Source organism: Capra hircus, chromosome 4 (assembly GCF_001704415.2).
Source record: "Capra hircus breed San Clemente chromosome 4, ASM170441v1, whole genome shotgun sequence".
Classification (NCBI taxonomy): Eukaryota; Metazoa; Chordata; class Mammalia; order Artiodactyla; family Bovidae; genus Capra; species Capra hircus.
The window spans coordinates 64304863-64376951 of NC_030811.1; the positions used below are offsets into that span (position 1 = coordinate 64304863).

Genomic DNA, 72089 nt, shown 5'->3' on the forward strand with positions numbered 1-72089 from the left:
CTATACTGTTCTCCATAGTGGTCTGTTTGCTGATTTTCAGTTCAGTTCAGTTCAGTCACTCAGTCGTGTCTGACTCTTTGCGACCCGATGAATTACAGCACGCCAGGCCTCCCTGTCCATCACCAACTCCCGGAGTTTACCCAAACTCATGTGCATCGAGTCAGTGATGCCATTCAGCCATCTCATCCTCTGTCGTCCCCTTCTCCTCCTGCCCCCAATCCCTCCCAGCATCAGAGTCTTTTCCAATGAGTCAGCTCTTCACATGAGGTGGCCAAAGTACTGGAGTTTCAGCTTCAGCATCAGTCCTTCCAATGAACACCCAGGACTGATCTCCTTTAGGGTGGACTGGGTGGATCTCCTTGTAGTCCAAGGGACTCTCAAGAGTCTTCTCCAACACCACAGTTCAAAAGGATCAATGCTTCGGCGCTCAGATTTCTTCACAGTCCAACTCTCACATCCATACATAACCACTAGAAAAACCATAGCCTTGACTAGATGGACCTTTGTTGGCAAAGTAATATCTCTGCTTTTGAATATGCTGTCTAGGTTGGTCATAACTTTCCTTCCAAGGAGTAAGCATCTTTTAATTTCATGGCTGCAATCACCATCTGCAGTGATTTTGGAGCCCCCCAAATAAAGTCTGACACTGTTTCCACTGTTTCCCCATCTATTTCCCATAAAGTGATGGGACCAGATGCCATGATCTTCGTTTTCTTAATGTTGAGCTTTTTTTTATTTATTTTTTTATTTTGTATTAATTTTTTATTTTTTTTATTTTTGAATGTTGAGCTTTAAGCCAGCTTTCTCACTCTCCTCTTTCACTTGCATCAAGAGGCTTTTTAGGTCCTCTTCACTTTCGGCCATAAGGGTGGTATCATCTGCATATCTGAGGTTATTGATATTTCTCCCTGGCAATCTTGATTCCAGCTTGTGCTTCTTCCAGACCAGCGTTTCTCATGATGTACTCTGCATATAACTTAAATAAGCTGGAGAAAAGGAAACATATAAGCATCTGAATGTAGAGTTCCAACGAATAGCAAGAAGAGATAAGAAAGCCTTCCTCAGCGATCAATGCAAAGAAATAGAGGAAAACAACAGAATGGGAAAGACTAGAGATCTCTTCAAGAAAATTAGAGATACCAAGGGAACATTTCATGCAAAGATGGGCTCAATAAAGGACAGAAATGGTATGGACCTAATAGAAGCAGAAGACATTAAGAAGAGGTGGCAAGAATACACAGAAGAACTGTACAAAAAAGATCTTCATGGCCAAGATAATCATGATGGTGTGATCACTCACCTAGAGCCAGACATCCTGAAATGCGAAGTCAAGTGGGCCTTAGGAAGCATCACTACGAACAAAGCTAGTGGAGGTAATGGAATTCCAGTTGAGCTATCTCAAATCCTAAAAGATGATGCTGTGAAAGTGCTGCACTCAATATGCCAGCAAATTTGGAAAACTCAGCAGTGGCCACAGGACTGGAAAAGGTCAGTTTTCATTCCAATCCCAAAGAAAGGCAATGCCAAAGAATGCTCAAACTACTGCACAATTGCACTCATCTCACACGCTAGTAAAGTAATGCTCAAAATCCTCCAAGCCAGGCTTCAGCAGCACGTGAACTGTGAACTTCCAGATGTTCAAGCTGGTTTTAGAAAAGGCAGAGGAACCAGAGATCAAATTGCCAACATCCGCTGGATCATGGAAAAAGCAAGAGAGTTCCAGAAAAACATCTATTTCTGCTTTATTGACTATGCCAAAGCCTTTGACTGTGTGGATCACAATAAACTGTGGAAAATTCTGAAAGAGATGGGAATACCAGACCACCTGATCTGCCTCTTGAGAAACCTATATGCAGGTCAGGAAGCAACACTTAGAACTGGACATGGAACAACAGACTGGTTCCAAACAGGAAAAGGAGTATGTCAAGGCTGTATACTGCTAATTTTAAAGGCTAACATTTATTGAGCATTTATTATGTGCTGGGCACTGGGTTAAGAGTTCTACATTTATTATTTCATGTATTCCTCACTCCATTCCCCTGAAAGAGTTTCTATTATTTACTCATTGAAATGAAGGCATAGTGAGGTGAAATGACTTGCTCAAGAATCCATTGCAAGTCGTGTGGCCAGGGTTTGAAACTGAGTTAGAGATCTGAATCTTAGTCATGTTGTCCAAGTGTTTCTAGATGAGACAGGACTTTGAAGTAGATCACTTCTCAAGTCTTTTTCAACTTGGAGATTCTCTGATATTTTGGCCAGGAGATTGGTGCTACCACATACAGGGAAAGCAGAGGAGAACTGGTTGTATAAGGCTAGAGGGATTGGTAGAGGGCAAGTTGATTTTGATTTTTTTGGTATGAATGTCAGAGGATATCTAAATGAAAAAGTCCAACAGTATCTTTATCTTGAAAGAAAAGACAATCCATACGTGTGCTGTTGCCATGAAAAGTTCTTCCAATATAAGATATCATAAAAATTACTGCCTTGTTGTACATATGATGTTACTTATAGCTCATAGTACTCCTCTAACACAGCCTTACACTGTATTATGGATAATACCATAGCTTTGAGAGATAAGCAACATTCTCTTTTTAGAAAAAGACAATTGAACTTACTCTTACTGTCCATTATTTGTCAGATATTTCATTAAATTGAAATGCAATTTCAGAACTGAAAGCCACAAAGAAATGTCTCCAGAATAGGAAAAAAGGGAAGTAAAATAAATTTTAAGGCTTCAGAGTCCTAGCTAAATTTACCATGGTATCCTTTCTTCCTTTCTTAAAACAAAAAGGGACCTCAAATGTAGCATGTTGCATTATCAGCATTCCTGGCGACAAAACAAAACTTACAAACATTTAAGAAATTAATGTAATTTAAAACATAACAATGAAAATTCGACCTAGAGGGGTGGGATGGGAAGGGAGAGGGGAGGGAGGTTCAAAAGGGAAGGGATATATATATATATATATATATATATACATATACATATACATATATACATATATATACCTATGGCTCACTCATGTTGAGGTTTGACAGAAAACAACAAAATTCTACAAAGCAATTATCCTTCAATTAAAAAATAAATAAAGTTTTAAAGATTACTTGATTGAAAAATATTGCTCTTTGACAATATAATCCTGCCATAGCCTTAGAAATATCAGAAAAATCTTAATCTACTGAACAATCATCAGGCAGTCAGAAACTCTAGAGATTGAGAGACACTATAAAAAGGGAACAAGGCAAGATTTTGCCCAGATGGACCTGTGCTAGCAGGACTGCACACATAAGCCGCGACTCCTAGGAACACGCAGTCAGGTTCTTATGTAACCAAGGCCAGCCAGGAGTAACCTTGGAGTCACATGGGCCTGGGTTTCAATCACAGACTTACTGTTTATTAATGGTACGACCTTGAGGAAGTTGCAAAACTTGTCTAAGCCCATTTCTTCATCCACAAAATAGAAAGACTAATCTTTCCTTCAAGGGGGTGTTGTAAGAAGTACACGACATGACATGTGTGAAAAGAACCTAGAATGAAGTGCTCTTAACACACATACACACACACACACACACACACACAAGGGTGAGAGGAAACTTTTGGAGGTGAAATGATAGATATGTTTTATGGCATTGATTAGCTGATCGTTTCACAGGTACATACTTATATCCAAATTCATCAAATTGTATATATTAAACATATGCAGCTTAAAAAAATACTTTTTATTTTGTATTGGAGTATAGATGGTGACTGTAGCCATGAAATTAAAAGACGCTTACTCCTTGGAAGAAAAATTATGAGCAACCTAGATAGTATATTCAAAAGCAGAGACATTACTTTGCCAACTAAGGTCATCTAGTCAAGGCTATGGTTTTTCCAGTGGTCATGTATGGATGTGAGAGTTGGACTCTGAAGAAGGCTGAGCGCCAAAGAATTGATGCTTTTGAACTGTGGTGTTGGAGAAGACTCTTGAGAGTCCCTTGGACTGCAAGGAGATCCAACCAGTCCATTCTGAAGGAGATCAGCCCTGGGATTTCTTTGGAAGGACTGATGCTGAAGCTGAAACTCCAGTACTTTGGCCACCTCATGCGAAGAGTTAACTCATTGGAAAAGACTCTGATGCTGGGAGGGATTGGGGGCAGGAGGAGAAGGGGACGACAGAGGATGAGATGGCTGGATGGCATCACTGACTCGATGGACTTGAGTCTGGGTGAACTCCAGGAGTTGGTGATGGACAGGGAGGCCTGGCGTGCTGCGATTCATGGGGTCTCAAAGAGTCGGACACGACTGAGCAACTGAACTGAACTGAATTGATAGGCAGTTAACAAATGCAACCCACTCCAGTATTCTTGCCTGGAGAATCCCATGGACAGAGGAGCCTGGTGGGCTACTGTCCACAGGGTCACAAAGCGTCAGACACGACTGAAGCGACTCAGCATAGGCAGCTAACAATGTTGTGATAGTTTCAGGTGAACAGGGAAGGAACTCAGCCACACATACACATGTACCTATTTTCTCCTGAACCCCTCTCCCATCTAGGCTGCTACACAACATCGAGCAGAGTTCCATGTGCTATACAATAGGTCCTTGTTGGTTATCCATTTTTAACATAGCAATGTGTAACATATACAGCTTTTTATATGTCAATTATACCTCAGTAGTGGTTTAAAGAAAAAACAATAACCCTAAATAGTACTAGTGACAGAACAGACTTTTGTAATTGTTCGGTCTCATCCTTTCCCCTACCTTAATTTCTTTGCCTTTAAGAAACTAAGATGTAAAGGAAATTGACTCCCTTATTGAATTAAACAATTAGTGTCTACCAGGCATACTATGTACAGGTATACAGGTTGTTCCCTGCTAAGGTGAGGAGGGTGAATTCCAGTCCATTAGCACTCATCAAGCTGGGTGCCAGGGCCTCTCTTTCTAATTTGCAAAAAGGTGCTACATGTGTTTGTAAAGTCCCACCATCCAATTCAGAGATAATGAATTTGAACTATGCCCACTTTGACTGATGGGAAATGGACAAGTAATCAAGGGTTACGATACCTATAATTAATGTTACTACAGGGAAGGTACTATAGGAACACAGAAAAGAGACATTTAAATGAGATGGCATGAAGAACGGGGTATTCAGAATCTGTGACTTACAGGATGGTGGCGGGGGGCACAGTTGTGCAGAATGTTCCAGGCAGAGCAGGGACATTGAATTATTCATCCATTTATTCATTCAGTAAACACAAATTGAATAGCTACCAAGTTCCAGTACTGAGCTTGAAGAAAAAAACAGTAAATAATAAAAGAAAAACCCCTTCCTCAAAATCCTAACATTCTGGTAGGGCAGAAGGATTATAGTAACTGAACTAGAAAAATACTAGGTAGTGGAGATGTGCTTAGGAGAACGCAGGCCAGGCAGGGGGTAGTGGTGGTGGCGGTGGCTGGGTTGGGTTGGGCCCCTCTCCACATGAGAGTGGAGAGGAGCACGCATAGTCAGGGAGGCATCAATTTAAGCTGAGGTTTAAATGGCAACTGTAGGAAGCTCATGAGAGAATCATATCAGGCAGTGGGAGAAGCTGTTACAAGTCTTAAAGTTAGTTGCTCAGTTGTGTCTGACTCTTTGTGACCCCATGGACTATAGCTCACCAGGCTCCTCTGTCCATGGAATTCTCTAGGCAAGAATACTGGACAGGGTACCCATTCCCTTCTCTATGGGATCTTCCCAGCCCAGGGATCAAACTGGGTCTCCTGCATTGCAGGCAGATTCTTTACTGTCTGAGCCACCAGGGAAGCCCGTTACAAGTCTTACGAGGGGATGAACTCTGTTTTTAGTTGGCAAAGAACACACTTGAGGTATGTCTGAAGTGGCATGGGAAAGAGGCTCAGGAGACGAGACAGAGAGGTAGGCCAGTACCAGACCTGTGTGAGCATGGTGACCTCACAGACCTACAAGGCATCCCATATGGCAGGAGGGAAAGGTCTGTGTTAGGGGAGGACAGGTGAGTTGGGAGAAACAGGCAGGAACTAGATGATAACAAGTCTTAGATGGAGAATCTGGGAGGCATTTATTTCTGCTTAAAGCTATGCAAAGAATTCCAAGAAAGCCATGACTAGTCAGTCAAAGAAATCCTTTCATGTTTGTCTTCAATACCAAGACTTGAATACCAAGTCTTATTTGTGTTCCTTCCAAATCCTCAATGTATAGACCCATGATAAGTTAGAACCCTTCTCAAGTGTGACCACACATTCAGATTAATGTAAAATTTATCTTTGCAACATGATGGTGACAACTGTTAGGAGAAATGTTAAACTGGGTAGGTTGTGTTTTATAGGAAGATACATCTTCCTCTGATTTCAAGAAGAAGAAATATATAAGGTCAAGTTGGTAACAAATAAGTAATATTTATTTATTAGAATATTTCCTCTTATATCTGTGATCTTCATTCTCATCAACAAAACCTCAGATTTGATTATCAATGAGCTTAGCTAAAAATCTTGTCTTCTAGACTCCTGTGTGACTTGGAGTCATATTTGACTAAAGTGTAATTGTCAAGATATAGGCTGAAGTCCCTGCAGAAGCAGAGTCTGGCTGGGAGAAAGCTTTTTTGTTCTGTTCCCCTTTCTTCCTGGTATTTGTATTTATTTTGTGACTTACTTGATATGGTTTGGAGTCTTATAATTTCTTCAAATATGTTGCAAAACCAATACATTGAGTTAAGGACCACAGTTTTATAAGGTCTATGGGTACATTTTTCAGGTACTTGTACTGATTTGGAACTAACTGTGGATGTAAAAAGATAGTAAGAGGATTTTATCAAAAATACCTCGTAGGGTTCATTATACTGAAAGTGACATTCCATGTATGTAATGTTTCTGATATTTCTTGACCCAGAAAAATCTAGTCAACAAGTATTTCTCAAACATTCATTTAACACATACTATCTGTAATTACAAAGATGACATGAGAGACAGAGATGATGAAAACAAGGTTCTCATTTTTAGGGAGTTAATTTCATGAGATGACAGATGTGTTTACAAATAAATGTAAAACAAGTATGTATATGATGTGGTAGGCCATGACTAGGCTTGCCCAAGAAAAGCCTCTAAGTGGATGTGAATGGATGCAGATGAAAGGGGTGTGCCCCAAATGCAGGCAAAGCACAAGCTTCAAGGCTTGGAACATGGACATGAAACCTGGGTGATCTGGCTCTAAGAGTAGCAAAATCATTGCTTTATGAATAGAATGAGTTGTTGCTGAAGGATGAAGAGCCTAGGGTTATGGAAGGTATAGTTCTATGATCCTCCAGTCTGGGGTCATCTCACTCAAGGTGGGCCAACGCCACTGGGCTTCAGATGCACAGTCATCAATAGGAGCTGTGTCCACCAACTTGCATCCTTATCAGGTTTACTTGCTGCTTCAGGATTAAACAAAGTAAAAGCAACCCTGATATGCTGCCCTTTGAATAGGATGTGTGGCCTGTGGGGATGTAATAAGTGCCATAGGTGCATTACAGATAGTTTTAAAAGTTGTGAGGAAAAAGAAACATTTCTGGTTGGAGACTTCATGCATGAAGTAGAATTTTTTCTTTTTAAAATTTTATTGTATAAAATTATACAAATTATATTTGATTTATAATATTGCATTAATTTCTGCTGTAGAGCAAAGTGATTCAGTTTTACATCAGTTCAGTTCAGTTCAGTCACTCAGTCGTGTCCGACTCTTTGCGACCCCATGAATTGCAGCATGCCAGGCCTCCCTGTCCATCACCATCTCCTAGAGTTCACTCAGACTCACGTCCATCGAGTCAGTGATGCCATCCAGCCATCTCATCCTCTGTCGTCCCCTTCTCCTCCTGCCCCCAATCCCTCCCAGCATCAGAGTCTTTTCCAATGAGTCAACTTGTCGCATGAGGTGGCCAAAGTACTGGAGTTTCAGCTTTAGCATCATTTCTTCCAAAGAAATCCCAGGGTTGATCTCCTTCAGAATGGAGTGGTTGGATCTCCTTGCAATCCAAGGGACTCTCAAGAGTCTTCTCCAACACCACAGTTCAAAAGCATCAATTCTTCAGTTTTACATATATATACTTTTTCATATTCTTTTCCATTATGATTTATCACAGGCTATTGAATATAGTTCCCTGTGCTATATAGCCAGACCTTCTTGTTATCCATTCTTTTTTTTTTTTTAATTTTATTTTGTATTGGAGTATAGTTGATTTACAATGTTGTTAGTTTCAGGTGTATAGCGAAATGATTCGGTTATACATAGCATATATCTATTCTTTTTCAGAGTATTGAGTAGAGTTATTACAGAGTATTGAGTAGAGTTCCCTGTGCTATACAATCAGTCCTTGTTGACTATTTTATATCTAATAGTGTCTATATGTTAATCCCAAATTCCTAATTTAGCCACTGTCTACCTTTCCCCTTTGGTAACCGTAAATTTGTTTTCTAAGTCTGTTAGTCTGTTTCTGGTTTGTAAATAGGTTCATTTGTATTGTATTTTAGATTTCACACAGAAATGGTATCATATGATATTTGTCTTTCTCTAACCGAAGGAAGTAGAATTTGAGCTAAATCTTGAAAGATGAATAATATTCTAAGGTGAAGGTGGGAGGAAGAGCCTTACAAGAACACTGGACAATGAATGATAAAATGGAGGTAAGAGAATAGAGCTGTGTACTGGAAATGAGTAGGGCAGTGTGGTTGAAGTACCAGGCATGTACCAGGAAGCAGTGAAATAGGGCTGCAGAGGGAGTCCAGACCAGGGGAAGAGGACTGGCATTTAATATATTGGTAATGGGAACCAAAAATGTTTTTGAGGAACTACTAAACCATGTGAATTAGTAAACTAGGGGCAATATCAATAAATCTGGCAACATTATCATAGATAATATAGCATAATTATAGCATAATGCCAATGAAATGACTAGCGAGATCCTTTCAAATACCCAGGCACCAACTACCCAGGTCATGTGTGATTGGAGAAGAGCTTATGAATTCAGGAGTTTTATGGAGAAACTGATTGATTTAGGGAAACCAGATTTCAATCTGGGCATATTAGAGGATAGCAGTAACTGTGAAGACAAGAAAGGAAGACAGGGAGAGGGAAATGGAGTATTTGAGAAGCTGGATTGAGTGCATATGGAACATTCAGGTGGAAATGTGCTACACGCCATTCAAAAGAAAATAAGAGAAGTAGCTCAGGAGAGAGGTGGAGGTGGGGGTTAGTCACCTACACTGAAGTGAGTCAGCAAGTTCGGTCTGTCATAAGCGTAATATATGAACTCAATAACAGGTTCTAAATATGTAACAAATGTAACAAGGAAGACAGATCTTAGACTCACCTTGGAAAATAACACACACAAAAAACGCTGAGATTATTGGTATTTATAGCTCATGTTTGTTTTACCAGCTGTTAAAGTCCCCAAACCCAATACTTATCCCAGACTGACCTCCTAACTGGCAGGAAGAATTGTCAAAGGACACATTCTTTCATAGAAATCTAAGTCGCCAGATCTTTCTAGTCTAGAATAGGAGAAATACAAGAACTACACGACTAAGTAGATTGTCAATGTGCCTTGTGCTCGGTGGTGTCCGACTCTTTGTGATCCCATGGGCTGTAACCTGCCAAGGTCCTCTCTCGATCGGATTTTCCAGGCAAGCATACTGGAGTTGGTCACCATTTCTTTCTTCAGGGGATCTTCCCCACCTAGGGATCAAACCCGTTTCTGTCTTCTGCGTTGCAGGCAGATTCCTTACCCGCTGAGCCATCTGGGAAGCCCCAGCAGATTAAGGCACATCTTTTTGATGGTGAAGGGAGGCACATAGCCCTGAACCACAATTCAGTTATAGATACTGATGATCGCTAAACTAATTCAACTACTAAAACCACAGAAACGTTCCCAAAGAGGGGATTCTGTGCCAGGGCAGAGGCCGCAAGCAAGGGAAAGGTTAAAGAGAAGAACGCGAGTCTCTGGAGTCAGACCAGTGACGCGGATTGCGTAGCTCCCACTTGGAAGATGGTTGTCGTCATGTGGCATACCGGCGGCATTGCTCACCGCCGGCGGCCGCCTCCGTCAATTCCAATGCTGGGCCGCCAGCAGGCAGTGGAAGGGTCACGAGAAAGGAAGCATGTGCGCAGAAAAGCCACTTGGGAGGAGCTGGGAGGCGGCTCCACGGGGCCGACTACATGTCCCATAATTCAGCATACAACGAAAACCGGCTCCCCGGGCGCCGCTGGAAGACTTGCAGCATGGGATCTGTGGTGAGCACCGTTCGCCCGCCCGCAGTCGGCCTTTGGTGGGGAGATATATGGGGATTGGCTAGTGAGAGTTCGAGTTCCGCCCACGGATGGTGACGACAGGCGGCGGTCCTACTACTTAAGGCGTCGTGGCCTCGCCTGCCCCGCCTTAGCTCCCGCGCTAGAGAGAAACATGTATCGTTTCCGATCACAGCTCTTCACGGGGATTTCTGCTGCCGCCATCGCCCACTCTTACCCGCGTCGCTTCTCGCCTCTGTTGTTAGCCGAAGACTCGCCTCTCAGCCGCCCGTCGCACAGACGCACGAGTAAAAAGTGCAGCTCCATCGGCTGATCCTCGCTAAGCTAGAGTTTAGGCGGCACCGGGCGTCCCACGATGCCGAAGAATAAGAAGCGGAACACTCCCCACCGCGGTGGCAGTGGTGGCGGCGGCTCAGGGGCAGCTGCAGCGACGGCGGCGACAGCAGGTAAGAAAGTATCCCCGCCGCCGGCATCCCAGATACCGGCCGTGTTGGCGAGTCCCTTAGCCTTGGGCACCCTGGGAGTTGTAGTTCTATTCCTCTAGACGTATGCGTTGGCGGGGCGCCTGGCGTGGCCGGCGGACTACGCTTCCCAGCGTGCCCTGGGAGCCGAACCTCGCGCGATTTGGATCTGGCGTGCGAACCGAACTCTTGAGCACCGGCCGCGGGGCAGGGAGAGGGGTAGATGGGTTCTTGCGCTTGAGAGTGGGTCGGGGTTGGGGGTGACTGGGAGCTGGGGGGGCGAGGAAGTGTTTTCAGAGACTGGTACTGGCGCTCTAGAGCTCTCTTTGATAGAGGGTGGTGCCGAGCTCGGAGTTCTGTCCATGCTGTCACTGGTCGCCTTTGACCACTCGGCTCCAACATGGAGTTCTCGGGAATGCCAAACGTCCGGCGGGTTTGGACCGGCTTTTGCGTCACGCGGCCTGGGCCTTGCGCGGTGGGGCCGGGGTGACGAAGAGGCGCCCATGTGGCATCCCATTCGGCTGCCTTTCTGTGCATCCCGCATGTGCACCTGGCCCGGCCGAGGCGCCAGAGGCTGGAGTCCACTGTCCCAGCGTAGACTCTGCTCCTACCTCTATCTGGCACCCGCACAAATCCCGAGTCCCCAGCTCTCGGGCGACCCGTCGAAGCCAGCTCCTACTCCTGGGGGCAGAAACTGCGTGCTCCTTTGTGCTGTATTTTGTAGGTTCTCCGCTGGGAGCCCGGAATAGGCGGGAGTGGTGAGGAGCTCAGATTGCAGTTAGCCAAAAGTTTAGTTAGTTTTTTTTTTTTTTTTTTGGATTCCTCTTTGCGAAGTCGAAACTTTTCCTGGAATTAATGATTTTTTAGTCCTAACTATACAGCTAAGAAAAAATGACTTCAAGCAGAAACTCCAACGAGACACACCATACTGAAAGCTAGTGTTAACCCTGGTAAAGTCATCTCACTTAATAATTGCTTTATTGAAACTTTGAAATTAAATATTAAAATAACCTCAGATGTTATTACATCGAATCTATTAGCCATATGTATTTGTGAATACAGTTGCCACTTTAACCCTCAGAATGATATGCCTTTGTTCTTTGGCAAATAAATAGGTCAGTCTTTAAAGAATTGGAAACTGATATTTAAAAAGCAAGACGAAAACTTGCTCTCGTGTATTAAATATTTAATAATTGACAGTAGAAATGAATTATAGGTGCAGCCCCCCCATTTTTATATCTTTATTTTGATTGTTTGCTTTCGGTGCTCATGAAGTTCATTCTTGATCAAAATATAAAATACATCTAGTTGCTCTGTGTGAATTGATACCTCTTTACCTTTCTGCTTCGTCTTCTCCTCGTCAGAAGTAAACATTTAAATTCTGTCTAGAAAGTCCGTATTAATTTTAATTATTCAAGTTTACCTTTTGTTGAAACAAACACAGAGATGGAGCAAGCTAAAGTCATTTTGAAAATGGTAATGGCCTCCTTGGTTCGCTAAGGAACATTTATTCCCTTCTGAAGCTTCCTGTCCAGCCTCCTTCCTTCCTGGTACTTAGAGAATAATCTCAGAAGGCAGTGGGGGGGTTGCCTTTCAAATTTTACTTGGAAATTCTCATTTGTGACTTTTCAGCAGCAGGAAAACAATTCTTTGATAGTTTATAAAACTATACATGCTTTGACTATCTTTGGAGGTTTACACTAGAACTTTTTAGCTGTGCTTGCCTCTGATTGGGGCTTGAGGGTGAGATTTACTTTTTGAAAAGGTTAAGTTGGTTCCACCTGAATGTTACTTACTCAAATAAATAATAGTTGAGTAGAAGAGATGGAAAATTTTCACAAAGTTGTACTTAAAAGTCTCTTACCTTACTGGTATTTTAAAATATCATCTGTAGAAGAAATGGGATTCATATGAAATCTTCACATGTACAACCAAGAAACCAACTTCTGTCTATCCTTTGGGGTTTTCCATTTAAATACTTTTTAAGTTAGTGGAGGGAGTCCAGGAAGCTAATAAAATTGATCTGTTGTTCAAGTGTGTGTGTTTTTCATAGCACTTATTTTGAAGAGAGCATTTTTAGAACAGAACAAAACCTTGTTAGTAAGTAAGCCCTTTAAGAAGTAAGGACTTAATGTGTCTAAAGGGCCACCTCATTAATGGTACTGAGGATCACAAGGTGGTGAGTGTGACCTGTATATTAGATACTCATACAGGTTTTTTCCCCTTGATTTTTTTTTTTTTTTAAATAATCTCTTTCCCCTTGAACTTTGGGAAATCATTGAAACTTAGAGAAGGGAGCTGAATAACACCTGGATAGGAAACTGTTTTTGACAGTTTAAAAATAGGCTGAATGAGAAAAATAAAAGATGATTTGTGAATAAATATTAGTAAAAGTTAAGCAGATGACTCAACTATTGCCATGACTTCAGATCATGAAAACACATGAAGACAGATCCAAAAATAGAGTGTGATGTCATAGGTCTTTGTTTATTTGTTTATTCTTTCCTAAGCACTATGATTAGGAAGTTTTGGTGTCTTGGCTTCATTGCTTATTCTTTATACTTCACTTCTTTGATTGGCACACTTTATTCTCTTTTGGAGAACAAGCAGATTTGAAGCCCACTTGCTTCCTGTGTTCATTTAAAAATCTGCTGAAGCCTCATCTCTGTTTTGATTTTTTAAAGCTATAAAAAAGACAGCAACAGGCTTAATTATACTCAGAATTTTTGAGAAGCCTTTCTTAAGATGTATTAAATGATACAGATTTCTTGAACATAGGGATCTAAGAGATATTTAGTGCAATCTTTGATTGGAACTCAGAGTTAAATCAGGTGACTCATGGTCACTTTTGGGGTGGAATTGGGGACTTCTTTTAACTTAGTGCTCAGTGTAATTGATGACTGAATAATCTTTATTAATATGAAATTTGCACAAAACAAAAATAATTAGAAATGACAGTGACTAGGAATATAGATTTATTCCTTAGATTAATGAAATTGAGAGGAAGATTCTAGTTTAAAAAAAGATTTTAAGTTTTTTAATAATAGCACTGATATTTTAAAACTTTTGGGTATATTAGAACCTTTCTTTTGAACATAATTTGTCTAACAGGCTTTTTATGGTATATCAAATACCGAAACGTCTTTTTAAGGTCTTAAAATTCGACTCTTAATTGACCAAAAATATACAAACTTTGAAAGAGCACTATTTATCTTCCCAAAGGAGTGACTAGGAACAAATGTTAACATGTGCACCCATCATAGTAGGAAAGTCATCATCCAGCTTAGTCACTAGTCACTACAGTAAAGTAGGTTTTTAAAATACTGTAGTCATTTCTGAAATTGGCATGTGAAAAAAGTCAAGTCTTGAACATTGTTCAAAGTCTTCAAAGCAAATTCCCAATTTTAAGCACATCATGCTTAAACAATCTTTATCAACTTGCATCTTGCCTATAATTCTTTGCTTGCAAATATGAGACAACTCTGTTAAGAGGACTCTTGAATAGATGCTTTCTCCAGTGGGCTTGGCCCTGTGAAGTCCACCATAGAGTGCTGGTCAGAGGAAGGAGGGCCTCTGCAGTGCTTGAGGACCATTTCATAGTCCTGCCTCTTAAGTGATTTGTATGCTAGTTCGCAAGACTTCTCAGCTCTTCTGTCTTCCATGACTTGGGAACAAAACTCCTGTAGTTCACTGCACTGGGTATCAGAGCTCTTTGCATTTTCTTACATGTCTTACCAACACTGTAGTTCTTTAGTGATCAGTCACTTCATCCACTTGCTGTCATTATTTTCTGTGCCATGTTGGATCCACTTGTTAGCATCTAAAACTTCTATCTTAAACTTTTTTGATCCTCTCAATTAAAATTGTCTTACTTAAAACTACCATCCCACAACTCCTCAAATTTCGCTTTGTATAAGACACGTGTAACCTAAAAACTAACCCATTCACCAGTTAATGTTATTCTCATTGGAAAATATATTTGTCTTATTTTTATGTTGATCTATTTTTATCGTCTTCATGATTTGAAGTAATTGGTAAGTAGTTTTTTTATCTGTAATACTGTTTGTTTTTTTTTTAACCAAAAACAGTCACATACTAGATGATTGATACATTTCTGCAGTTGATGTATATTGTAAATAGTTGGTGCTCTGAAATAATACATAGTAGTGAAATGACTTATATTAGGAATATTTAAGTGTGTTCTTTTGTTAAAAAAAATTATCTCTTAAGTAAGTGTGAGTTTTTATTACTGGCTTGTTTTTAGGTAAGTTTTAAAATTCCCAAGTTAAGTGTTTGCATATATGACAACAGAATCATTTACCTCCACTCTTTTACGTACTAGGTGGCCAGCATCGAAATGTTCAGCCTTTTAGTGATGAGGATGCATCGATTGAAACAATGAGCCATTGCAGTGGTTACAGCGATCCTTCCAGTTTTGCTGAAGATGGTAAGAGTTTTCAGTTTAGATTTGCGATGTTAGAGAAAAGGATGTTTTAGGTCGAGGAATTCTTGTAGCTAATTATTCTATTACTTTTCCCTGTCTGCTTTTTTCTGTTTAAATTACAGTGGTTGGTTTTATTATTCCTTAGGGCCAGAAGTCCTTGATGAGGAAGGAACTCAAGAAGACTTAGAGTATAAGTTGAAGGGATTCATTGACCTGACGCTGGATAAGAGGTGGGAATTACTGGAAGCTCTTTTCATTCTGGGTGATTTTGATCAGCCACTGTTTATATAAAATACGTGCAGTTATTTCTTTGAGCATTATGTTTTCCTAAAGCTTGATTTGTTTACTTTGGATATTTTAGTTTTTTGTGCTTTTGGACTTTCAATGTAGATAGGAATATGCCACTAGAATTTAGATTAATAGACTCAGATTAGTTATTGTTCTAGAATAAGAGCACATATCTGTCTTTGATAATTGAAGTGTATTTGCTGAATTAAAAGTTAATCTTCAACTAGAAAGGATAGCTATTGAGAGATCCTAAAGCCAAATTGTTTTCTTACTTAACAGTAACTCTGGAACCAAATTGAAACAAATGGAATTAAAAACCCCAGAAGATGCAAACAGGATCTCTGGACTTTTGTACTCTGTTAAAAAAAAAAAAAAAAGTGTTTACTTGAATATGTAATGTAGAAGAAGATGCCTTATACACTGAAACTATGAAGTACTATGTGGCCATTTAATGTTGTGGTTATTAAATGAATAAGCAGAAAAATGCTATCATATGTAGTAGGGTGAGTTGTAGATGAAAATTAAATTATTATTTGAAAAATGGTGTGAACATGAAAATTATATGTTAAAAAATCTATAAATAGAAAATATTTAGAGGAAACTAGGCTTTTACAAGTCTCATTGACTGATGGTGCACTCCAGCTGTATCTTCTTTCTCTTATATTTTGTTTTAAATAGTGCGAAAACAAGGCAGGCAGCCCTTGAAGGTATTAAAAATGCACTGGCTTCAAAGATGCTCTATGAATTTATCCTGGAAAGAAGAATGACTTTAACTGATAGCATTGAGCGCTGCCTGAAAAAAGGTAATGTCCTTACTTTACACAGTCACAGAACCCAAGAGGAATTTGCTACCTTCTGTGCAGTAACATTTGTTAATAGCACTAAAAGTCTGGCTCACTCTTGTACCGGGGTCCAGCCCTGGTGGATCCAGGGAATTTGAAGCAGGGATGGAATCGGCGAGGAAAGACTTATTTACTCAGAGATATAAAGAGAGATTAGGAAAGAATAGTGTAGTAGGAAAATTAGTGGAGAAAAGAGGCTGAATAACTTGGTTTACACAGAGAACCAATAAAACTCTGAGACAAGGAGTTTGCACTGTCTATGTAGGCCACCGGCGCCTGCTTGAATAGCGGAGGGTGCCCTGCCTTGGGCTCCCTCTCGTGTGGGTCTTAGAAGCCAGGGCAAATAAGTAGACACGGTGAGCCTCCACACTCCAGATGGGAATTCAGCCAGAGAAGGGAGAAAAGAACGACATGGGGGAGCCAAGCATCGGTGCCAGACCCACAACTTTATTTTCAAAGGCAGCTTATATACCCCAAGTTGTACATAAAGAAATAATGGAATATGCAGAGTTATGCAGGGGCGGCAGTCCTGACCCCAATTGAGACCAGGCTTTCCTCTTGCATACCTTCCCGTATACAAAAGGTCCCAGGTGGTTTTACATCATCTTCTGGCCAGGGGGCCTGTTAACATTTTTATGGCTCTTTTCCTAGATAAATGTCTATCAACCAAAAAACTCTTTTTCCCTTGAAGTGTTTTTTCTTTAATCTGCATCACCCTCAAAGTACTAAATAAAGTTACATTCCTGTAGAACAAAGGTGCAGTGGGTTATAACAAAGAACGTACTTAACTCAAAGATCTAATGTTGCTAATGCCAGGGTTACTACCTGTTTTTTCTACCTACCAACTATATCAACAAATAAAAGATAGGAAAATTTGGCAGCAAGTATTGGCTCAACAAATGAAACCCTTAATCAGTCCTATTCTAAATGATTTTGACTCCTCGGAAGCCCCTACATTCCTAGGATGTTTTAAGCTTCCTGTGCCTCTTGCGGTCAACTGTAAGAGTCCGGCAGGCAGGCTAGAAAGCCATCAGAGGGGTATTTGGATTGAAACACTCTTATTATGCCCAGGAGACTTATTATCTAAAAGCTCTAAATTAACTTTTTCCAGAAAAAGGTGGTGGGGGGACAGCCCCCTGTTAATGTCAGAAGAGTAGGTGGAAAGCATAACACAGTAAAGCAGGCAGACTCTGGTTTTGGGGGTAGATACTCGAGAAAATCCATGGGGGACCCCTGAGGCCTGATCCCGCCTTTGCGTTTTGTCAGGCCCCCTTCCTCTTGACCTTTGCCGCGGGCGAGATTCCCCATCCTGGCTCCCGGCACTCTTGTAACCTTGTACTTGACAGGGAATATATCAATCTTGTTAGAAATCAAAATCAAACTTGTTAGCTTTTGAAACTGTAGTTTCAAAATGTAAAAATGGAGTAAGCATTTGAAATTAGGAAAGATTGGGGTGGATTGTCAACTTTAGTTGTATTAAAAGAGGTGTTTGCCATTCTCTTGCTTGAAAACTGTCAGATGTCAACAAAAAGTATTATTTAAAAAGCCATCCTACTTCGTTTTTCTAAAATTAAAACAGTATCATAATTATCTACCTCATTTTCTTATTTAAAACATTGATCATACTTTCAGTGACATCGTTTCAGAATATCCCGTGGAATATTTGAATTCTTGAACTTTGCATAGAGATTCTAGAATTCATATTAGGATCTCTATGATCAAAGAACTTTTAAGAATAAAGAGAGACCTTAAAGATTAAGTCTAGTATTATCAAAGACTTTCAATTTTAGAAAATGCCAGAATTCAGAAGGTTTGGGGATACCAGCTTAATTATTTTGCCAAGTAAGAACATCTGTCTTTATTCTCATTTTCCCTCAGGTGAAAGCTTTGTCAAGAATGGGTGTTTGGAAACCTTTGGTCTTATCCATCGTTCATTGTGCAGAGAGATGAAAGGCCTAGGAAATGCGAGACTGGTCTAAAGTTATATAACTTGTTATTGGTATAGTTGATAGCAGAGCCAGCTTCTTTGAGATACTACAATGGCTTTGTTAAAAGTATTTATATTGAAACTGTATCCTATAAGGTAGTTGGACCAGACCTTTTAAAATTTCATTACAACCTGCATAGACATTTATCAAATAATTTAAATTCAAAATTTATGTAAACCCTTTGGCGTATACAGTTCTCAAGAGAGTTAATTTACACTTACCTTTATATTAACATGCTTCCCTGGTGGCTCAGACAGTAAAGAATCTGCCTGCCATGCAGGAGACCCAGGTTTGATCCCTGGTCAGGAAGATCCCCTGGAGAAGGAAATGGCAACCCACTTCAGTGTTCTTGCCTAGGAAATCCTATGGATGGAGGAGCCTGGCAGGTACACTCCACTGGGTTGCAAAGAGTCAGACACAACTGAGTGACTTCATTCACTCACTCAATCACTTATATTAAAGTATTTATATAGTTTTAAAGACTCTGTTATTTATAGTTGGCTGTGCCATGCAGCTTGTGGGACTTTGGTTGCCTGATGAAAGAGCGAATGAAAAAAGCCCTCTACACTGAGAATGTGGAGTCCTAACCACTGTACCACCAGGGAATTCCCAAGAATACCTGTTTTTGATCCCTTGCTTATTTAAAACAATATTGGTGGAGGAAAGCCCTGAAGGTTTTAGTTTACCTCATGGGCTATGTACATCTGAAATGCTTGACAAGTTATTTCAGGGGCTATTTGCACACTATTTTGTGAGTTCATGAAGGACTTAGAAAGTCAGATTAGCTTGAAATGCATTATTTTGCTGACCTGTTACAGTACTCTTCTTTAAAATAGGTGTTAATTTCCATTTTACAGATGAGGAACTGTTTTGAGAATAAGAATAACTGGTTGAAGGTCGTTTGGCTAGTATGTGATAGATCTAGGATTCAAGTGTGGCCTGCTTCCAGAGTTTGAGCTCTTTAACCTCACTAGATTTATAGGTCATGCCAAAGCCTTGAGCATACTCTGAGTTTCATAATTGGTAGATGCTATTTTGAAATAGAACACATTTGAGAAACTGCTGCCTTAAGAAGTCTACTGACAGTGATCTGTCGTAATTGCTGATGACTTCTTCTGTAGGTAAAGGTGATGAGCAGCGAGCAGCTGCAGCATTAGCGTCTGTTCTGTGCATTCAGCTGGGCCCTGGAATCGAAAGTGAAGAGGTTTTAAAGACTCTTGGACCAATCCTGAAGAAAATAATTTGTGATGGAACAGCTAGTATCCAGGCCAGGCAAACAGTAAGTACAGAATTTTTAAATTATAGATCTATCTAGGCATGATACTCAGACCTTGTGATGATCTAGGAAAATAGCATCTTCAAAAATATAGAAGGTTTTTATTATCATTTTATTCTCATTTGTTTTTTAGTGAGCAGACGCAATATGACAGTTCTTGTCTTAAATTTTCTGATGCTCAATAGAACATCCCTTATAGAGCAGATTTCTACATCTTTGAAATTGAAGATCATGTGCTTATATGAAGTACAGTGCGATGTTGAATTATTTAGGATTACCCACTTTTTATTGGAGCTTAAACAAATGGTCTAGACAATGTTTATTGTGTATAGTTATTTTTTTATTCTGAGAGATGTAATGGAGTGTTGTTGTTGCTGTTTTAATTCTAACCTAAAAGTCCTTATGAAAGAGCTGAGTGCTGTAGTTACATGGGTGGATTTGGTTGATGTAGGGAACTCTGACTTTTGAAATATTCCTCTGATTTGGGGGGTTTGGAAAAGCTTTCATTTTCTAATTGATATTTACCACTTACATACATAAGATTGTGAATTTTGGTGGAGGAGTTGGTTGTTGGTTTCTGTTATGCTAAATAAGTGATTTAAATGATCACACAAAACATCTTTTGCTTTATCACAGAAATATGAGGCAGTCTCAGTGGATTTAGGAAGTGGATTTGAATCTTAATGGATGTTAAGAATCTTACGAGCCTTAATAGATCATAAGAATTTATTGTTAGTGAATTTAATCTTAAGCTGTTTTTCTAGCAAGAGAACCAGTTTGTTTAGAACTTTGTAATACTAATTATTAGCCTCCTCTTTAGTGTTACTTAAGGTAAATGATGGGCTCTCCCGGTGGCTCAGTGGTAAAAAGCCACCTGCAATGCAGGAGCCGCAGGAAACTTGGGTGCTTTCCTGGGTTGGGAAGAACACCTGGAGGAGGGCATGGCAACCCACTCCAGTATCCTTGCCTAGAGACTCCCATGGACAGAGGAGCCTGGTGGGCTACACCCCACAGGATCGCAAAGAGTCAGACACAACTGAAGCAACTTAGCACGCATGCACGCAAGGTAAATGACATTACTCTCTCTATCAGGTAAACCCTGAAGTCTTAGTGGCTTAATAAAAGTTTATTTCTTGTACATATCAGTGCCCAGTCAAGTCAGCAAGGTCCATCGGCACATCTGTCTTGCAGCTCTGCCCTATGTCTAGGTTCTTTTCAAATGGCAGCTGTGGTAGTGAGATAAGGAGAGCTGGAGGACAGAGGCAGGTCACTTCTGCTGAGAGTTCCTTGGTTTACCAACTGTATATATAGATGCTGGGAGGAGTCTCGAGGAAAAGGAGTAGGAGTTTGGTAACTTTATAGGAGTCTCTGCCCCCCCCCCCCCCGTAGTTAGTAAAGTAATCTCTTTACCTTTCTGTTCTTCCTTTTCGGCTAGTTTCTTGCAGCTTTAAAACTGCTCAGGAGTATTAGGGGTATTTGAAATGTTTGACAGAAAACACTATTGATTAGGTATTTGGGGCGATCACTAACTTTTGGTTGCATGTGAGCTGTTATGGTCATCCAAGGTACTTTCTTCATCCTTCTCACTCTTGCTGTGAATTGTAAAAAAGTGAAATTCTGTCATTCTTCTGCATATTAGTAGAAGGAGTCTTTATTAAATGAAGGCAGTCCTACTTTTTTTCTCTTAGGAAATGTGTCCTGGCTTCTGCTGCTTACTTAGGAGAGGATTACATATTGAAATTTTCTTTTACTGAGAATAATGCTTCAGTTACTTTAGAATTTTAACAGTGTCTAATTTTTACGATAACTTAGCTGGCGTGCTGTGATTCATGGGGCCACAAAGAGTCGGACACGACTGAGCAACTGAACTGAGCTGAATGAGAATAAAATAGTGGTAACAAACAGATTAATATTACAAGTGTCCTCATAGTACTGAAACAGAACTAGCTGAAATTGGGGGCATGTGAATGATGCCTTTAAAGACTTACACCTTAGTGATACTTGGAACAACATGAGGGCATTTTAGTGATAACGTATGGAGAAAAGGGAAATGAAGAGTAATAAAGCCTTATAAATTTCAAATTCTGCTTTTATATACTTAGCACAAGTGTTCTGAGAATTAGTGGCTCCTATAATGTTAGAAGTAGATTATATATAAATATACTGAGTCTGTTTTATTAGGTAGGTTTTACCTTGGAAATGTTGGATGTCATCTTGTTCACTCGCTCAGTTGTTTCCAGCTCTTTGTGACCCCATGGACCACAGCACGCCAGGTTTCCCTTCACCATCTCCCAGAGTTTGCTCAGATCGATCGATGTCCATTGAGTCAGCGATGTTATCTAACCATTTCATCCTCTACAGCCCTCTTCTCCTTTTGCCTCAATCCTTCCTTGTATCAGGGTCTTTTCCAATGAGTTGGCTCTTTGCGTCAGGTGGCCAAAGTATTGGAGCTTCAACTTCAGCATCAGTCCTTCCAATGAATACTCAAGTTTGATTTCCTTTAGGATTCACTGATTTGATCTCCTTGCAGTCCAAGGGACTCTCAAGAGTCTTCTCCAGCACCACAGTTTGAAGGCATCAGTTCTTTTGTGCTTTCACATCTGTACATGACTGCTTTGACAATATGGACTTTTGTCGGCAAAGTGATGCCTCTGCTTTTTAATATGCTGTCTAGGTTTATCTTAACTTTTCTTTTAAAGAGTAAGCATCTTTGGAGTTGGCTTGAAATGATCTGCTGGATTAATGAAGGAAGACCCAAGAGAAATGGAGTAACTTTGCTAAAGTTGAATTCTTATAAGTTTACTAGCAGACCTTACTGGGTTTTAGCTGAAGCCCACTTCCCTTAACTCTTAACTCTGTTTTTTCCTTCTTTTTGTACTATACTTGTGACCTAACATAGTCATGTAGCTGATAAGTTTTTCACGTTGAATTATAAAAGCAGGAATATGTAAAATTAATAAGAAAATGGCAAAAATTAATGTCTGATTTATTTTTTGCTTTTTTTAGTGTGCAACTTGCTTTGGTGTTTGCTGTTTTATTGCCACAGATGACATTACTGTAAGTAGAGAGCCTTTTGAATCCGGTTATTTGCACATTTCTCATTTAAGATGGTACTCTTATTTCCTGCTCTTATGCATTAGGAGCTGTATTCAACTCTGCAGTGTTTGGAAAATATCTTCACCAAGTCCTATCTCAAAGAGAAAGACACTAATGTTATCTGTAGCACCCCTAATACAGCACTTCATATCAGCTCGCTTCTGGCATGGACATTATTACTGACCATATGCCCAATCAATGAAGTGAAGAAAAAGCTTGAGGTGTATGTATTTTTTGTTCTTATTTTATAAAAACAACATTTATTGATATAATTGGTTGTGTTCACATAGTAATGACTGGCTGTTCTCCAGGCATTTCCATAAACTTCCAAGTCTCCTTTCTTCTGATGATGTGAACATGAGAATAGCTGCTGGTGAATCTTTGGCACTTCTGTTTGAATTGGCCAGAGGAATGGAGAGTGTAAGTATCTGATGGGTAAAAATGCCACAAGAACCATTATTCTGTCATTACCCTCACAATTAAGAATTAAATGATAACTCAAGAGCATGGCCCACTTGAGAACCTAATGATTGGTTGTTCTGCTTCTTGGCAGTGATGATGTAATACATAACAAGAGCATAAACCAATAGTGGTTGGTTGGTAGAGCAGTATTTGAGTGTAGTTCATTATACTTAATCATTGCTGCCTACAGAACTGAAGTTTAAGTACACTCTTATTACTCATGGAGAGTCGTCTTGTATAATCTTTTGGATCTGCTTGGATTTCTCAGACCTGAGACACATTAAGGTAATTCAGGCACTTATAATAAATGTCAGACAAATGGATGAAATATGATGTCAATGTAGGTTTGGGATTAAGTCAGATGAGTTTAGTTACCATCATGTTTAACTTTTCTAAGCCAAGTGTGTTATTTGTTCAATTCTATTCGACTCTTTGCTATCCTATGGAATGTAGCCTGCCAGGCTCCTCTGTCCATGGGATTCTCCAGGCAAGGGTTGCTGTTTCCTTCTCCAGGGACCTTCCTTACCCAGGGATGGAATCTTGGTCTCCCACATTGCAGGCAGGTTCTTTACTGTCTGAGCCACCAGGGAAGTCCTTTCTAAGCCACAGATGAAAATAAACATGTCCCTTTAGCCTGGGACATGTGCTTTGTAGTTCTCTACCGCTGGCCACTCATGGTTCCTTTTTTTCTTTTCTCTTTTTTTAAATACCACAATTTTGCTTTTGGAGGTATTTGAGTTTGTGGTAGGTGACTGAGAGATGATCCACCATCCTGGTGGTATTCCAAGTTTAGCACTGAAAAGTCCTGTGTCCTGAAGCCCTTTATCTTAGGCTAGCTATATGGAGCAGTTGGTCACCCTGGTTTGTGACCTCTATTGTGAATCTTGGGTTACTTCCTAGCTGCTTTTCAATTTAAGGAGAAAGATTATTTTCTGGAATGACGCTTTTCTGCAGTTAAAGATGTTAGTTAACAGTGGATAATTCTAAATAAGATTAATACATGTTCTGAGTTGCCTTGGTTTTTCACATTCCATTCATGGCCTGTGTTTGGCTGCCCCCCGCCCACCCTCGTTATTTTGAAAGATAGCTGGTATGAATTAAAAGTAAGTTATTCACACTATCAGTAGCTAATGAGTCTCCATATGTGAGAAGTTGGACTCAAGTTTAGCAATCAATTTAATTTTATTGAACTAGTTAATAGCTCCTTAACCTCAAGGCACAGAAGCCAGATGTCCTAGTTTTTAACCTTGTATTCCTCTACTGACTAGAAATGGTAATTTCTTTTCTTTTTCCTTTGAAATGCATCCTAAAAGTAAACTAATGATGCAATTTAAATTATATATGTTGAATTTGTTTAAATTTGCATAAATGCAGATAGTATTGCCACCTGCATATCTTAACCTTTTCTGACTTAATAAATCATATGTGATAGTCAAGAGCAGTCACTCAAACATGTTTAATTTGACCAAATCCTTGTCAATGACAAAAATGAACTGTGTTATAAAAACAGAACTTAAGTGTTTGTTTGCTATTTTTGTTAAGTAAGTTTTGTATTTGTTTATTTTAAAAAACATTCATTTATTTATTTGGCTGCCTTGGGTCTTAGTTTTGGTTGGTAGGATCGTCGTTGCAGCGGGCGGGCTTCCCTAGTTGTGCAGGTGGGCTGCAAGCGGCGCAGGCTCAGTTGTAGTGCACCAGCTAGTTGCCCCGCAGCATGTGGGCTCTTCACTGACAAGAGATTGAAGCCACCCCCCTGCATTGGCAGGTGAATTCTTACCTGGGACCACCTTGGAAGTCCTATTCTTACCTTTAAAGTGGAGGTGGTAATGTTAATACCTCACAAGTTGTTGGAACAGGTGCCAAGTACATTGTGCATGGAAGTGTCACTCAGTCATGTCCCACAGCTTGGACTGTATGCCTGGGACTGCATGGAGCCCACCAGGCTTCTCTGTTCTTGGGATTTTCCCGGCAAGAATACTGGAGTGGGTAGCCATTCCGTGAGTTGTTGGAACATTTGCCAAGTACAGTGTAAGTGGTAGTTATTCCTGCACTGTTGGCTGAATTGCATGTCACCTCCCCCTTGCTAGTAGTCTGGTAGTAGCCTTTTTGGAGCTCTCTGCTGCTGCTGCTAAGTCGCTTCAGTCATGTCCGACTCTGTGCGACCCCATAGATGGCAGCCCACCAGGCTCCCCCATCCCTGGGACTCTCCAGGCAAGCACACTGGAGTGGGTTGCCATTTCCTTCTCCAACGCATGAAAGTGAAAAGTGAAAGTGAAGTCGCTCAGTTGTGTCTGACTCCTAGTGACCCCATGGACTGTAGCCTAACAGGCTCCTCCATCCATGGGATTTGCCAGGCAAGAGTATTGGAGTGGGTTGCCATTGCCTTCTCCTTGGAGCTCTCTAGTGCAACTTAAACTAAGAGAAAGACTATTTAGTGGGTAAAATTATAGGTCTGAGGGCCACGTGATAAACTAATTCAGGAAATTGTACCAAAATACAGTATTCTCAGACTGTCCCTAATTCTCCCTGTTCCATCTTCCACCTAAGCTGACAGGGGCAGTGCTTCAGGACAGAGACACAGTGGAAATAAAATCTGAGGACTCAAAACACATTTCCTAGGCCTTAAATCACATGTTTTTCACTTCTTGATTTTTATAGGATAACTGGCTCATGTAAAAATGTCTCCATACCCTGACAAAGACATTCTGCCTCAATTAGCAGGAGTGAAAAGAATAAAAGTCTTTGTAGTTGAGTAGTCAGATAAAACCATTCTGGAAATAGTAATCAGCACTTTGCAGTGAAGTGGGGAGGGATCAAACTCTGTTTTAATGTTAGGCTTCCCTATGGTTATTTCTTAACACTTAGTACAGCTTATTTCATTTTGTTTACAATCAGTGCTCCGGTGACTACTATATAGAAAATATTAGTTCAGGGTATGATTTTTGTGGCCATCAGCATCTCATTTTGTGTACTTAAACTCAAGTTTTCTGTGGTTTCATTTCATTTTAATTCTACTCAACTTTTGAAACCATTTAACTTATTATAGCTATTATTTTAGTATGAAATAATTACCTGTAGACCTGTTGGAAGCATTTAAATTGTTTTACTGAAACAGGCTGTATCATAAAAGAACTATAGCATAATGGATATTTATGTACTGTTGTTTTATGTATTTTTAGAATATATAAATATATTTTACTTAGGCCTTACAATAAACTTACGAGATGTGGGTGGTATTAACTATCCCCTTTTTATATCAGATTCCTCTGATTAAAAAAATGTCTGCTGGGAGTTAAGATTTTTGAGAACCACTGGCAGTGATTCCCAGTTCTTAGAACAAATTACAGTAATGTATAGAGTCTTGTTAATTTTTGGTGTATTCTCCCATATATATGCTTGAATCTTACATACTTTTTTTTTTTTTGAGAATAGTACAAAAAAACTAATAGCCAGTGAAATAAGTAGGAAACTGTTAGTCCCTAAAATGTACTTGTTTCTACAAGTAAAACAATTCTTATTTTGTTATGATGGAATCAAATTTAGTGAAATATAAATACAGACATCAACATAACATTGAACTGTTTTAATAATAGCTTTTCAGTTTGGGTAACCGTTTTTCTAGATGAAAGTCTTGTTAACAGGTGTCATTTCCAGCTAATTCAGCCATAGGAAGTTGAATTAGAACGTGAAAGAAAACATTTGTTGGAACAGTTAAGAATATACAATCTCTGAAATACTGACTATAAGAAAATACTTGCGTACTTAATATCTATGTTGATTTCAAGCTTATTTTCCATGAGTGTAATAATCTTTTTCATTTTAGGCATTAACAGAAATTACATCTGTACCTTTTCACATGGAACAATTAATAAATATATACAGTACAATGTGAACAATGCTGAGATAAGAGTTTTCTTGTTTTAATAGAATAAGTTAAACGATTGTTACCACTAATGCAAAGAAGGTTAATAACTAGGTATTAATAACTAGAGCTGGAGATGTCTCACCTTCTGTCTGCTTTAGTTTTGGTCAACTAAATAATTCTGAATCATCGCTTAGTTTTTAATGTGGTTGTAAAATTTAATTAGAGAATAAAAACACGCAAAATAGACTTCTTAAAAGTATAGCCATTTAAACTGTAATAAAGAAGCCTTAAGTTGACTAACTTAAGATCATAGCAAATAGTAATATATTTTGTGGCTTCCCTCCAAAAGGAATTAAAATATTTTTCTTTCTGAAATAATTTAATCACTTGAGTTATGCACCTGATGTAAATACTTGGTTGCTTATTTGAAATGTGGCCAGTAACTTAGAAATTAGGAGCTTTAAAAAGCATTACTAATAGCTTGCCCTTTTGATATAAAGAAATTTGGAGTTCTGGGAACATGTGCCTTGGGGTCTGGGGAACCAGAGGGTAGAAACTATTGATTCATGTGTATCTGACTGTCACTGAACTTGGAAGTCCCAGTAACGTCTTGAATACAGTTGGAACACAGTTAAGTGTTGGTTGAATGTATCTGGATATACTTAGAAGAGGAATGTTCATTATTTGGCGGTAGTATCTTGCAGACGGTATTTCTGGATCAAATCTTTGCCTGTTAATAAGTGTTTCTCTGACTAGGACTTTTTTTATGAAGACATGGAGTCTTTAACTCAGATACTTAGGACTTTGGCTACAGATGGAAATAAACACCGGGCCAAGGTAGACAAGAGGAAGCAGCGGTCAGTGTTCAGAGACATCCTGAGGGCGGTGGAGGTAGGCCTCTTATGCTTTAATAGTTAATTAATTCTTTTGAAATTAGATTGTTTTAAGCCAGACTTGTCAATTGGGTGATTTTGCTGATTGAACTTCACCTTTGAGCTAAATCATTTCCTCATTTTAAGATTGAGCAGGTTTTTAACAACAAAAATGAAAAAATTTTCTTTCTTTTTAAACAAAGAAATTAATTCTGATGTTATAACGTTTTATTTTTTTCCTTTTGTTGATGTTGAAAAAGATAAAAAAGATTCATAGTGATAGAAATGTACTTTACTTTGGTGTACTTGCCATCATTCAAGACCTGGTGCTTATCATTAGCACATAGATACTTAGTATTGTATGAATAGTGAATTATTTTTGTAAATAGTAAATTATTGCCTATCCTTCAGTACCTTTAAGCAGAGACCTTTGTGAACTCCTTGGGAAAGCTAGGTGCTGAAAGCCAAAATAACAAAACCCAGCATATGATTTTCTGATGCTTGAATCCTTTCTGTAGACCTCTAACCTGCTTTAGCCTACCTGGCAAATAAATTGATTTAGAAACCTTTAGGGCTTATAGTGCATGGTTAAGGATAAGTTTCATCGATAAATGCTAATAGGGCATTTCTTTCAAGAATATTAGTTAAGAGTCATTCAGTGTAATATGTATGAAATTTTAGAATGGGAACGTTAAAGAAAATACTAAAGCCCCACTCAGATCCAATTTTCAAGTGTTCCAATGATTCTTACGTAGCCTGCTCAAGAACTACTCTCTTCATTTTAATTTACATTAAAAAAAGTAAAACCTAGGGTATAAATTAGTATACAGGTCCTCTGTGATCTAAATTTTTGGTTAATGTTAATACTAATTCTTTATAATAATATTTTATGTTTACTCAGATAATACTTTATGTTTACTCAGATAATACTTTATGTTTACTCAGGATGTTATTTAAAAAACAAAATGAGGAAGGAAAAAAACCCTGACTCGAACAGACATACATACATACTAAGCATCTTGTTGGTCTTATAATTAGCATGGTAAAATCCCCAAATAAGCGTTTTTCTTGAGTGGAATTTAGAAATAAACTATTCCTGTATTTAGATCCTGTAGCCTCCAAAAGATAAAATAATGACATGTCGTAGATTTTCTGGATTATAACTGATTTCAGATTTTCTGTCTTTTGGGGTCCTCTCTGGGTAACAGATTTTAAGGTCGGTAGGATCCCACAGACCCTGTTGACAGGTCCCTCAGCCCAGGCTGGTCATGGTAGAAAGTACTGACTCTCCTGAGAAAGATACATGTGAAATCTCGATGTGAACCAGTTTTAACAGGCCTCTTGTCTCCTCCCTCTGCCCCCCCACCCCCTCTGCTATCAATGGAAATGAAAGCCCTGTGTTTGCCTCATAATTCTGTCCTCCGGTGACCTCCCCCACAGGCCTTTCCCACCCTCTCTTCTTCATCTCAGAATTTCTGTTCCTTCTTTGCCTTTTGATTAGTTCCTTGTTCCTGCAGCTCAGCTTCAGTCTACCTGCATGTCTCAGAGCCTTGCTTAGTGATCTTGTCTCTTTTCTTATATTGAAACCCAGCTTTCTTTGAGGGACTCTGCTTTCTTGTTGGATCTTGTTCAGTTGGTGCAGAGAATGGTCCATTTGGGGTGTGGTTGTTTTGCAACACCATTTCTTTTCATCCAAAAACCCATTTTGAAGTTCATGTATTAAATTGGTAAACATTTGATATGTTGGTACTTTGACATACAGTTTTGTTGTTTTGGTCCCAGTGTAGGTCTGAAACAGTACGATTATCTTTTTAAGGAAAAATGGAGACCAGAGAAATAGTCAAAAAACAGGAAGTAGCAAAGCTGGAGTCTGAATGCACTGTACTGTGCTGTCTTTGAGGGCCAACAGTGCGGGTAGATCCAGAGAGGGAATGGAAAGTGTCAATGAGATTTGTCACTTAGGAGGTCATTCAGTTCAGTTGCTCAGATGTGTCCGACTCTTTGCCACCCCATGAACCGCAGCACGCCAGGCCTCCCTGTCCATCACCAACTCCCGGAGTTTACCCAAACTGTGTACGTCGAGTCAGTGATGCCATCCAACCATCTCATCATCTGTCGTCCCCTTTTCCTCCTGCCCTCAATCTTTCCCAGCATCAGGGTCTTTTCCAGTGAGTCAGCTCTTCACATCAGGTGGCCAAAGTATTGGAGTTTCAGCTTCAGCATCAGTCCTTCCAGTGAACACCCAGGACTGATCTTCTTTAGGATGGACTGGTGGGATCTCCTTGCAGTCCAAGGGACTCTCAAGAGTCTTCTCCCAATACCACAATGACCTTTATAAAACCAGCTTCAGTAGAATGATGGGAGAAAAACCAGACTGAAGTGGATTGAAAAGTGAATGAGAGGTGAAAAAGTGGAGATAGTACGTCTTGACTTAAAAAACATGGCTGTGATGGGAAGAAGAGAGCTGATTACTGGATTGTGGGAGAGTTTGCTGTTTTAAATGCTAGAGACAGTTTATGGGGAAAGGAATCAATGGAGAAAGGAGCCTTTGAAAATAAAGTGAAAGATTTGTGGTAAGAGGCATTGAAAGAATAATGATTAGCCTTGAACTGGGGAGGAAGGCCTGTCTGATTTAAGAGAGAGGAATAGGTAAGGATACACATGAGTTTATAGGGAGTTCTTTCCTGGTGTCTCTGTTTTCTGAAATAAAAAATGCTGAAATAATAGAATCATACTTTTTTGTTGTTGTTTTAAGCTGCTGTAACAGCCCAAGCACTGTATGTGCTTCACAAAACACGCTTATACCTCTAATAATTCTATGTGGTAGACGTATAGATAGCCTTTACAGGTAAGGGAACAGACCCAAACAGGTTAAATTACTTGCCAAAGTCACAAGCCAGGGAGTGGCATATCCATGTGAATTCAGCATCTTTTTTGTTACATAAGATCCTGTGTCTGCTGAGAGAGGTGGGGACTAAACAGACGTGGGGAAGGCAGTTGGATTGGTCCTGCCCAGTCAGATCCCACCGCTTTGTTTCTCCTGTCTCTGTGGAAATCACTTCCTCCCTTCCTGGGTGTGTGTGCGTGCTCAAGTCACTCAGTCATGTCTGACCCATGAACTGTAGCCCACTAGATTCCTCTACATAGAATTTCCCAGGCAGGGATGCTGGAGTGGGTTGCCATTTCCTCCAGGGGCTCTTCCCAACAGGGGTGGAAACCACGTCTCTTGAGTCTCCTGCATTGGCAGGTGGATTCTCTACCACTGCACCATGTGGGTAACTCTTCCTTTTTCATGATTTATTAAAATATAGAGCAGCTATTTTGTTTTTGTCTCAAGTTCTGTCAGTATTCTGGATTTCTTCTCTGCTCATTTGGAAAACCCTATCCTGTGTTTGTTCCTGTTTCCATTTCACTTCCACCACTACCTCTTCTCGCCCCATGGTTATACTTTATAAATTGTCTTCTGGCAAAATTATTCCATCTCTGAAATCGTAAATGTTATCTCTCATTTTCTTAGTAAGAATCTTCAAAGGCCCTCTGAACCCTCTAGTTGCTCTCCTCCTTTTTGGTTGCTCTGTTAGCTAACACCATTTGTCTTTACTTCCTTTCCTAGATTTCTGCTTCCCTAATGTCACCACTGGCTTGTGGGGGCATCTTGTCTTTCTGACTTGTCCTATAACCCTCCTTACCCCTAATCCTAAACCACTACACGTATCTGAATTTCTCAGCAAGTTTGTTGAGTGCTTTTGAAATGGAAAAACATTCACAACAAGATAGTTTTGCCATGTCTACGGCAGCTAGACAAACTCTGCGCTCTCTATGGAGGATAGTACTTCTACTTTCTAGCCTATTCGTATTTCAGGGATGGAGGTATTGGTTTAAACCATACTGTTCATTTCAACATGTATCTGTGTATTTAGAAATTGTGTTTATGTAGGATCTCTTTAGATCATTTTGGTTCCTCTTAAAATTTTTATTCTTCTATTGACTAGGAACGGGACTTTCCAACAGAAACTGTTAAATTTGGTCCTGAAAGGATGTATATTGATTGCTGGGTCAAAAAACATACATATGACACCTTTAAGGAGATTCTCGGATCAGGAATGCAGTACCACTTACAGGTGAGTGGGTGACATCCTGTCTATATGTTTGCTTTTAAATTAGAGAGTAGTTTTGAATGTACCTCACATCACTGCTTTTGAAATTAGTTTGAATATACAGACTGTTTTCAGTATATGTTATGCACAATAGCACATTTATTTTTGAAAGTTAAGGTGAATAAATATGAAACTGTCCTTTTTGTTTTTGTGTAGTGTAAGCTTGGTGGGGCATCTCTTTGACTGTTGGAGCACTATTGACCTCTTTGTAGGAAAGCAACTAGTTTGACATAGCTTTCTTGAATTCGGGGCCTTGGAAAACAATTTGGTCCTATGAGAAACAGAAAGAAAATAAGTGACATACGTTCATATTTATAAACTCCACATAACTTCTGTTAACCAGAAGTCAGTTTATGTAGTAAAAAAAAAAGAAAACTGATGTTTAATACTGAGCCTTATTGCCTCTTTTATTTAAGTCAAATGAATTCCTTCGCAATGTATTTGAGCTTGGACCCCCAGTGATGCTTGATGCTGCTGCGTTGAAGACAATGAAGATTTCTCGATTTGAAAGGGTAGGTTTGGTTTTTGTTTTCAAGAGGACTGAATGCACGGAAGTGGAGCCAAAGCTTCGATTCTGCCAGGTGACAGGCATTTAGCTCTGTCTCTGAACTCTATTTAGTTCTCCATGGTGTTTCAGACAGAGCTGGACTAGTAAGTGTAGAAACTTTCGTCCATTTAGAGTATAGAGGGTTAAGACGAGAAATTTTTATCCATAATCCTATTAACATAGAAACTATTTTCATTTTTTGTTTCCCTTTGTTCTGTAAAGTTTATATATTTAAGGATAAATATTGACAAAAGTGCTTGTTTCATATCTGATGACTGAGCCTAAACTTAGTAAGTACCAGATTCATTTTACAGATGAGGAGAACAAATGTGCTTAGAGAATTTGTAATGTTAAATAGTGATTAATATTATTTGGCTTCCCCAGTAGCTCAGCAGTAAAGAATCTGTCTGCAGTGCAGGAGACGTGCATTCAGTCCCTGTGAGGGGAAGATCCCTTGGAGAAGGGAATGGCTACCCACTCCAGTATTCTTGCCTGGAGAATTTCATAACATTTCAAAAATCCTTATTGTTTTTTTTACTAAGGTAAAATTCACATAACATAAAATATAGTGTACAGTTTAGTGGTATTTAATACACTTACAGTGTTGCACAACCATCACCACTGTCTAGTTTCCAAACATTTTCGTCACCTCAGAAAGGAAGCTGAGGTTCATTAAATATTCACTGTCTGTTCACGTCTTCTTTCCTCCCATCTGCTGATAAGCAATCACTAATGTGCAGTCTTTCTCTATGGATTTACCTGTTGTGGGTATTTCACAGACAGAGAGTCATATAATGTGACCTTTTGTGACTGTTTTTTTTTTTTTTTTCCACTTAGCATGTTGTTGCCAAGGTTCATCCATGTTGTAGGGTGGTCAGTACTTCAGTCCTTTTTGTGGCCAAAGAATCCTCCATTGTATGGATACACCACGTTTATCTCTTTGTTCGTTTGTGAGCATTTGGCTTGTTTCCACTTTGATCCTTTTAAATTGTGCTTTTTTTGAACATACACATACAAGTTTTTATTAGCGCACCTGTTTTCAGTTCTTTTAGGTATATACCTAGGAGTGGAGTTGCTCAGTCATGTGTAATTCTGTTGCTTAACTTTTTAAGGAACCACCAAACTGTTTTCTACAATGACTGCAGTGCATTTTACCTTCCCGCTAGCAATAAGAGTTTTGGCATCCTTACCAATATCTTTTTTTGTTTTTATTTTCCTTTTAAGTTATAGTCATCCTAGTGGATATGAATTGTTTTATTATATGTCTATAACATCTTTATATTTAATCACTTTGATGGACATATAATTGATTGTTGGGCATTGTAAAACTTTCTAATAAATACTACTATTTTTACATTTGTTTCTCTTCTGGATTATTTCTTGGATAAAATCCTTGCATGGGACGATAGAGCTTGATTATGATTTTTGAGATGTATTGCCAAATTACCTTCCAAAATTATTCCGCTATTTTTAATCATTTTCAGTGTTGAATGAATTCATGTAGCTATTAAACACATATTTGACAACATTGATTTTATTATTTAAAAAATTTTCTTGACATTTTACGTTTGATTATTTTTTTCATACAGAATCGTCATGAACTATCGTGTGTTAATCTTCTCCCTCATTCTTTGTGTGTTTTAAACATATAAAGTATGTCTAAAGTCAAATTAGTTCATTTCTTTCCTTTCAGTCCGTGGTAACCCCATGGACTGTAGCCTGCCAGGCTTCTCTGTCCATGGGATTTCCCGGGCAAGAATACTGGAGTGAGATGCCATTCATTTCCTTCTCAGGAGATCATCCCCACCCAGGAACTGAACCCTGGTCTCCTGCATTGCAGGCAGATTCTTGATACCACTGAGCCACCAGGGATGTATATGTATAGTTTCAGTAGTTCTTCAGTGCCTATAAGCAAGTTAGTTCCCTGCTCCTTCCTTTCCCATTTCTCAGGATTTCATTCCAGCCTTTAGTTTTTTCCTAGCACTTTGGTTTCAGATTTCTAAGTAAAATGCTTATACAGCTATTTCTTTATTTGATAGGTAAGGATTTCTGCCTTTTTACTTCTCCCTCCACCTCCCCCCCCCCTTTTTTTGCTAAATCAGCATCGTTGTTTACATTATAGTCACATTATAATCTTTTTTTCTTACTTTATAAGAATATCAAAAACTTTATTGGCTCACACATATTTTCCTCTTCCATTTCAGCATTTATATAATTCTGCAGCCTTCAAAGCTCGAACAAAAGCTCGAAGCAAATGTCGTGATAAAAGAGCAGATGTTGGAGAATTCTTCTAGATTTTTAGCATTTGAAGACCACTTTCTAATTTCCCTTTTTTTTTTTTTGGTAATTTCTAATGTATTTAATCTCTAGAAACAGTTTTTATCTTTGTCAACAGATAGCTTTTGTAGGAGGGGTTATATTATAATTTAATGTATATAGTATTACAGATGGTAAGTCCTGTTTATTGACTATTCTTTGTATATATAATCACTAAACATAAATGAAGTATTTGTAATGTTTGGTCATTTTCTATTTATGAAAAAAGCAAGCATAAGGTATTTCACTTGATTTCATGATGAGAAAAACTGTTAGCCAAAGTTAAATTTCTTATGCTGTGATTGTCAGAAATACTGATTATAATGATATAGATACACAAAGTTTTAAACTTAAGATCTTACACAGATGAGTTCAGGATACAATTTTGGGAACTAGATCTAGAAAAGCTGCTGTTACTTTCAATTTTAAGTGGAACCTAATAATTTTACCACTGGGATCAACAAAAGAAATTATACCATGCGACCATACAGCTGCACTTACGGGCCAATCAGTCCATCGGTTGTTCATGATGAATTAATATAAGCCAGAAAAGTTGCTAACCTTGACCACTGAGGGCAGTAACACTAATTTTATTTGCTGTGTAAGACCTTGTGCTCTTTATTTTGAAATAAAGATCTTTTCACACTAAAAGTGTTTCTTTTCTAATAGAAGAAACATTTATGAGTTTATGTATAGAGTTCAAAATGATAAAATGGGGTAGGGAGAGTAAAACAGAACTTCCTTTTGTATATTTGGAAACATGAAAATAAATGAAAAAAGTGTAGCCATATATCGTTGACATTCCAGCTACTTTTAAGACCATTGTTTCTTGGTTGCCCCATGAGGTGCTTTTTTCTTTTTACTTTATGGGAAGTTGTAGGCATTTTGATTGTGCACTAGGATTTTTTATTATAAAACTTTATGTTAAAATAACATTGCACACATAATACCTGCAGTTTAGAATTTACAGATTTCTTTATATTAGTGCAGTTAACAGTAATAAGAGTGGTGGAAGAAGCGTGCAAATAAGGACCAAAATCCGCAGAGGTATTTTTTCTGAGCTAGTCTATTCTGCCACATCTTCAACCCCTCCTGGAAGGTCTGATGCTCCCCCTGTTGGCTGCCTTATGGAGCTGTTACTGCTGCTGGGAGGGTGAGTTCCAGCCCTTGGATACAATGCAATGGAAAACAAACTTGGAATCTCAAACCTGGGGTTACATGTTGTCACCTCTTTATATCCCAGGTAGTTCAGGACCATAGAGAAGAGATTGTAAGTAGAATTTTTTCTAAATTTTCAATTTACTATATATATATTTTAGAATATTAATGAATTTTTATTAAAGCAATTTATGGTGGTCATTTAGTCACTAGTTGTGTCCGACTCTTGACGACCCCCCGGACTGTAGCCTGCCAGGCTCCTCTGTCCATGGGATTTCCCGGGCAAGAATACTGAAGTGAGATGCCATTCATTTCCTTCTCAAGAGATCATCCCAACCCAGGAACTGAACTCCGGTCTCCTGCATTGCAGGCGGATTCTTGATACCACTGAGCCACCAGGGATATATATGTATAGTTTCAGTAGTTCTTCAGTGCTTATAAGCAAGTTAGTTCCCTGCTCCTTCCTTTCCCGTTTCTCAGGATTTCATTTCAGCATTTAGTTTCTTCATAGCACTTTGGTTTCAGATTTCTAAGTAAAATGCTTATACAGCTATTTCTTTATTTGATACGTAAGGATTTCAGCCTTTTTACTCCCCGTCCCACCCCTGCCAAACTTTTTTGCTAAATCAGCATCGTTGTTTACATTATAGTTACCATATTTTCTATTCATTTCTGAACCAGATGGTTTCCTGTGCTTACATTACCATTCTCATAGGACATCTTGTCTTGGTTTTATACATCATTTAACTCTTGCAGAGCAGTCCCAATAAGTTTGTAAAGCTCCTCTTTAACCTCTTTGTCACATGGTCAAAGCCCAAAAGAATATTGAATTCTTTGTTGTTTCAGTCTAGACTACTTTCATCTGATTGTACAGCTGTTGCTTGTGACTCCATCCTAGGATCTGTTTTCCACTCAAGTTGGATTCCACATCTGGACCCCATGTCTTCGCTATTAGATTACTTCCCTGTTAAAATGGAATGAGTGAAACTTCTGGGAATGAGTGTGTGGGAGGTCAATTATGTTGAAACTTTATGTGTCTAACAGGTACTTTGGCTTAGTATATAAAATTTTAGGTAGAAAACAAAACTTGGGATTTTGAAGGCATTGCTCTACTCTAAAAGAGTTACCACAATGTCTGATGCAGTTTTACTTTCTGATTTATTTTGTTTTATTTTGTTCTTTGAATCTCTGTCTCTGCTGTAAAAATGTGTGGTACTGTGTTTTGGTAGACTGGCAATCTGGGAAATACTAAGCTCTTGATACCACCCTCCCATCCTCCACATAGACACATGTACATTTTCTATGATCTGGAACTCCCATGAAATGTTAGAGCTGCTAGATGGAGCCTCTGGCCTTACTTCTTTTTCTTTCTGGGAGAGATTGTAACAGTTTTCACATCTTGCTGTTGCATTATATTTTTAGCTAACATGAAATTACCTGCCTGTATTTAGCTGTGTACTTCACTGTTGCCTTCAGTTCTGAGCCTGCTTAAATTCTGTAGGGTCCGTCACTTACTCAGCAGTGATGGTCCTGTGACTGTCTGCTAAGGTACGTACCAATCGCTCTCTCCTTCCTATATTCCATAGATTTGCTGAAATCTTGCTCAGTATTGTTACCTCCTATGTTTATTATTATGGCCCTATAACTTTTATTCTGCCTTTTTTACTGGAGTTTTGGGAGGAAGAGGTAAGCAGGTATTAATTGTATATTAAATTTATAGATGGGTGCCTTTTCATGAAATTGTTGGGTAGTTGCTAGGCAGGATAACAGGATTCAATGTGAAAGTCCTTGAGTTATCTTCAGAGCAGTAAAATGGTGTATGATAGACCAATTATTCCTTGATACTGGTTAACCTTGCTGGCTTACAGGAATTTAAAATGGTCCCTGCCTAGTAAGTTCTTTGAGGTTTAGTCATTCATTTTGAGTCAGTTGGCATCTTTGACTCAAGTCTTTGATATCATATGCTTTAATTTCCTGGGAATGAGATATAATATTTGAAAGAAAAACACAGAAATAGTTGAAAATATCCCCAAATTGATCAGTTCTTGTGAAAATACCTGTTTTCCTCTTGTGACTCAGAACTCTTCAGGATGTGACCTTTTAGATACATAGCAGATAAAGTGAAGTGGATTGTCTTGCTTTGCTCTTAAGTGGTTCTCTAGAAGTCTACCTGGTCACACACCATAAAAAAACCTCATCCTTCCCCCTCTGGTGTAAAATGTGGTTGAATCCAGACTTTGGTGTGAGGAACTGTTAATTTCCATTTTCCTTGTCCCTGAGGGCAAAAGGGGGTGACTTAATACTTCAAGGGTTAGGTTTACAGGAGAGAGAAAAACAGTGTTCAAAATGAGGCTTTTTTTTCTTTAAAGAATAGATGGTTTAAAACAGATCGGGTAGTTGGGAGATTAAAGCTGAACATGATGATTAAAATAGCAAACATTCTTATTTTTTCAAGAAATGTTGCATAACAATGCATTATGTGCTTCGGAGAAAAAAGTTACTAGTTACAGTCTTCATGAATTGGTCCTCAGTTACAGAAGAAACTTTAAAAGGTGACATCTCTTTTCCCCAAAGGAGAGTGGGGTCCATACTAATTTTGTACAGCAAACATTTTCTAATTTATGTGCTCAAGGCTGAGTTAATGTCTGTCTCAGTTCAGTTAGTCAGTTGCATCCAACTCTGCGACCCCATGGACTGCAGCACGGGAGGCTTCCCTGTCCATCACCAACTCCTGGAGCTTGCTCAAACTAATGTACATTGAGTCAGTGATGCCATCCAACCATCTCATCCTTTGTTGTCCTCTTCTCCTGCCTTCAATCTTTCCCAGCATCATAGTCTTTTCCAGTGAGTCAGTTCTTCACATCAAGTGGCCTAATTATTGGAGCTTTGGCTTCAGCATCAATCCTTCCAATGAATATTCAGGACTGATTTCCTTTAGGATTGACTGGCTTGATCTTGCAGTCCAAGGGACTCTCTCAAGAGTCTTCTCCAACACCACAGTTCAAAAGCATCAATTCCTTGGTGTTCAGCTCTTGCATCCATACATGACTGCTGGAAAAACCATAGCTTTGATTAGACGGACCTTTGTCGGCAAAATGTCTGTCTAGTCATGGCAATAGAGAGTAGGATTATAAAGGGTTACATATCCGTTTACCACTTAATCATTAGCATCCTGCCCAGACAGTCAATCTGGGGCAGTGGGCCTGTGGGATTGTCTCACCACAGCTTCTTTTCTGTACACTAGAGGGCACATGCTCCTTGACATGTGAGAGGGAACCACATCAAAGGCTGACATTCCTGAGAAAGGAGGATGCGTTAAAAACTCACAGAATAAAGCCTTTGAAAATGAAAGTTGATGAGATGAAGTGCTTCCACCACCAGCAGTGGGACAGTGGGTCAGTAGCGATGCAATCTCCCACGCCCCATCCCCTTTTGTAGCTGCTGGAAGCCCTGGAGTCCTCTGACCTGCCCTCATCCTGGTTAGTCTTGTCACAACCTTATTCTCTTCCTGTTGACTGTCATCCTCTGATTGGTCTGGAGTCTTGTGTGGTTAGCTGTCAGTGGCAGCTCCAGCCTGCTTCCCCATATTTATACATGGGAGCTCCCCGTGGCAGAATGCAGGAGCTGTGTCAGGTTCCATATCAGCCAAATAAGGACATAAATCTCCGTCCAGTAAGAACCTCATCAGTTACCAATTAAATCAAGGCGTGGTAGGGTTTTTTTTTTTTTCTTTTTAAAGCACAGTTTCAGTAATATATTTATTTCCTTAGACATTATTAAAAAAAATCAATATTTGGAATTTTAACTGCTTGGCTAAATTAACACTGGATATAGACCAACAGTTTCATGCTGGGGTTTATGGGCCTTCTAGGAGCACCTGTGTGCTGAAGGAAGGCAAAGAACTACAGAATTTCTATAAAGTCTTATAGTTGCTTCTGAATATTTTCCCCCCCTGGCAACCCAGCAGTCAAAGCTCACGTTTTTGTAAGTAATTTGCATGCTGTTACTCTCAAGAGATTGAATTCTGATTCTTGAGGTTGGGGTGTTTTTTGTTGCAAGTGCTGTGTGCTTTTCTAACTTGTGATAGAAATGATTTAGACTTGATTTTAAAAATTACTTCCTGAATGTGAAGAGGCACTGACTCTGAAATGGAATTAAAGAACAAATTACCATGACTCACTCAATAAAGCTTCTATTAGCTTTGAATTAAGCTCTATTATAACAATTCTGATTTTGTAGCAAGCAATACCCATGTGAGTTATTTCTGTGGTATGATACCAAGCACCTTTGGGAAAAAGTAAAGAGCAAAGCAAACTTTCATAAACAATTACATTGGTCAGAATGTTTATTAGTAGGCAGTCAAAGAATTCTTAAAAGACAAAAAGAACCAGCTGTTAGTATTGATCTAAACTGGAGAAAAATGAAATTACTTACATGTTTGCGCTAAAGGTATTACTATTAGAAATGTTCTGGGAAACGGGTGCAGCTTTGCAGATTTGCACAGTGCAGTCAAGAAGGAGGGTCAAGTTAGAGAAGCGCAGAATTTAGTAACACTCTGGCTTTCCCAGCCGTGCTGGTTGTTCTCAGATGCCCCTCATACAGGAATGCCAAAGATAGCAACAACTGGGTGTCAAACAGCTGTGGGTCCTGGTCTGAGGGCCATGTGATCTTGTATCCATTTACTCATAGGGTCGTTTGCTGACTCTTAGCGGCCATGAACCACCCCCAACTAGGTTTTCTCACTGGCTCTTTATTTGCCATTTGCATGTTGCACTTAATTTAAAAATGCATGTCAATGTATGGCAAAACCAATACAGTATTGTAAAGTAAAATAAAGTAAAAATAAAAATGAAAAAAAAAAAAAAAACTGTGAAAAAGAAAAAAAAAATGCATAGAAATGGCATCTATAGTATTTACATTGTGACTTTACCCAAATGAAGATTATTCCTTTCAGAGCCCTTTTCATTCTAAGTTGTTTGTTATCTTAGTGATTTTGGATTTGATGTTGCATTGAATTACTTAAGTTGACAGCAAGGCTAGTAATTTGGAGATTTTATTAGCTGCATGGCTCTTAAGTCAGTTTTTGTGGCTATGCTTTTCTAGCTAGTCTTCTACTTTGTAAATGCTGATTAAGCCTCAGTATGAGATTTAAGCAATGGCAGTTACATTCCTAAAGGGGAAGCTAAGGCTCAAGGACGGCAAGTCAGATCCAAAAATGAAGCACATGTCAGCTACCAAGCCTAAAATAGAAGCTGTGTTTAAATGATGATCCTGTGATGGGACACAGCCTTTATGCCTCATCCAATATTAGTGTTTGGGATAGCAAAGGGCAAAGTGATGATAAAATATAAAACCCTTTTAAAAGAGTGGTTTAGAAATTTGTAACCATGCATCAGTCAACACTTTTGGTTTTATCTATGAAAGAATAAGATTTGATTGATCTCTTAGGCCCTTCTGCTCTATATGCTGTCTTTTTTTTTGTTTGTTTGTTTCTGGTCGCTCAGAGTCATTCCCTTCAGAATGCTCCATGAAGTATATTTGGAATTCAGTGTATCTAAAGTGCTTCAGTAGTATCTTATCTAAAATATTCAGAGAGTTAGTTGTTCTTGTTAATTAAAATTTCAGAATAACTGAAATGCCCTTTTAGTTTTAGACTTAAAAATAATTTTTAACTAGTCCATAACTTTACAAGCTCACTGCTTTTCTTAGCTAGGGTTCTGGTGGCATGTTTTTTTTTTTTACAAGTAGTAATAGGTTTTTAGGCATTGCTAGGAACTTGATGGGTTTTAATGTTTTTAGAATGCAGTTTAATCTGTTTATTAAATGACTGATTACCATTTACCATTTCTGAGTTTTGTTTCTCCTAACTTTAATCATATTTCTCTTTATTCGGTAGCTGGGTATTAAAGGAAATTTTTTAAATGTTAAGAGGAAGTCAATAGTGTGTTGCCATATATAGGCAAACATGAAGCTTATTGCATTGCTTTTACTAAAGTTCGGATAGATATGAGGATTTTTAACCTCAGTTTTATGTTAGTGTTCTTATTATTAACAGCTTCAAATTCTTTTCAAAATAGTGAGATTTAAATCCTAGATAAAATATTTTAGGTATTGGCTTCTAAACTTGGCACTGGACATTTGAAGAATAGAATGGGTACTTACCCTTCAGAGTGCTCAGTCAGTTGAGGAAATCAAAGAAGTAAGCAAATAAATGTGATGAAATAGTACAGATGTTATAATGGAAGAAAAGAAAGACAGGTTGGAGGTGACGTTTGAGCTGAGTCTTCACAAAGGATTAGGGAAGGTGGTGGAGAAGAAAGGTCACACAGGGAAGGGGCAGTGATCTCAGAAGCAAGAGGCCTGCTTCCAGCTCTGCACCTAGCTAATGTGTGATCATGGGCATTTACCTTCTGAACTTGAGTTTCCTCATTTGTGGAAAGACAAGGGGCTAAATGAGAGCATGTCTAAAATCCTTTCTCAATCAAAAAATCACACATCATTCGTTTTATGAAAAGAGATCACTGTGAAAGAGAAAGCTTTGATAGCAATTGGAATTTGTCTTCCTAGAACCTTTTTTTCATGTAATTAAAATGCCACAAGTTCTCTGTTGTGCTAGAGAGACAACTTAAAAAGAGAACTTTTCAATCTGTTCTGATTTTTTCAGTGTAGCTTGAACTTATGCTGTCATTAGAGAATATTACCTTAAATGTAAACCACAATTTCAGAATTACTACATAAGTGGCCAAAATCTAAGGGAGCTCAGAGGAGACCTCAGAGGTCCTGAAGTTTAGCCTCCAACAGCTGCAGGATTGCTCTCTGTATCATCTTAGTTTGCTAAGATTTTGTCTTGAGGTCTCAGAGCCAGTGTATAATGACTAAAGAATACATTTAAGATATGAACTTCTAGCATATTGAGGGAGAATATAAAAAGTATAGTTTTGTATTAAAAGCCTACTCTATTAGAATAGTTCACAATATTTTCTTCTTTTAGAATCTTTATGGCCACAGACTTGCTTGGCATAATTTTGTCTTTTTATGTGTTTAAACATAGTCTTTTTGCACAAAGGATTTGAGAAGTCTCACCAGAATATGAAATATTTAAAAATCAATTACAAAATTAAAAAAAAAAAAAACCCAGGTAAAGTATAGACAAAATTGAGAAATCTGAGCAGGAGGAAGGAGCATGTTCTATAAGCAGGGTATTATAGCATTAAAATTGTGCCACACACTTGACTCTGAGCTCCCTGATAAGCAAAGCAAAAAGAAGAGTTACAGTGTCATCCCCCAAAGGAAAAGCTAACTTTTCTAGCCCTTCTTCATCTGGCAGTCATATGTGTGGGTGGGTCTTCATGTGTTGGCCCAGCTTCCTGTGGGCTGTGATATGAAGGCCAGCTCCCCAGCCCAGCCTCTCTGGTTTAATGGCAGTGTTTTCTTCCAGGGACAATGAAACGTTCTTCCCAGGACAGTGGCTCTCGCAGCATTCCTGAAGATAGAAAGCTTTATGTTGTGGATTCCATAAATGATCTGAACAAACTAAACCTCTGTCCTGCCGGATCACAGCAGCTGTTCCGTACGTGTGCCCTCCCAGGCTTGGCGGCCAGTCCTGGCTTCTCGGTCACCTAAAAATAGCCAGCGCTGAGCTGGGCCTGTGGGTGTGGTGGGGGTGGGGTGGGCATTAGAGTTGCTATTTAGTATTAGGCAATGTTTGCTTTTGCTCTCTGAATACTTGCCAGGCTTACGGGCTTTCCTGGCTCTTAAGCAGGATTCGAACTCTAACCTTCAAGAGTTCTGAGAAGTTTCCTCTGGAGTTTCTCTCCCTGGGAAGGAGTGGAGGCTGTGAGATGGCCTTCCAGAGGCTAATTCATGCCTGTTGGCTGCTTCTGTGCCCTCTGGTGACCACAGCCAGGTCACCGAGTGTGCCCGCTCTCTTAGACAGGTCTGACTTCCTAGCAGATTGCTGAGAAAATGTTCCACACATTTATCTAGTATAACAAAAATCATTCATGTTCTGTTGGGCAGAAAAGTCATCTTCATCTTTTTAAATTTACGAGTCTCCTCAATGAACACATTAGAAAGAAGAGGGGGAAAACCAAATAAAAATATGCTAAATACTAAATGCTACATGTGTTTCTTGTCCCCTAAATATTATAAATGAGTTCGATCAGGTCATTTGAGCCCCATTTTTTCTAGTTTAAATGCTGACCTTCCAACTCAGGGGATAAATGTCCACTTGTTGATGTTTCACATGTACTCGAAACTCGTACTGTCCCAATTTTATGTCTGTTATTTCTCTTCTGTATCCTTTTTGAATGCTTGTTTCTCTCTCTCATTCATTCAGAATTTCACCGGTTTTTACTACAGTTGGTCTTAATAAAGGTTGGTGTTTGAGTGCCAGCTTATGCCTTGGCTGTGATTAGGAAGGAAAAGCTGTGGAGGGTGTGAGGCAGGATGTCTTTATAAAGCATGGGACCTCTGCCCCCATCTCTCCGTAATCAAGTAGCAGAGGGTGTGGGACTGCTACCTAGTGGGAGAAAATACAGAAGGTAATTCGAGGATCCTCATGATCCCAAGTTTCTGTATTCATTTTTCAATTTAATTTGGGTGTTATTAAGCAAATAGGCCTTACAAAGCAGCGACCAAATGCAGACAGTTCATGGTTTGGGTGAGCTAAGCTTAGTTGCATTTTCAGTTCAACGGCAAAGCATTTAAGAGAATCTTGCTTTCAGAGCATGTCCATCCTGAAAACAACTTTAAGAAACCAAGTACATCAGGCTCATTTTGATATTGTTGTGTAATAGATATAGGAATAGCTGGTTATTTTTATAGGAAATAAAGTTTTCTGGGAGATATCTCAGAACGCTTAGACTTTCACTCAGAGTTAGCAACCCGCAGCCAGCTGTGTTGTATTCTTGGGTCGCTTTAGGGAAAAGGGCAATAGAGCCTCTGTCACTCCGAATCCTTAAGTTCTTTACACCACCCTAACCCCACCCCATGCAAAAGAAAATCCATGTCAGTGTTAACATGATCGTCAAAGAATTTTCCAAACAGGGGTTATAGAGATAGCTTGACCAGGCTTGTTCTTTGAATATACTAATATAAAAGAAGGTGAAACATTCTCAAAGAGCACTAGTGCAAAGACATGTCTAAAGCATAAGTCTTTTTTCGGAGTGATCAGAGGGAAAATGGGTGTTTCCCTTACATCTTTTTTTTTTCTCTTTAATTTTGTTGGAGTATAGTTGATTTACAATGTTGTATCTTACATCTCTAACACTGGGGGACCGTTCAGTTCACTGACAACCTGTATGCTGAGGAGTCCTTTTTGGTTGTTGTTATTTGTTTCACATCAGCTCTAGAGGAGAAACTCCAGGACGTCAGCACTGATTCAGGAAATGGAAGCCACAGTCTGTTTTTGGTGGGGCTGATCGTCGTGCTGATTATTAGCCTGGCGCTGGTTTCCTTCGTGATATTTCTGATAGGTAGGTACCATTGACACTCTTCATCACTGCTTTGCCCTGACTTGACAGCTGGTTGTTTAGCTTTGCTTCCATAAGGAGGCAGTGCTTCCTGGCACCCAGTACTGCCACAGGAGGACGAGAGGGCATGGATGCCCAGGGCACCCTGCTGCTCTGGGTGGGTCACTGGGGCACACAGAAACCCTCCATGCCAGAAGTTCACAGACTTGGATATTGTTTCTGTACCACTTTAATTTCTCAGCCAGAGTCCCTAGCTGCTAATGGTAGGCAGCTTACCCTAGTTAATTCTGGGTTTTCTTATTCCAACACACAGTTTCTGCATGAATTTGGCCCGTAACTTTCAGTCACCCTCCCAGTTTTCCTCACTTCTCTGAAATCAGTTAGAAGCATCAGCTGGGCTTGTGCAAGGGCCCAGAGGCAGGGCTGGGATGTGAGGTGATCACTTGTCTATTGCATGACACGTCTGGGCTGGTGTCTCACCTGCCCTTGCCCTTGACCTGGGCCCTGCACGTCCGCCCTTGAGTGGCGGCCCATGCTTTCCCACATGGCTCCTCAGCCAAGAGATCCCCCGAAGTCTAAGTGCCACTCTCTTCTCTGTCACAGGTTGGGGAGGGGTGCTGTCCACTCAATGCTGCATGCTGCCCCGTCAGGGAGCCCCCCGTGCTCTCTCTGAGCAGTCCCCTGTAGACCACCATCTGGAGTTACTTCAGTTCTCTCCCACACCCACTAAGAGTGGAAGAGCCTGAGAAGAGGGAGTCATTCTTGACACCCTTGTGCCTGCATCCACCACAGTCATTTCTTCTGCCCTGCAGGCCTTGTAGCCTTCACAAAGCCTAAATGAGAAGTGGATTCCATGTGTTTGAAGTGCCTCCATTTCAAGTTCACTCAGGATTAGTGGAGGTAGCAGTGGTGGTGATGGGAGGTGGGCAGAGGGCATGACTCTCACAGCTTCTAACTGCTTTTCCTCCCCAAAACTTCATCTCCCATCCAGCTTAAAGCTCCATCTCCGGCCTAAGTTTCAGAGCTGGCGTGAGGGGGTGATGTAATTTAATTGCTTCTCTGTCACCTTGCTAATGCCCTTTTGCACTTAGAAGCTACAGTGTGAACTATCCTGACAATAACGGTGCCCTTGGATCTGATTATTCTATGGAGGCGGGTTGGCCCTGAACCTGCTGGGCTGGAAAGAGCGTGTGGATTACTCTTCAGAAATGTTATACCACAAAAGTGGATGCTGCAAATATCATCCCGCCTCACTGTCTGGGGAAATGACTGAGTTAAACTATTGGGAAATTTTAGGTATGTCTGCTATACAGGGAAGCAGCCCAGAGGGAGTGCTCTCTTTTGTGGGAAAAGACTAAGGGTAATGATAATTTAAAATGTGATGTATTGGGTTCTCACTCTCTCCCAGGCACGATGGTAAACATTCATGTCTGCTCACTACCTCATAACAATTCTGTTGTGTGGGACCTGTTGTTATTCTGGTTTTATCAATGCTGAAACTAAAGCTTAGAGAGCTTAATTACTGTGCTGAAGGTCCAGAGACAAGGGTGCCTAATCAGCGCTCAGAGACACCCCTGCCTGGCATCAAATACCATGTTCTTTATTACCATCTTATACCCTCTTCTACGAATAGGATTTATTTTATGTTTGCTTCTAGGGTTTTATATTGAGGCAAAGTCATATCAAGAAACAGAAAGAAGATGTGAATAAAGAAAAATGTCTCTTTATTGGACGATTATCTGTGCCAGATGCATTAAATTCATTATCTTAAATCTTTACCCTTCAAGGTAGTGTCTAATATTTCTATTTTACTGATGAAAGGTGAGAGCCCAGAGAGTTTAACTCTCCCTGTTTATTCAGCTAATCCAAGGCAGAACTGGGATTCATACTCTGGCCCATCTGCCTCCAGAACTCCTGGCACTCCACTGCCTTTTGTAGTAATAATAAGAGGCTTCCTGTGGTTTGCAGATAAACTTTAGCCCAACCTAAGACCAGAGTTGGCACGTGTTTGCATGCTTAGTCACTCAGTTGTGTCTGATTCTTTGCAACCCCATGGACTGTAGCCTGCCAGACTCCTCTGTCCATGGGGATTCTCCAAGCAAGAACACTGGAGTGGGTTGCCATGCCCTCCTCCAGGGGATCTTCCCAACCCAGAGATCAAACCCAGGTCTCCCGCATTGCAGGTGGATTCTTTACCATTCTTTACAGGCCTCTGTAAATGAACTTGGCCTGTGCTCATCTTTGAAGAGGAAACCTTTCTGCTCTCACTGGGATTTGGTACAGATTTGTATCATTTTAACTGAAGTGTAAGAACTTATATCTGGCATTTTTATGCAAGAGAAATAGGCTATTTTACATTGATTACATTGATTAAACTATTGGACCTTGTGTTTTTGTTACAATCTCTGTTCTAAAGAGGAATACCAGACAGCAAGGGTAGATTACACAGGATGCCTACCTGCCTCTATAGGTTTACAAGGGCCAAGCAATGTTAGATATGAGGTGTGTGGGATGTGATTAAGTATTGCCTTCATTTTAAAAAGGGTTCTATGGTCTAGTGAGTTTAAGAATTGCTAGGTTAGTAATACTCAAGGTATTTTATTTTACTTTTTGTGAATTTCCAAAATGCAAGTCAGTATATGATTTTTCTCTAATGTTTTTGCATATAGAATCCTTTTTCTCTTTTGGAATTTAATTTGGAGCTAATATATTGTGGAACAGACTTAATCCAACCATGCCTGCTACTCCCTTTTGTGTTTGACTCATGTAGAAGGTTCCAGAGAGAGGAAAGGATGTCGCGTGCTGTGGATTTACTTGTTTCACACTTTTCTCCAGGAATGAGTGGTATTTCTTCTCTCTGGCTCTGCACCAACACACCCACGTTCTAGAGCACAGTTCATCCAAACATAATTTTCAGACACAAAGAGGAGGTGGCTTCTGGGCAGCAGTTTGTCCCAAGGCTGGAAGCTGAAGCTCTGATGCCTTCCCACATTAGTTGTTGGGCAAACTCGGTGGTGTGTCACCACCTGCATTAGTTCCCGAAAGCTATCGTGGAAAACACTTGCCTGAAATGGAAATGATACAGACTCCACGTATTAAATACTGATTTTGTGCTGCCTTTCTTGGAAATTTTAACTGCCAAGTAGGCCTCACAGTGCTCCACTCCCTGGCTTACTCAATACCCAGGGGCTCTATTTATTTTGGAAATATGGTCTCTCTGCTCTCAGAGTGGCTGGGGAGAATTATTATTATACATTCATTATGGACTGGTAATTTAGAACCAGGAGACCTATGTGTTGGAACCCAAAATATCTCACCTCCCAAATGATGAGTGAAAAACCTTTGCTAAGAAGAGGTCTCAGAATGAGACAACAATCCCTTCTCTGGGCATAATCAGACACTGGCAGTTTTCCTGTGGTTGTTCACAAAGTGTATTTCTCAGCCAGAATCTGAGCAGAGCTGCCAAAGGTTGTCAAGTCTGGCACAAAAGGGTTGTAAAAATAATTCACTTCATAGGAAACTTCAGTAGTTTCTCTCCCGGGCCTCTAGGCTGCATGGGCTATTGGAGCAGAGGGTTTGCCAAGACGGCATCTCAGCTCCCAGCTGAACCCCCCCATGGGCTCTGATGAGTCGCGATGGAACACGCTGGAAACAAGCATAACGCTGTCTATTTTTCACTTTTAAGTTCAAACTGAAAACAAGATGGAAGATGTGTCAAGACGACTAGCAGCTGAAGGAAAGGACATAGATGATCTTAAGAAAATCAACAGCATCATTGTAAAGCGACTCAACCAGCTGGACTCAGACCAGAGCTAAAGAAATGAATCGTCCAAGAGCAACTGCTAACACCTGAGCTTCTCACGGTCCAGGAAGGGTGTATGGTTTAAGAACCACCAAGGGTATTGCTGTGGGTCTTGAAAGGCCGAGTTTCAATTACAGGGATGGGAGCAACTCCAAGGCAAAGGGGGCTGGGGGCAGCTGCCAGAAAGGGGCTTGCTTTGTGGGAGTGTCCTTCAGCTTTCATGGGCTCAAGGGTGGGAGGCATGGAGGAAAAACACCAGCAGATGAGAAAGGGAACTTGGCTCTGCACATGCAGCTTCTTTTACCAAAGGAGATTTGTCACCAAAATAAGGTCACAGTGGCCAGTAAAGTTCACGTCCCCTCCTGTATCTTTATGAACTCCCGGAAAAGCCTAAGGGATTCGTTGAATTGTTTGTATTCAAGGGAATCAGGTGATAATTCTTTTCAATAAAGGAGATTCTGCTCAGGTGATTATACTTGACTCTTACTTCTTCAGGGATGGGGGATGGATCGACTCAGAGCTATTTGCCTACAGCTATTTGTTGATAGAAAAGTGCATATGGTAGGGTGGGGACCAGAGGAGAGAGCCCGAGTTATTCAAATTATGTTTATTGAGCTGTTGCTTTTTGCAAACCACTGTATTCTACAGAAGTTTACATTCAAGTGGGGAACAAAGGAGATATGTAGTTATATATAGATATATGAGCTTTTTGGCTTTCCGACAGGAAAAAAATCCTTCAGTAACCCGCTGATTAATTGTGCAGAAATCTGCTAGGTTTATAGGTTATAGGTTTATTAAATTGCAGTGAGAAATTGTATATTTGGAATATTTGGAAGCTGCCTTGTTTCAGCACAAAAGGTAAGGCACAGAGTTTGTGAAATTAGACATGCTGCAATATAAATGAGTTTTAAAGTACGAATCTTAGAAAATGTTTACTATAAATATATTGTGTTAAGTCTGTTCTGTGAAATGTATTATTGTTCTATCATTTTGGGTTCATTAAAAACATTTGAGTTTATTCTAAAGTTATATACATACATAAAAACACATTTTGTAACAGTAAATAATTAATGAAAAAAGCACAAGATGTTTCACCTATTCATTTTTACACTCAACTTTTTTTTAAAGTTAACTTTTTAATGTATTTATTTAATTAATTTATTTTTTATTGAAGGATAATTACAATATTGTATTGGTTTCTCCCATACATCAACATGAATTAGCCATAGGTATACATATGTCCCCTCCCTCTTGAATCTCTCTCCCACTCAAAAACATTTGTACTGCACAGTTATTTTTTTTCATTGATGTCATGCAGGATATTTTAAGACTCTGAAATTTGTGTTTATTGGAAAGTTATTATTGACCTGTTGATGTGGTGTGGCAGAGTTATTTGTCAAGATTTGCTGTAACATTGTGTCAGAGATGACAGATGAGCTGATGCAACAACTCTTTAAAAACAGCCATTTTTCTTTGAACTCATTTGTTCTTGTAATGCTTTTTTCCTCTCTTTCTACCTACACAGTGGATATTTTGTGCTCAGTAATAAATGATCTTTATTGTAAGAAATTTATGATTTTTATAATGTGAAGTAGTATAGTGTCTGATGAATCATTTCATCCATCTTTTTGGATCCATCCTGTTGGATCTGCGCTGTCCTGCCTGTATGGTGTCTATGGAGCCATAGTCATCCACACAGCCTGGGGCACTCCAGGCACCCCGGCTCCAGGTATTTGGATTCACAGACTTACAACTTCTATTGATGGTGTTTTATGTTTTAAAATATTGCTGGCTACATGTAGTCTTCTTTTTTGCAACACAAGGATTTAAACTTGCTATTAAAACTATTATTGGAGCAACTGGAATAATCTGAATAGGGTCTGTAGGCTAGATAATGGTATTATATCAGTGTTAATTTCCCAATTTAATAATCATATCATGGTTATATGAGAATCTTTGATTTTAGAAAACACACATGGATGCATTTAAGGATAAAGTGACATTATGTCTTCAATTCCAAAACGGTTCAGAAAATAAAAGTGTGTGTGTGTGTGTATGTATAAAGGCATTATTGTAAATGTTAACGTTTGGAAATTTTTTATTTAATAAAATCATGCAGCAACCTGATGTCCATTGACAGAAGAATGGGTAAAGAGGTCTTGTCACACATATATAATGGAATATTACTTAGCCATAAAAAGGAATGGATTTGCATCAGTTCTAGTGAGATGGATAAAACTAGAGCTTGTTATACCGAGTAAAGTAAGTCTGAAAGAGAAAAACAGATATCATGTGATAATGCATATATATGGAGTATAGAAAAAATGGTATGATGAACCTATTTGTAGGTCAGCAATTGAGACAGAAGGGCTTCCTGGTGGCTCAGATGGTAAAGAATCTGCCTGCAATGCAGGACATCGGGGTTCAATCCCTGGGTTGGGAAGATCCCTTGGAGAAGGGAATGGCAACCCACTCCAGTATTCTTGCCTAGAGAATCCCATGGACAGAGGAGCCTGGCAGGTTGTAGTCCAAGGGGTTGCAAAGAGTCAGACATGACTGAGCGACTAACACTTCCAATAGAGACACAGAGAACAGACTTGTGGGCATAGTCGGGGAAGGAGCAGGTGGGATGAATTGAGAGAGCAGCACTGAAACATATACCTTACCGTATGTAAAATAGGTAGCCAGCGGGAATTTGCTGTATGACGCGGGGTGCTCAACCTGGTGCTCTGTGACAACCTAGAGGGGTAGGGTGGGGTGGGGGGTGGGAGGTGGGAGGGAGAGTCAAGAGGGAGGGAACATATGTATACCTATGGCTAAGTCATGTTCATGTATGGCAGAAACCAACACAACATTGTAAAGCAAGTATCCTCCAATTAAAAATAAATTTTAAAATCATGCATTTTTTCCTTTAAAAAATAGCTTTGACGTATAATTGACATATAAATTTGTATATATTTAAGGTCTATAGTGATGTTTTGATCTATGTATACATTGTTAAATGGTCATATAATTAAGCTAATTGACATATTCATCACCTCTACATAGTTGCTATTTGTATGAATGTGTGTGCTGTGCATGGAAAGATCTAAGATCTATACTCCTAGAAAATTTCAAGTATACAACACAGTACTGCTAAACTGTACCGGACGTTAGGTCTTGAGAACTTGTTCATCTTGCATAACACCCTTCATACCTTTTGGTTACAAGTAGTCTCTTGGCAGTCAGGTATGGTGGTTGAGACACAGGCTGGGGAATCCAACTGTCTGATTTGTCCTGGTGCTACCATTTACTGTGGCTTTGGGGAAACTGACCTCTTTCCTCTTTTATCAGTAAAGTTGGGTAATTATAAAATCTACTGTTACTATTGTGAGTCTTAAAAGAAATGATAAATGGCTTACAACAGTGTCAAAAACAAAGTACTCAATAAATGCTAGTTTTTATTGTCATTATTATTGTTAATGTTAAAAGTAGTAGATGTATAAGAGAAAGAACTAAATTTAATATGTCCTGATGGGGCCTTAGGGCTAAATGTTTTTCTGCTGCGCATCCTGATCTAATCTGACCAGGGATAGTGGAGTAAGAGCTTGTTTTGGCAAAACAACTTAAGCTAATTTACAAGTTCTTGTTGTTCAGTTGTTAAGTCGTGTCCAACCTTTTGTGATCCAATGGACTGCAGCATGCCAGGCTCCCCTATCCTTCACTGTGTCCAGTTTACTCAGATTCGTGTCCATTTAGTCAGTGATGACAGCCAACCATCTCATCCCCTTCTCCTGCCCTCAGTCTCTCCCAGCATCAGGGTCTTTGCCAATGAGTAGGCTCTTTGCATCAGGTTGTCAAAGTATTGGAGCTTCAGCATCAGTCCTTCCGATGAATAGTCAGGATTGATTTCCTTTAGGATTGACTGGTTTCATCTCCTTGCAGTTACAGGAACACTCTAAAGTCATCTGCAGCTCCACAGTTCCAAATCCTCAATTCTTCGGCATTAAGCCTTCTTTTTCCAAGCCTTCAGTTTATAAGAGGTGGTCAATATAAGACAGAGGATTGATTGGTTGTTTCCTAAATGATCTAGTCTGAAGAACAAAAGTATCTGCATTTGCCTCCCTGAGTGGAGGCAGGAGTTGTCTGTCTGTCCTGGATTAATGCCTTGCCCATGAGGTGCAGTGGCAGGAGGGAGCCAGGACAGGAAAGGAAGGCAAAGGAGTAGAAAAAGAAATAGAAGGGACTGTTTAACTGACTCATGTCCTGATAGGGAAAGAGAAGGAAAGTTTTGTATGTTTTTTTGGACTTCGTATATGTTCACAAGAGGCTCAGAAAGAGATTTTTTTTTTTCCTGGCAGTGGGCTCTGTCTACATGCCCTTTCTGGTGTTGCTGTGATGGAAGGATTACCATGTCTTCTGACCCCAGGGCCAATGCACTGCCTCACCCATCGTGAGGGCCCTGGGAGAACCTTGCTCTAGCTCCTCAGATGGTTCTGATTGGCAACCACCTGTGGGTGAGCCGGGCCCAGCCCCACACACCACACCCTGCTGTGACACCTGGAGACCATTGGGGCGTGGAACAGCCTGGAAGGAGGAGGTTCCAGCTTCACAGTGTGGATGCTGGCCGCAATTTAGGGAACACGAGCCCTTCTCTCTCCTGGAAAGCCCAGGGTCATCTGGCCAGAACTCCACCAGTGAACTCCAGTCTCCAAAGCAAGGCTCTTGGGTAAGAACAAGAAAGCCAGGAGGGTTAAAATAACACAAAATAATAGCTTTTTTTCTTTTTTTCTAACAGCAGTCTGTGATGGAAAAGAGAACAATTTTGGTGTGTGTGACATTTGGACTGAGGCGTCTTGGGGAATTATACTGCACAAACCATTGTATTATAACACATTTTTATGTCTTAGAATGAGAATTTTAATAGAAACAAGATCTCTCTGAGGTATGGTGTATAAAATAATTTTATTCCCGCTTGAAATAATGACCCCATTTAAATTCAGTAGAGGATGAGCAAAAGAAACAGATCATCAGAAAAGATTGGTAATCTATCCCCTCTGTGAATGAATTTGCCCGGAAGAAGCTGTGAAAAGGAGAAAGAATTCTATCTTTCCACAGTGTCAGGAAATATATTTTCTTTTAAAGAGGAAATTAAAAATATTCTGATTTGAATCCATATGTCTACTTATTCTCATTTGGTGAAGATAAAAACTTCTCAGTAAATTTTTTTTATAGGGGAAACCTTACTGAAATATAATTTTGCTTTGCAGGAAGATGAAAGGATTAAAAAAAAAAAACAATGAAAAGCAACTCAGAACAAACTTCATTCCCTGTAATGAGCAAGCATTGGGCGTATACGTGGTGCCCACCTGTGTGGGCTGACACTGCAGAGGATTTAAGGGTCTAGGGCATCATCCTGCTTCCAAATGGGTTTCTGATCTCGTTTTGCAAATAAAATGTGCAAGAAACCAGCCATGATCTGTTACCATGACAGGAAAAACCAGATCCATGGCTGTCCAATGATCACCTGGGAGACTTAGACACAGGTTCTTGGATCCTCTCTCCATGATTCTGACTTAGCAGGCAGGGGTTGGGATTGGGGATTCATGGTTTTACAAAGCTGCTGTGATGAGTCTGATGTGCAGTTTGGTAGAGTGGCTGGACAAATGATGGATTCAGTATAAGCTTGTGTTTGGATTCTGTATCTATGCATGAGTTACAGTGAGGTGTTCACCTCTCTTGACTATGTTCCTGACTTTAGAGAATTTTGTCTGTAAAGTGGGAGTGTTTTGCTGCTGGTGAGAGCCAGGAAGTTGATAAAGTCTTTCAGGCTCTGTTGTTTATAAGTCACTAATAAATTGTATATAAATAGGGGGACAGTCTGACCATCTGTGGTTATTAGTTTTAATCCCCAGGGAATACTACTAGTCTCTTATCAAGGACCCATAAAAGTCTTCAGAAGAATCCCCCATTTCTTCCTGCACATATTTTTTCTCTTTCCTCTCCCTTCCTCTCTCCTTTCTCAATGTGCTTGGCTGAGGCTCCACTTTAAGGGGCCGGCTGTTCACTTGTCTGGAGGGCCAATGAAGGGCTATTCTAATAGCAGAAGATGTGAATGAGAATCCGGGAATGCTGAAGGGTGAGGAGTCTGTCAGAGGAAGCCAGACAAGGGGTCTGCTCCACTTTCTGTCCCAGGAGAGCAGAGAATAATTATTTTTGCAGTAGAAGCTTTGCAGTATCAGGACCTGAGGTCTTCCTTGGAACATGAGACACATAGGCCTGGCCAGGCTGGTCTGCTTTCTGGCAGTTTGTCTTTTCACAGGTTGAAAAATTGTGATCAGTCTTGATCTCAAGACACAGATTTCAGTTTTGTTTTTAAGAAAAGTGATGCTGCTCAGGGTCCTTAGCATCTCCCTGCCCTGACCCCAGTTACATCAGAATATGCCTCGTGGTCGTTTGGAATGGGACCGTCCTGTCTTGTGTATTTTCATCTGAAGACGTTTTATGGGTTCTTGGACGGAATATTGACATTTCCTGGGTGCTGAGAATCATATCTAGAAATGGTCACCCTCCTCTTTGATGTAACAGCTTTAAGTGACTCGGAGTTGGTGGGATTAAAAAAAATCAATACCAAAATTGTCAATAGTCACTGAAACCAATGACAGTGATAGGCCGTGAAGTGAGTCAAGTGATTAATTCAATCTTCAGCACCTGAGGAGCAAAATTGTTGAGACAGGGACTCGACCAGCTATTAGGCGGTGAGGTGCTTTAGTTGCATTTTCTGTTTTTTTAAGAGTTCATTTGGATACAACTTGTGTTACCTCTGAATTTCTCACCATCCAAGAGAATTAAACTGCACCTAGAGGAAGGTGACATTATTGATCAAAAACAAATCAGAGAAATTTAAAATTTTGTTCTTTCTCTTCTTTTGGAGAAGGCAATGGAACCCACTCCAGTACTCTTGCCTGGAAAATCCCATGGACGGAGGAGCCTGGTAGGCTGCAGTCCATGCGATCACGAAGAGTCAGACACGACTGAAGTGACTTAGCAGCGGCATCAGCAGGGATTTTTCTGTAGACAATTGCTTTTAGGCCAGGAATGTGGGGCTTCCCAGGTGACACAGTGGTAAAGAATCTGCCTGCTAATACAGGAGACACAGAGATGCAAATTCAATCCCTGGGTCAAGAAGATCCCCTGGAGTAGGAAATGGCAACCTACTCCAGTATTCTTGCGTGGAAAATTCCATGGACAGAGGGGGCTGAGGGACTACAGTCCATGGGGTCGCAAAGAGTTGGACATGACTGAGCGTGCACTTGCCTAATGGGGAGTAGGATATAAAGGTTAATAAGGGCAGAAAAGGCCCCTTTGGAGTGATGGACATATTCCACCTGTCAGGCTGTGGCATCTTAAATTTTCCCGGATGGAGGCTGCCAAATGCTGCCTGTGTCTTCTCCACACATAAAGAATAAATGGACTGTGGAAACAGAGGTCATGATCCTAATTTCTCTTTTGTTTCTTGGCCTCCTCTGACTCTCACATCCTCTTTTAAGTTGTGAAACATGATTCATTCTTCATGCATGAATCCTCAAAGAAATGGATTGTAACAAGCTTATTCCATGAGGAATAGCCTTGCTGAATGTGGAATACTGCTGCTACAGAGCATTTATTGTCTGATGAACAAACGGGGCAGGTCAAACAATCAAAAAACAAGTTAATAATTCAATTACGGTTTCTTGAATGCTAAAAATGTCTAATGTTCCATGCCCCAAAGTGGTTTCAAATGTTGCCACCAAAAGGCTAAATTAGAATTCTATTCCACATCCTCCTCACTGATCCCACCCAACTTAGCAAACTTCTTTAATATTGACGAGGTGGGGTCAACTTCTGAATTCCTGTAAATCCATTTAGGGGCTCAAAAACAGTTTCTTATAGACTGAAAAAATAATGATGGAAAAGACATTAGCTAGCCTTTGAGGTACATTCCAGGACCTGTTTTTAAACTTCATTTAGAACAGATGATAGAAAACCCAGGTTCTTTCCAGAATGCTTGTGGCAGTCACAAAGGAATCATTCATAATTGTTTCCGCATGCCCTCAGTGAAAGCTGTACCTCCTCTGAGCCTAGAGCTTCATGTTCCCCTCTCAGATTTTGCCTTGTCTTTGTGTATTTGTGCTGTACACTTTGCATGATGTTTGCATCTGGGCATCCCCAGGCTATAACTGATGGCCCAGTAATGGGAATTTGTGTAACTGGATTAAGCTAGAATGGGTATCCAGGCTGCCTGCATTGCCTTGACTTGCAACAGAGCCAAGTGGTGCGGACTAATAGGAGAGGAGGGACACCTGGTGGCCGTTGGTTATTTCGGAGGAAAGAGGACAATTTGAAGGAAGAAAGAAGGCAAGAGTTAAAATATAGTGTGTGATGCTGAAGGGAGAGTGAATGGTTGTATCAGACATAGGACAGCTGGGGGCTACAGCTGGGAGAAACAGCCACCTAGCTAGGGGGCCACCTTGATGGTGGTGAAGACGGTGGGCTTTGGAATCGAAGGACTTGCCTTTGAATCTGGATCTGTTGCTCATGAGCTGTGTGACACTGGCTGAGTTACTTACCTTTTCTGAGCCCTGGCCCCATCATCTATAAAATGAGAAAAATACCTGCCTCACAGTGTTGCTGTGAAGATTGGACAGAGTGACACCTAGCACTTGTTAAGAACTTGGTTAATGAGACTGGCCATTCCTTTTCTTATTCACATAAAGAAGGTGAGTAGGGTTTGAGGTGAGGGAGAGATTTTCTGCTGACTCTAGTGAGGGGCTGGTAGTTCTTTTGGATTTGGAGAAATTCCCTGGAAGGAGCTTCTCTGACCCTGCTTTTAGGAAGGTCCACACAAGGTAACCGATTGTCAGGCCTCTGTTGGGAAGTATCTTCCTATGAAACAATAGGAATTTAAGTTCCAGTGTCTTTTCACCATGTAGACTTGCTGCCCTCCTGGAACTTATCCCTAAGAGAGGAGACAAGATTACCACACAGGAGCAAAACAAGAGATAAGGCATGGTTAAGTTTCCAATTTTGTGGCCCAGAGACTAAGAGCTGGAAAAATTCAGAGGAAGGAAGGCATCCTCCTGAGCAGACAATAGGCCGGCCATCACTCCTGGGAAAGTCTCCATTCCCTGGAAGGCTGGGATGGTTGGTCATTCTACCTTCAGAGAGAAGGTTGATGCCATTTGGAAGATTGCTCCAGATGGCCACCTTTTCTCTCTATAGAGCTACCTATGACCTCACCCCAACTATAGCTTCTTCTCAAGACTCAGGTCAAGGTGAACTGAACTTCTATCTTTGATCCCAATCTCTTTTCCTAACCTGGGACCATGCTCTGATTAGTCAATCTGTCCCCTTCCACTAGCTCATTCTTTTCCTGTAGATACCCATTTGAGACCCATTCACAGAGATCTTTCTCCCTTTACCCCTACTGGCCACTATCTTTTGTTCTTACTCGCCTTGTCTAGACTTTTCAAAATGACAGCCTACACTCACTGTCTCTTATTGTTTAACCTCCCATCCATTCCTCAAAGCATGGTGCAATCTAACACTTGCCTCTACCTGTCTACTGAAACTGTCCTCATTAAAGTCATAACAGATGACCTCATTGCTAGATCCCATGACCATTTCTCAAACTTGTTCTTATTTCCCCAATAAATTTATTTATTTTTGGCTGCACTGGGTCTTTGTTGCTGTACATGGACTTTTTCTAGTTGCAGCAAACAGGAGTTACTCGCTAGTTGGGGTTCATGGGCTTCTCATTGTGGGGGGTTCTCTTGTCATGCAGCATAGGCTCCAGGGTGCGCAGCCTTCAGTAGTTGCAGCTTGCAGTCTCAGTAGTTGTAGCACTGGGCTTAGCTGCCCTGCAGCATGTGGAATCTTCTCAGACCACTGATCAAACCCATGTCTCCTGCATCAGCAGGTGGATTCTTAACCAGGGGACCACCAGGGAAGTCCTCAAACTTCTTAACAAATCTTTTTGTTGCGTTTGACATTGTTGATCATTCCCTTCGTGAAACTCCTCACCCGCTTGACCTCTGGGTCAGCACTCTCCTGGGTTCCTTCTATACTTCTAGGGTTTCTCTTCTATTTCTTTCTAGTGTCCCTCTTGTTCTACCTGCCTCTTCATTGTTGCTGTTCCTGCTCTTCTGGATTACTTCATTTTATGTTTTCAAATGCAAACATGCATTATTTATAGATGAGCTTCTATATCTATTTCTTCAATCTAGATCTTTCTACTGTGCTTCAGGTATAGAGCTAATTACCTGTTCAGTATCCAGACTTAGATAAATTCAACATGTCCCATATAAAACTAATCGCCTTTCCCCATGAAACTTACTCCTCTTCTTGTATCCCCTGGCTTAGCTGGGAGCATCACTATCTGCAAACCAGAACTTGAGGGCTGCCTCTGCTCCCTTTTCCTTACTTACCATACGCAATTTAGTCATCAAGGTTTTTTTTAATTTTACGTTCTATTAATAAATCATTTCTCATATCCATTCTTTCCTCCCTCTACCCCCCGCCCCCAGCTGTGCCCTACTTAGGGTCATTACTATTGTTTGTCTGAATGATCACAACATCCTCCTAACTGGTTTCTCAGACTCAAGGTTTGTTTGTTTCAAGTACTCATTCTGCGAAGTCATTAGAATCTTACTAAAAATGTAAATCCATATTCTACCTGGTAAAAAATCTATAATAGTTCCCGAATCCTGCAGTGGGTCCTTACTCATAGTGTGTCATTTCCACTGCAATGTCTTCATTCATGGTGTCCCTTCTGTTTGGGGGGACCTTTTCTAATCCCTCCATCTCAACACCTCTTCTTCAGATGGTCAGACTCCTCTCAGACAGAGTCTCTAAAACATTTTTGGATTTATTACCTCAGGGAGACTTAGCCTAATATTTTCAGGCACCAGAAAGACTTGGAGTTGGGCACACTAAATTATTTGGTCTGCTTCCTGATAGCTGTGTGGCTTTGGGAAGGGAGCTTAACCTCTCTCCATCTTAGTTCTCTTTATAAAAGTGAGAATGAAAAAAAAAAAAGTGAGAATGATAATCATCAACCTAATGGTATGTTTGAAGAGAAATAACATGCTTGTGAAGCACTTAGCATAGCCCTTGGCTCATAGTCAGTTTTACCTGGACACTAATCACCATGGCAATAGAAACCATGTCTTAAAAAAAAAACAAACAGTTAAGGCAAAAAGGAAATTTATTGGCTCACAGAACCTGGGTCTCGGGAACAATTGCAACTAGGAATTAATAAACCATCAGGGCCATCCTCCTCCTCTCTCGATCCTCTGTCTTCTGTGTGTTGGCTTTATTCTTTAAAATTTTTTTTATTTGCCTACAGATTTATCCTTCCAGATACAAGAACCATGGCACCAGCAACTTCTGGTTTAATGTGAATGTCTTTCTTATTCATCCAGGAATGTTAAGTGCCTGACAGTGTCTGGCAACAGAAGGAGACTTTCTGAATAAATGAATAAAGAAACTTCAGCTATTAGGGACGTATTTATGTACATGTGTCTTTCCTACAGTTTTCTGCTTACTCATAATATTTGGGGATAATAAGTCTATTGTTCTCCTAGGCCTTGAAAGACCACTCTCCTGTTTAATAGTAGTAGCTCTTTACTCATCAAAGGCAGATTGTGGAGTCTGCAAGAAGAAAGGTGGTATAATATGGAAAGATTTGAGTTGTCAGTTGAGCAAAGAAAGACTTTATTAACACGGAGTGTTAATGTCAGCCTCTAAGGAGGAATCCACTGCTTGGTGGACTCTGACCAGGCTGAGTCTGAGGCTGTCAGGTCATGTCTTCTTTAAACATGTGCCTGCTGTCCTGGGGTGGGTAACTGTGGGGAAGCTCAGTTGTCAGGGAAGGCAGGAAGGGGATCTTGCAGAGAAAGGAGGGGAGTGGATTGCCTTTGTTATTGCTTTAGTCTCTGCAGATTTGTCTGTTATTTCAGACGTGAGGGAAAAAAGACACTTTGCCAATAGTGGTGAAGTTCTTTACACTCTGAATATATTGCAGAATCAACAAATTTGTGGGTGTCTGGTGCAAAATGGAAAGGCAGGCCCCTTGTCTGTAAATTACTAAGAATTTCAAGAAGGCAACCGTAGAGCATTAAACCAAGCCCAGGGTTCTGTGCAAATGCATAGGGTGATCCCCACATTTCCTCTTTTCAAGCTTTTCCTATATCTATTTAGTATCAGTTTCCTAGACAGAGCTTCCATTTCCAATTGTTTTAGCACTCACCTTTAGTCGCATTTTGAGCGGTTTTTGTGTCTGTGCTCTTTAGCTCCATATCTACTTATTCTTTGGTCTTTACTGTTGTCCTAGTTTAAGAAAGCATTAGATCAGAGATTTATTTAGCTTAGAATTCTGCCTCTGTCACTCAAGGATACTTTATGGGTGAATATAGTGGTTTTCTAGGGCTTCCCAATTGGCACTAGTGGTGAAGAATCTGCCTGTCTAAGCAGGAGACCCAAGAGACATGGGTTTGAACCCTGGGTTGGGAAGATCCCCTGAAATAGGAAATGGCAACCTACTCCAGTATTCTTCCTGTAAAACTCTATGGGCTACAGTCCATTGGGCTGCAGAGTCAGACACCACTGACCACTACAGTGGTTCTCCAAAGCTCATCTGAGAGAGTAGAAATAAGAGGCGTTATGGATCTACAGCCTATGGTATTACTTATGTTATTTCTTTAGTTACTTGTTTATATATTCTATTTTATTTTTATTTTGGACTTCCTGATATCCCCTGCAAAGCTATGACCTGTATCAGAGATATAATATGTCTCCTGCAATTTGCTCTCTTTTGCCTCCTTTTTAGGAAGTTAGGTATATATACATGAAAAGATGCTAAAGTTGAGTACTTCCATCGAACTGCCTGCCTTGCTTCCCCCCCCCCCCCCCCCCCCCCCCCGCACCGTGCCCCCACCCCCACCCCTGCAAGATCAGGAGAAGAATGTTTGCTTTTCCGTGAAGAGATTTAAAGGTATAGAAGACAAAAATATAGTTGTGTGTATTTTTATTTAAAAAATTCATTTAAAAAGCGCATGAATTTTACTAGTTCAGTGTGTCAGATGCTTCTGCTTAGGCCAAAGGGAATTTCTTTGAAAGACATTGGTTAATGTGAAGAAATCCGAGAAAAAATTGGCAACAAACCTTCAGAAATGGGAGATGGAATTTCTGCTTCTGATCAAGACTGAGTAACTGGGAATGGATTCTAGAGTGTGAAATATGGAAGTGCAAGATGAATGGGGAAAGAGGACACTCCATTTCATGGTGCAGGAATCCCAAGGTGAACCAATCAAATGCTGGGTGATATGCAAGCACTGGAATATTCTAGCAGATAAGCAGACAAAGCATAACACATACCAGGCAGGATATTGGAACACCAGCAGTATTATTCTTGTGTCCCTATTGACAGATGTTTTTTTCTTCTATCCTGTCTGTAGTCATCTTGGGCTGGGGCCAGTGATGGCACGAACTAAAACTAAGATAACATCTGGAAGATGAAAGCAATTGTGGAAAAGTGTAAAGATCTTATTTTTCTTTCAAGGTCAATTCATGTTGATCTCGTGTTGAAATAGATTGAGGTCTCCCAGGAAAATTTCAGTTTTTTTCTTCCTCTTCTCTCTTTATCTGCTCCATTGCCTTAGCCAGATCTTCGGTCTATAATTTCTGTGGCAAGTTTTCTGCCTTCAACATGATCTCCTGTGATAGAGTAGTCAAGCTAAATAGAGCATCAGGAAATTCATATCTATGAATAAGCAGAATTGCTGTGTGTTCACTGTAAACATGCAACCTCAAAATCTATTGAAAGAAGGGGATCCTGCTTCACAGACTTCAAGGTGAAGGTTACATTTTTTCTGAGTTAGATTGACTCCCAGAGACAGATGTTGATGTGAGTTTATCTTGCTCAACATGTGCAGGAGATTAAAACTGTGCCTCCTGTCACCTGCTTGTGCCCATATCTTGATGTTATCAATGCTAAACACAAAAATGGAAAAAAGTCCTCACAGTGGATGGAGATCTCTGCATTTCCCAGTGATTACTTCCCACCTAAGAGGTGGTAATGCGGCTGAAATCTCTGAGGCCAAAATTTACACAATCTTTCATTGCTTAAATGTGTTTTTTTAGCAGCTCATTCCCTTAAAACCTACATATGTAAACAAAGGCAAACAGCTCATGCGTTCTGAATTCTAAAAATGATCTAGAGTGAAGGATGGAGAATTTTTCCACTAGGTGGTAGGATTTTGCCATGGTCCTAAGTCTCAAAATGTGGAGAGGAGGGAAAGTAACTTGAAATTAAGAAGAGTTGAGTCAAGATGGAATGTGACAGTAATAATGACACTACACACAGATTGAATAGATTTTTTTTTTCTTGGCACAAACAGAGAAAATTACTCCTAATGCTATTCTTGAATTAAGCAAAAATAACACAATTCAAAGATTCTAAAATTTAAGAATAAAACTGGGACTTTCAAGTCCACTCTTAGGGTGTCTTAGTTTTTAGTTTATACTCTTTAATACCCGTTGAATTATTTTTTTTTTAATTGAAGTATAGTTGATTTATAATGTTGTGTTGGCCTCTGGTATACAGCAAAGTGATTCAGTTATATATATAAGATTATGTATGCATTTATATACCTATATAAATATACTGGGTTTCCTCAATGGCTCAGTGGGTAAAGAATCTGCCTTCAATGCATTAGACGCAGGAGATGAGGGTTTGATCCCTTGGTTGGGAAGATCCCCTGGAGAAGGGCATGCAACCCATTCTAGTACTCTTGTCTGGAAAATCCCATGGACAGAGGATCCTGGAGGCTATAGTCCATAAGATCACAGAGTTGGACAAGACAGAAACAACTGAGCCCATATAAATATATGTAATATATAAAGGGTTATATATAATTACATAATGATATTATATAAATATAATATTTTTCATATTATTTTCCATTATGGTTTATTACACTTGTTGAACTTTATATCATGTGTGTTTTACATATTTAAAAAACCAGTGAAAATTTGAGTCTTTTAATTTTTTAAAGAACCATCTTTAATGTTTTCAAGACTTCAGTCCTCTCTAGTGGTTGAGAGTCTTTTAGCAAGTATGTCCCTCCAGCATTTGCCAGAATTGGTTGTTTTGTTAATGTCTATTTTATGTTAGTGCTTCTGAGAATGAAAACTCAGAAGACTGGAGAGAGAAAAATCTCAAAAGATAAAATTATTTACATCAAAACAATTTTCATTGATTATCTAGTTTCTTTCTAATCAACCTCCTTTGTCTGATTACTTAAATGTTACTGTATTGATAACAATAATTATTGTGCATCCCACAAAATATGCTTCTAAACTATCGCTCTTAGTACTAATTAGGAAATAAGATAGATAATATTCCATGTTTTTAAAGTTTTTGCTTGGCCAAGGACTTAAAGTGTTTATATTTCCATCTGGTTTCTCTAAATAAAATTGTGTCTCCTTAGGAAAGTTCCTTTAATTTTCCATATCCAGTAAATGAGGGCTTCCCTAGTGGCTCAGCTGGTAAACAATTTGCCTGCAATGTGGGAGACTTGGTTTCTGTCCCTGGGTTGGGAAGATCCCCTGGAGAAGGGAAAGGCTACCCACTGCAATATTTTGGCCTGGAGAATTTCATGGACTGCATGCTGCTGCTGCTGCTGCTGCTAAGTCGCTTCAGTCGTGTCTGATTCTGTGACCCCATAGACGGCAGCCCACCAGGCTCCCCCGTCCCAGGCAAGAACACTGGAGGGGGTTGCCATTTCCTTCTCCAATGCATGAAAGTGAAAAGTGAAAGGGAAGTTGCTCAGTTGTGTCCGATTCTTAGCGACCCAATGGACTGCAACCAACCAGGCTCCTCTGTTCATGGGATTTTCCAGGCAAGAGTACTGGATTGGGGTGCCATGGCCTTCTCCATGGACAGCATAGATTAGATTAAATTAGATTAAATAAGGTTAGATAATATTCCATGTTTTTAAAGTTTTTACTTGGCCAAGGAGATAAAGTGTTTATATTTCCATAATTAATAATTAATCTTTAATTTTCCATATCCAGTAAATGAATCTTCCTGATCCTATTGTCATTACCCTGTGTAACACCCTGGCCCTTCTCCTTGGATCTTTTGAGCAGCATAGAAGACTCTCTTGAAAACAGGATTCAGTTCTCACCTCAGTAGTTTTGGGTCAGGCTCTATGATTAATAATTAATTTTAAGCCTCAGATAAAGTTTGGCTAGATATTGTTTCTTTGAATCCTTTTGTGATCTAAACTCATAGTGTAATTTACCATCCAGAACCATACTCCTGAACTTTTGGCCTTCCTGGTATCTGGATCTTTCTTCCAGGGCAGAACTTGCTTTCTTTTCATGAAAAATTCACAAATTGAAAGCCATTTTTGTAGTGGAATTGGGCTTGGTCTCTTGTTAACCCTCTCATTGACTTGAGGTGCTTCACTTCATACAGTAAAATGGTACATATGACTCACTGGGTGCATGTTCTGGACTTTTTGTCCTGTTGTATGCTATTTTTAGAAGGTCTTCTTGTGCTCTTGTGGCACTCTTTCATGGGTTATTTGTTGAAAAATTATTATTGATTGCCTGTTTTTTTTGTTAGACACTGCATAGAGTGCTGAAGAGATATAGATACCTAATGGTCCCATCACTTCATGGAAAGTAGATGGGGAAACAGTGGAAACAGTGTCAAACTTTATTTTTCTGGGCTCCAAAATCACTGCAGATGGTGACTGCAGTCATGAAATTAAAAGACGCTTACTCCTTGGAAGGAAAGTTAAGATCAACCTAGATAACGTATTGAAGAGCAGAGACATTACTTTGTCAACAAAGGTGCGTCTAGTCAAGGCTATGGTTTTTTCAGTAGTCATGTATGGATGTGAGAGTTGGACTGTGAAGAAGGCTGAGCGCCGAAGAATTGATGCTTTTGAACTGTGGTGTTGGAGAAGACTGTTGAGAGTCCTTTGGACTGCAAGGAGATCCAACCAGTCCATTCTGAAGGAGATCAACCCTGGGATTTCTTTGGAAGGAATGATGCTAAAGCTGAAACTCCAGTACTTTGGCCACCTCATGTGAAGAGTTGACTCATTGGAAAAGACTCTGATGCTGGGAGGGATTGGGGGCAGGAGGAGAAGGGGACGACAGAGGATGAGATGGCTGGATGGCATCACTGACTCAATGGATGTGAGTTTGAGTGAACTCCAGGAGTTGGTGATGAACAGGGAGGCCTGGAGTGCTGCAATTCATGGGGTTGCGAAGATTCAGACATGACTGAGCGAGTGAACTGAACTGAACTGAAACGTAGTCTCTGACTTCACAGATAATATCTAGCATGGGGTACCGATGAGTGAGTTGACAATGATAATAGAGTACAAAAAGTTAGAATGGGAAAGGCGCAAGATGTCATAGGAGTCCAGAGAATGGGAGTCTAATCCGTACTTGGATGGCCAGGAAAGTGTATCAGCTACTTGCTGGGTAACAAACTGGATGAAAACTTAGAGGCACAATGCCACCATTTTGTTACACTCATAGAATTCGGTGTTAAGAAATTTGGGAAGAGCACAGTGGGATCAGTTCTCTGTTTCACAATATCTGAGACCTCAGCCAATAAGACTCAAATGGCTGGGGGTAACTCGATGTCTGAGGGCTGGAATCATTGGTGTTTCCACTCACATGTTGGCACCTGGGCAGAGGGTATCAACTGGAACACCTGCATATGGGCTTCTTCGCAATAGGACAGCCTCAGAATAGTTCATGGTTAGCTCAGACCTTCAAAGGGCCCATGGAATAAAAGATATTGTTGTGGCCATCTTTGGAAAATCCTCCTAACCCAGTTCCTACCTAGCATCCCATAAATCACACGTTATATTATCTGAAGGCCCCAGCTCAACAAATCAGGAAGGACATTTCAAGGGCCTAGAGATTACCTCCCAGGAGCCAATGACAAAGGCCAGACCTCTATTTTGGGTGAGGCTAATTATTCACTACACATTGAGTTTATGGGTAGGGTTAGTGGAGGGAACGTATGTCTGGTGATTGAGAAAACAGAGATGCTCTTGTAAGAAACAGAGCTAGGAAGTGGATATGGTTGGGAGATGAGAACAGGAACAGAAAAGCATGTTCCTGAATTGCACTTTTGTGTCTGGCACCAGTCCCACATCCAAGAACATTAATTGACTTCAGAATGGCAGTGGTGGTGGAGCTGGCAACCCTGTCCCAGCAGCATGGAGGTGGAGGTCAGGGGCTAAGGTGGGAAGTGCAGGTGATTTCAAGGCCCCAAAGACAGTGATGGAGTTTCTGGGGGCACATCTTATCCTGCCCAGCAAGTCTCAGATTTGGAAAATGACCTCTAATAGTCCTCCTACCAGGCACTTTGGGGGCAGCTGCTCTTCATAAATGCCTCTGGTAACAAACCTAATCTTTATGCAGAGCACAGGGTAGACAAATCTCAAACTGGCTTCTCTTGATAACTTCCAAATAAATGTTCATTTTCCTAGCAGATCCATAACGCTTCCTGTTTACAATAACCCTTACTTTATTCGAGTCCAAATTTGCCTTTGATTTTTCTTTGTTAAGATGTTTTGGGGATGAACAGAGCTAAAAAGCCTTCCCAGGGTATGCTTCTGCTTTCAACCAAGAGAAAAATTCCCAAGCCCCTGGGCCCTCTACACAGTCTTTGAATTGCCACTGCTTTTGCCTGGAGCCTTCCTGAGGATGGCAGCAAAGCTGTAAATTAAGGAAGAACCAAAGCCAGGAATTTCAGCGGGGCTCTGCGAAGCTCTGTGCAGATGTTCCTGGAGCACTCAGAGAGGTAACAGGCCGGGCTGCTGCAGGAGCCCAGGGGCTCCTCCTCTCCTCTCCTTCTCCTGTGGGGGTGGGGAGGTGGGTGTGGGGTAAGGGGGTAGGGGAATGGAGGGAACAAAGCATTGAGTCCCTCATTCTCCTGAAAGATCGCAAAGCTCCCTGCTGTTGACTGTCTTCCATCCTTGCTGGGCTGGGCTTTCTATGTGTCTCTCCGAGTGTGGAAAGAAGATGAGCCCCCGGTATGTGCTGTTTCTCAGAATTTCCCACACTCTTAACAGAGTCTAAGGTTGGGAGGAAGGGACCTATTGGGGTCCCTTCCAGAGGCCAGTGTCTCTGACACACTATCCAGCTGACCAGCCACTGTTAATATCCTCACAGTGGTGCCAAAAGCACCACCTTCCCATGTCCCCTCAACTCTTTTCCCAGAATTACCTATATGCAAATCTAATCAATATGTCTCAGTGAGGCAGAGACCAGATTGGTAACTGTATCGGTATCACCAAACCTAGAAGAGAGGTGCAACCTTATCTGGCATATGGGGTGACGACCTTGCCCCTCTTGCATCCATTTGCCTCCACTTGTGCAACAAGGAGCCCCATAGGATGCTGTCCTTGAGCCTTGTTTATCTGAGAGAAACTGACAGCTATGTTCTTACTGAGTGGCATCACCTGGGGCTAGATCTTTCACTGAAGAGTCAGTGGAGTGGCTTCACTGCCTGATTGTCATGAGATTCACACAGAACAGAAAGGGACTGGTTCCTCCAAATAGAGAGTTGCTGGCAGGCAAAAATGGGAACCATCTACTGCTGTTGATTGATAGCAAGATGTTGGGTAAAGAGTGGAAGAGCTTCTCTCACTATAATTCTGTGCCCTGTGGCACTTGATCCAACCCCTATCTTGGACGCTGCTTCTGAAATGGGTTGAGGGAGACCCCCACAGGCTGAACTGGTGATGAAAATGGTGAAGGGAGGGTGACTTGGCTTGCTTCTGTGGGTTTGCAGATGAATTATTAGGTCCTCTGTTCTGCCTTTCCCTGTGAGTGTCTAGAAACACTGGTGTAGGGCAGGGCAGCAGCGGAGCCCAGCGACTTTCTCCTGTGAACTGTCACCACACAGACCTCCCTCGTCTTGCACATGCTGCTTCCATCCAGGGCGTGGAGAAGGAGTTCCTCCTGGGGCAATGAGGAGACACTGGATTAATCTGACTCATTCTGTTTTTAAAGGCTTATTTTTATCAGTCGTGGGTGAGATGGAGAAGATAGTTGATGTGGTTTAGGTTTGAGTGGTAACCAGCCTCCTATTTCCATTCATGATGATCAAATGTGGATGGGTTTTCGGGGAGAAGGTAGGATGAGAGCGGGCTTACAGAAAGGAGGGGAGGGCCCGCAGTGGGAGGTGGCTCCAGGTAGAACACCTAGAGAGCAGGGAAGATTTATAGTCGTAGGTGCACGAAGTCAACAGAAGGGCGAGGAGGAAAAGACATCTTCCCAGAAGGAAAGGCTGTGGGTGGAGATGGATGGAGATGCATAAAGGAAAGAAGGTCCAGTGGAGGATTTGCAAGTCAAGAGTGATTTAATAAAACAGCCATATAGAAAAAGGGATTTGAAGAGAATTGTGATGTTTGTGAATCAGCCATTCAGATAAATAATTTTAGCTGTCATGGTAGAAAATATTCATTAGTTTATGGGGTGTACAAAGTAAAATCTAGGATGCAAAGATTAGAGATGGATGTCCCCTGTCACCCGTACTTTGATAGTCTGATTCCATAGCCCCTTAACAGAAGATAAGTTACATTTATTCTATGTTTACTATGGGCCAGGCATGAGGCTAACCATGTGACTAGGATTATCTCATTTAATCCTCATAACAAACCTATGGACAGGCACTATCTAAGCAATCAAAAAAAATGTTATATATTTCTTTATTTTGGGCTGCGCTGGATCTTCATTGCTGCTTGAGCTTTCCTCTTGTTGCGTGAGTGGGGGCGACTCTCTAGGTGTTGGGGCGACTCTCTAGGTGTTACGCACAGGCTTCTCACTGTTGTGGCTTCTCGTGTTGCAGAACGTGGGCTCTAGGGCATGCGGGCCTCCGTAGTTGCAGCATGTGGGCTCCAGAGCGCAGGCTCAGTGGTTACGGTGCACAGGCTTGGGTGCTCCATGGCATGTGGGATCTTCCTGAACCAGGGATCAAACCTGTGTCTCCTGCATTGGTAGGCGGATTCTTTACCACTGAGCCACCAGGGAACCACTAAACAATTTATAGTTGGAGGAACAGGCTTAAGAGCTGGCCAATTTTGTGAAATCACAGGACTGGGTTTTGGAGCATGGTGGCTGGATTCTAGTGCCAGGGGATGGAGCCCTCTCACCCACTGCCGCCTGCCTCCTTGGCCCAGTGTATGTTTCCTTGGGCTGCCATCACAAAGGACAGATCCTGGGTGACTTAGAAGAGCAGAAGCTTATTGTTTCACAGTTTTAGAGAACAGAACTCCAGGGTGAAGTTGTCAGCAGGCCCGCGCTCTCTCTGAAGGTGCTCAGGAAGGTTCAGTTCAGGCCTCTCTCCTCGTTTCTGGAAGTGTCCTGGCTTGAGTAGTGTAACGCACATCTTTACAAGGCATCCTTCCAGTGCCCATGTCTGTCTCTTCACATGGTGTACTTTTATGAGGCCATCAGTCATATGTGATCAGGGACCCACCATCCACCAGGATGACTTCATCTGGACTAGTTGCACCTGTAATAATCTTATTTCCAAATTAGATCATATCCTGAGGCACTGGAGGGTTAGGATGTCAACGTATGGATTTGGGGGAGGAAGGGGACACAATTCAACCCTTAGCAACACCCAGGGAGCCACAGACAGGGGTCCTGCCTCCAGGCAGTCCTCTCGGCCTATTCTTGCCTCTGCCTGGGCCTCTGGCAAGGTCCCCTGTGCCAAAGAGGCAGGTGTCCCCCTGGCTCCGCTGCTGGCTCTGGGGCTCAGCTGTGGCACGTATGCTGCAGCCATGGCCTTGGCTAGATGGGCTGCAGTCGCTGCCAGGGGCACATTTGTCCTTCCCCTGCCAGCTGCTTCTTTGTCATCACCACTGTGTCTTGCTGACGTGCTGGCGAACCTCCTGCTCATCTTTGTTCTCTGTTTCTGTTCATTGTCTGCAAAATAGACTCCAAGCCTCCAAATGTATGCTTGTGTGTCTGCAATGTCCATGTAATTGCTTAATAGGTGCTTTGGGAAAATGACTTCATCTCAATTGCAGGTGCCCTGTGGTCTATCTCCCCTTTTCTGTCCATAGCCTTAAAAATTGGTCTCCCCCTCTACCTGCTACAACCCCAGGGAGGGACATGTAAACAGTATACCTGCTTGGGGGTCCCACAGTCTTTGAGAATGAAATTATCAGCCTCCTTTCTCTGTCTTTGACTGACTTGAAGAGAGGAGGCCTGTTGATCTAATTTCCTGGCTGGTTTCTATGCAGCAGCATATTGGATAGAAAACTGTGATTTGAATGACTCTATTAACTCCCCAGAAAAGCCAGCCTCATTGTTTTCCCTCATCTTTTCGATTTGGAAGTTTGCAGAGGACACATACAGTCACATTCTCCTTTCCTGTAGAATGTTCCAATCAGCAGCCAGCATAATGAAATCCAATTAATGTGTTAGGCTGTTGTGATTCTAAAAATATTTCACATCCCCTGGAGGGGCTGCGGAAATTGGAGGAATCAAGGTATTATAGCAAACTCATAATTTGCAGAGAGGTTCTTCAATCATTCTGAAGGTGGTAAATTTGTTCTTGAGAAAACAAAAATAGATCACCTCTCCAAAATGAGGCTGTCCCTGAGATCCTATTGATGATCCTTTCTTCAGACGCCGGCCCTTGCATGCAATGTAGTGATCCCTCTGTTTGGATATGTATGAATTATTAAGGTCA

The 72089-nt window shown here is 40.5% G+C and overlaps 2 protein-coding genes across 2 annotated transcripts; both read left to right on the top strand.

Moving 5' to 3' along the window:
• On the top strand, positions 8262-35681 carry IFRD1 (interferon related developmental regulator 1). The gene is made up of 12 exons (XM_018047174.1): positions 8262-10723; positions 15081-15185; positions 15328-15412; positions 16149-16273; positions 19422-19579; positions 22583-22633; positions 22717-22895; positions 22984-23092; positions 27756-27890; positions 31864-31992; positions 32445-32540; positions 34780-35681. Exons 1-12 carry the CDS (start codon positions 10633-10635, stop codon positions 34867-34869), a joined length of 1353 nt encoding a protein of 450 aa, XP_017902663.1. The 5' UTR covers positions 8262-10632; the 3' UTR covers positions 34870-35681.
• LSMEM1 (leucine rich single-pass membrane protein 1) lies at positions 39138-49799 on the top strand. Its single transcript, XM_005679172.3, has 4 exons — positions 39138-40033; positions 43488-43619; positions 45397-45525; positions 49208-49799. Exons 2-4 carry the CDS (start codon positions 43493-43495, stop codon positions 49336-49338), a joined length of 387 nt encoding a protein of 128 aa, XP_005679229.1. The 5' UTR covers positions 39138-40033; positions 43488-43492; the 3' UTR covers positions 49339-49799.

Bases quoted from the DNA above. Each gene is read 5' to 3' on its own strand.
- LSMEM1 (XM_005679172.3), top strand. From the start codon at position 43,493: ATGAAACGTTCTTCCCAGGACAGTGGCTCTCGCAGCATTCCTGAAGAT. The intron at 43,620-45,396 runs GTACGTGTGCCC...GTTTCACATCAG, and splicing joins CGGATCACAGCAGCTGTTCC to CTCTAGAGGAGAAACTCCAG. The intron at 45,526-49,207 runs GTAGGTACCATT...TTCACTTTTAAG, and splicing joins CTTCGTGATATTTCTGATAG to TTCAAACTGAAAACAAGATG.
- IFRD1 (XM_018047174.1), top strand. From the start codon at position 10,633: ATGCCGAAGAATAAGAAGCGGAACACTCCCCACCGCGGTGGCAGTGGT. The intron at 19,580-22,582 runs GTAAGTACAGAA...TGCTTTTTTTAG, and splicing joins GTATCCAGGCCAGGCAAACA to TGTGCAACTTGCTTTGGTGT. The intron at 22,896-22,983 runs GTATGTATTTTT...GCTGTTCTCCAG, and splicing joins GTGAAGAAAAAGCTTGAGGT to GCATTTCCATAAACTTCCAA.